This window comes from Arctopsyche grandis, unplaced genomic scaffold (genome assembly GCF_051622035.1).
Source record: "Arctopsyche grandis isolate Sample6627 unplaced genomic scaffold, ASM5162203v2 HiC_scaffold_18, whole genome shotgun sequence".
In the NCBI taxonomy this organism is placed as follows: Eukaryota; Metazoa; Arthropoda; class Insecta; order Trichoptera; family Hydropsychidae; genus Arctopsyche; species Arctopsyche grandis.
In genome coordinates, this window is record NW_027518426.1 from 407,258 (window position 1) to 479,346 (window position 72,089).

At 38.9% G+C, this 72,089-nt stretch overlaps 1 long non-coding RNA gene across 1 annotated transcript; it reads left to right on the plus strand.

Annotated features, from left to right (window-relative positions):
- Positions 1-37,257: 37,257 nt before the first annotated feature.
- Positions 37,258-45,144, plus strand: LOC143921877 (uncharacterized). Its single transcript, XR_013261517.1, has 2 exons — positions 37,258-37,695; positions 43,529-45,144. It is a non-coding gene; the product is annotated as an uncharacterized LOC143921877 (long non-coding RNA).
- The last annotated feature ends 26,945 nt before the right edge of the window (positions 45,145-72,089 follow it).

The following is a 72,089-nucleotide window of genomic DNA, read 5'->3' on the forward strand; positions in this document are numbered from 1 at the left end:
AATATCCACAAAACGTGCTTACCTCACAATACCTAACCCAACCTAACCTAACCATCACCGAAGTCAGAGAATTCGACATTGCCAAAATATCCACAAAAAGTTCTTATCCTACCAAACCTCACCCATCTGAACCTAACCATCACCGAAATCAAAGAATTAAACATAGCAAAAATATCCACAAAACGTGCTTACCTCACAATACCTAACCTAACCTACCCTAACCATCACCGAAGTCAGAGAATTCGACATTGCCAAAATATCCACAAAAAGTTCTTATCCTACAAAACCTCACCCATCTGAACCTAACCATCACCAAAATCAAAGAATTGGACATTAATAAATAATCCACAAAACGTTTTTACCTCACAATACCTAACCCAACCTAATCTAACCATCACCGAAGTCAGAGAATTCGACATTGCCAAAATATCCACAAAAAGTTCTTATCATACCAAACCTCACCTATCTGAACCTAACCATCACCGAAATCAAAGAATTGGACATAGCGAAAATATCCACAAAACGTGCTTAACTCACAATACCTAACCTAACCTAACCTTACCATCACCGAAGTCTGAGAATTCAACATTGCCAAAATATCCACAAAAAGTTCATACCCCACCAAACCACACCCATCTGAACCTAACCATCACCGAAATCGAAGAAATGGACATTGCCAAAATATCCACAAAACGTGCTTACCTCACTATACCTTATCCAACCTAACCTAACCATCACCGAATCAGAGAATTCGACATTGCCAAAATATCCACAAAAAGTTCTTATCCTACCAAACCTCACCCATCTGAACCTAACCATCACCGAAATCAAAGAATTAAACATAGCAAAAATATCCACAAAACGTGCTTACCTCACAATACCTAACCTAACCTAACCTAACCATCACTGAATTCAGAGAATTCGACATTGCCAAAATATCCACAAAAAGTTCTTATCCTACCAAACCTCACCCATCTGAACCTAACCATCACCGAAATCAAAGAATTAAACATAGCGAAAATATCCACAAAACGTGCTTACCTCACAATACCTAACCCAACCTAACCTAACCATCACCGAAGTCAGAGAATTCGACATTGCCAAAATATCCACAAAAAGTTCTTATCCTACCAAACCTCACCCATCTGAACCTAACCATCACCGAAATCAAAGAATTAAACATAGCGAAAATATCCACAAAACGTGCTTACCTCACAATACCTAACCTAACCTACCCTAACCATCACCGAAGTCAGGGAATTCGACATTGCCAAAATATCCACAAAAAGTTCTTATCATACCAAACCTCACCCATCTGAACCTAACCATCACCGAAATCAAAGAATTGGACATAGCGAAAATATCCACAAAACGTGCTTAACTCACAATACCTAACCTAACCTAACCTTACCATCACCGAAGTCTGAGAATTCAACATTGCCAAAATATCCACAAAAAGTTCATACCCCACCAAACCACACCCATCTGAACCTAACCATCACCGAAATCGAAGAAATGGACATTGCCAAAATATCCACAAAACGTGCTTACCTCACTATACCTTATCCAACCTAACCTAACCATCACCGAATCAGAGAATTCGACATTGCCAAAATATCCACAAAAAGTTCTTATCCTACCAAACCTCACCCATCTGAACCTAACCATCACCGAAATCAAAGAATTAAACATAGCAAAAATATCCACAAAACGTGCTTACCTCACAATACCTAACCTAACCTAACCTAACCATCACTGAATTCAGAGAATTCGACATTGCCAAAATATCCACAAAAAGTTCTTATCCTACCAAACCTCACCCATCTGAACCTAACCATCACCGAAATCAAAGAATTAAACATAGCGAAAATATCCACAAAACGTGCTTACCTCACAATACCTAACCCAACCTAACCTAACCATCACCGAAGTCAGAGAATTCGACATTGCCAAAATATCCACAAAAAGTTCTTATCCTACCAAACCTCACCCATCTGAACCTAACCATCACTGAAATCAAAGAATTAAACATAGCGAAAATATCCACAAAACGTGCTTACCTCACAATACCTAACCTAACCTACCCTAACCATCACCGAAGTCAGGGAATTCGACATTGCCAAAATATCCACAAAAAGTTCTTATCATACCAAACCTCACCCATCTGAACCTAACCATCACCGAAATCAAAGAATTGGACATAGCGAAAATATCCACAAAACGTGCTTAACTCACAATACCTAACCTAACCTAACCTTACCATCACCGAAGTCTGAGAATTCAACATTGCCAAAATATCCACAAAAAGTTCATACCCCACCAAACCACACCCATCTGAACCTAACCATCACCGAAATCGAAGAAATGGACATTGCCAAAATATCCACAAAACGTGCTTACCTCACTATACCTTATCCAACCTAACCTAACCATCACCGAATCAGAGAATTCGACATTGCCAAAATATCCACAAAAAGTTCTTATCCTACCAAACCTCACCCATCTGAACCTAACCATCACCGAAATCAAAGAATTAAACATAGCAAAAATATCCACAAAACGTGCTTACCTCACAATACCTAACCTAACCTAACCTAACCATCACTGAATTCAGAGAATTCGACATTGCCAAAATATCCACAAAAAGTTCTTATCCTACCAAACCTCACCCATCTGAACCTAACCATCACCGAAATCAAAGAATTAAACATAGCGAAAATATCCACAAAACGTGCTTACCTCACAATACCTAACCCAACCTAACCTAACCATCACCGAAGTCAGAGAATTCGACATTGCCAAAATATCCACAAAAAGTTCTTATCCTACCAAACCTCACCCATCTGAACCTAACCATCACCGAAATCAAAGAATTAAACATAGCGAAAATATCCACAAAACGTGCTTACCTCACAATACCTAACCTAACCTACCCTAACCATCACCGAAGTCAGAGAATTCGACATTGCCAAAATATCCACAAAAAGTTCTTATCCTACCAAACCTCACCCATCTGAACCTAACCATCACCGAAATCAAAGAATTAAACATAGCGAAAATATCCACAAAACGTGCTTACCTCACAATACCTAACCTAACCTACCCTAACCATCACCGAAGTCAGAGAATTCGACATTGCCAAAATATCCACAAAAAGTTCTTATCCTACAAAACCTCACCCATCTGAACCTAACCATCACCGAAATCAAAGAATTGGACATAGCGAAAATATCCACAAAACGTGCTTAACTCACAATACCTAACCTAACCTAACCTTACCATCACCGAAGTCTGAGAATTCAACATTGCCAAAATATCCACAAAAAGTTCATACCCCACCAAACCACACCCATCTGAACCTAACCATCACCGAAATCGAAGAAATGGACATTGCCAAAATATCCACAAAACGTGCATACCTCACTATACCTTATCCAACCTAACCTAACCATCACCGAATCAGAGAATTCGACATTGCCAAAATATCCACAAAAAGTTCTTATCCTACCAAACCTCACCCATCTGAACCAAACCATCACCGAAATCAAAGAATTAAACATAGCGAAAATATCCACAAAACGTGCTTACCTCACAATACCTAACCTAACCTAACCTTACCATCACCGAAGTCTGAGAATTCAACATTGCCAAAATATCCACAAAAAGTTCATACCCCACCAAACCACACCCATCTGAACCTAACCATCACCGAAATCGAAGAAATGGACATTGCCAAAATATCCACAAAACGTGCTTACCTCACTATACCTTATCCAACCTAACCTAACCATCACCGAATCAGAGAATTCGACATTGCCAAAATATCCACAAAAAGTTCTTATCCTACCAAACCTCACCCATCTGAACCTAACCATCACCGAAATCAAAGAATTAAACATAGCAAAAATATCCACAAAACGTGCTTACCTCACAATACCTAACCTAACCTAACCTAACCATCACTGAATTCAGAGAATTCGACATTGCCAAAATATCCACAAAAAGTTCTTATCCTACCAAACCTCACCCATCTGAACCTAACCATCACCGAAATCAAAGAATTAAACATAGCGAAAATATCCACAAAACGTGCTTACCTCACAATACCTAACCCAACCTAACCTAACCATCACCGAAGTCAGAGAATTCGACATTGCCAAAATATCCACAAAAAGTTCTTATCCTACCAAACCTCACCCATCTGAACCTAACCATCACCGAAATCAAAGAATTAAACATAGCGAAAATATCCACAAAACGTGCTTACCTCACAATACCTAACCTAACCTACCCTAACCATCACCGAAGTCAGAGAATTCGACATTGCCAAAATATCCACAAAAAGTTCTTATCCTACCAAACCTCACCCATCTGAACCTAACCATCACCGAAATCAAAGAATTAAACATAGCGAAAATATCCACAAAACGTGCTTACCTCACAATACCTAACCTAACCTACCCTAACCATCACCGAAGTCAGAGAATTCGACATTGCCAAAATATCCACAAAAAGTTCTTATCCTACAAAACCTCACCCATCTGAACCTAACCATCACCGAAATCAAAGAATTGGACATAGCGAAAATATCCACAAAACGTGCTTAACTCACAATACCTAACCTAACCTAACCTTACCATCACCGAAGTCTGAGAATTCAACATTGCCAAAATATCCACAAAAAGTTCATACCCCACCAAACCACACCCATCTGAACCTAACCATCACCGAAATCGAAGAAATGGACATTGCCAAAATATCCACAAAACGTGCATACCTCACTATACCTTATCCAACCTAACCTAACCATCACCGAATCAGAGAATTCGACATTGCCAAAATATCCACAAAAAGTTCTTATCCTACCAAACCTCACCCATCTGAACCAAACCATCACCGAAATCAAAGAATTAAACATAGCGAAAATATCCACAAAACGTGCTTACCTCACAATACCTAACTCAACCTAACCTAACCATCACCGAAGTCAGAGAATTCGACTTTGCCAAAATATCCACAAAAAGTTCTTATCCTACCAAACCTCACCCATCTGAACCTAACCATCACCGAAATCAAAGAATTAAACATAGCGAAAATATCCACAAAACGTGCTTACCTCACAATACCTAACCTTACCTACCCTAACCATCACCGAAGTCAGAGAATTCGACATTGCCAAAATATCCACAAAAAGTTCTTATCCTACAAAACCTCACCCATCTGAACCTTACCATCACCGAAATCAAAGAATTGGACATTGATAAATAATTCACAAAACGTTTTTACCTCACAATACCTAACCCAACCTAACCTAACCATCACCGAAGTCAGAGAATTCGACATTGCCAAAATATCCACAAAAAGTTCTTATCATACCAAACCTCACCCATCTGAACCTAACCATCACCGAAATCAAAGAATTGGACATAGCGAAAATATCCACAAAACGTGCTTAACTCACAATACCTAACCTAACCTAACCTTACCATCACCGAAGTCTGAGAATTCAACATTGCCAAAATATCCACAAAAAGTTCATACCCCACCAAACCTCACCCATCTGAACCTAACCATCACCGAAATCGAAGAAATGGACATTGCCAAAATATCCACAAAACGTGCTTACCTCACTATACCTTATCCAACCTAACCTAACCATCACCGAAGTAAGAGAATTCGACATTGCCAAAATATCCACAAAAAGTTCTTATCCTACCAAACCTCACCCATCTGAACCAAACCATCACCGAAATCAAAGAATTAGGCATTGCCAAAATATCCACAAAACGTGTTTACCTCACAATACCTAACCCAACCTAAGCTAACTATCACCGAAGTCAGAGAATTCGACATTGCCAAAATATCCACAAAAAGTTCTTATCCTACCAAACCTCACCCATCTGAACCAAACCATCACCGAAATCAAAGAATTAGGCATTGCCAAAATATCCACAAAACGTGCTTACCTCACAATACCTAACCCAACCTAACCTAAACATCACCGAAGTCAGAGAATTCGACATTGCCAAAATATCCACAAAAAGTTCTTATCCTACCAAACCTCACCTATCTGAACCTAACCATCACCGAAATCAAAGAATTAAACATAGCGAAAATATCCACAAAACGTGCTTACCTCACAATACCTAACCTAACCTAACCTAACCATCACTGAATTCAGAGAATTCGACATTGCCAAAATATCCACAAAAAGTTCTTATCCTACCAAACCTCACCCATCTGAACCTAACCATCACCGAAATCAAAGAATTAAACATAGCAAAAATATCCACAAAACGTGCTTACCTCACAATACCTAACCTAACCTAACCTAACCATCACTGAATTCAGAGAATTCGACATTGCCAAAATATCCACAAAAAGTTCTTATCCTACCAAACCTCACCCATCTGAACCTAACCATCACCGAAATCAAAGAATTAAACATAGCGAAAATATCCACAAAACGTGCTTACCTCACATTACCTAACCCAACCTAACCTAACCATCACCGAAGTCAGAGAATTCGACATTGCCAAAATATCCACAAAAAGTTCTTATCCTACCAAACCTCACCCATCTGAACCTAACCATCACCGAAATCAAAGAATTAAACATAGCAAAAATATCCACAAAACGTGCTTACCTCACAATACCTAACCTTACCTACCCTAACCATCACCGAAGTCAGAGAATTCGACATTGCCAAAATATCCACAAAAAGTTCTTATCCTACAAAACCTCACCCATCTGAACCTAACCATCACCGAAATCAAAGAATTAAACATAGCAAAAATATCCACAAAACGTGCTTACCTCACAATACCTAACCTAACCTACCCTAACCATCACCCAAGTCAGAGAATTCGACATTGCCAAAATATCCACAAAAAGTTCTTATCCTACAAAACCTCACCCATCTGAACCTAACCATCACCAAAATCAAAGAATTGGACATTAATAAATAATCCACAAAACGTTTTTACCTCACAATACCTAACCCAACCTAATCTAACCATCACCGAAGCCAGAGAATTCGACATTGCCAAAATATCCACAAAAAGTTCTTATCCTACCAAACCTCACCCATCTGAACCTAACCATCACCGAAATCAAAGAATTAAACATAGCGAAAATATCCACAAAACGTGCTTACCTCACAATACCTAACCCAACCTAACCTAACCATCACCGAAGTCAGAGAATTCGACATTGCCAAAATATCCACAAAAAGTTCTTATCCTACCAAACCTCACCCATCTGAACCTAACCATCACCGAAATCAAAGAATTAAACATAGCGAAAATATCCACAAAACGTGCTTACCTCACAATACCTAACCTAACCTACCCTAACCATCACCGAAGTCAGGGAATTCGACATTGCCAAAATATCCACAAAAAGTTCTTATCATACCAAACCTCACCCATCTGAACCTAACCATCACCGAAATCAAAGAATTGGACATAGCGAAAATATCCACAAAACGTGCTTAACTCACAATACCTAACCTAACCTAACCTTACCATCACCGAAGTCTGAGAATTCAACATTGCCAAAATATCCACAAAAAGTTCATACCCCACCAAACCACACCCATCTGAACCTAACCATCACCGAAATCGAAGAAATGGACATTGCCAAAATATCCACAAAACGTGCTTACCTCACTATACCTTATCCAACCTAACCTAACCATCACCGAATCAGAGAATTCGACATTGCCAAAATATCCACAAAAAATTCTTATCCTACCAAACCTCACCCATCTGAACCTAACCATCACCGAAATCAAAGAATTAAACATAGCAAAAATATCCACAAAACGTGCTTACCTCACAATACCTAACCTAACCTAACCTAACCATCACTGAATTCAGAGAATTCGACATTGCCAAAATATCCACAAAAAGTTCTTATCCTACCAAACCTCACCCATCTGAACCTAACCATCACCGAAATCAAAGAATTAAACATAGCGAAAATATCCACAAAACGTGCTTACCTCACAATACCTAACCCAACCTAACCTAACCATCACCGAAGTCAGAGAATTCGACATTGCCAAAATATCCACAAAAAGTTCTTATCCTACCAAACCTCACCCATCTGAACCTAACCATCACCGAAATCAAAGAATTAAACATAGCGAAAATATCCACAAAACGTGCTTACCTCACAATACCTAACCTTACCTACCCTAACCATCACCGAAGTCAGGGAATTCGACATTGCCAAAATATCCACAAAAAGTTCTTATCATACCAAACCTCACCCATCTGAACCTAACCATCACCGAAATCAAAGAATTGGACATAGCGAAAATATCCACAAAACGTGCTTAACTCACAATACCTAACCTAACCTAACCTTACCATCACCGAAGTCTGAGAATTCAACATTGCCAAAATATCCACAAAAAGTTCATACCCCACCAAACCACACCCATCTGAACCTAACCATCACCGAAATCGAAGAAATGGACATTGCCAAAATATCCACAAAACGTGCTTACCTCACTATACCTTATCCAACCTAACCTAACCATCACCGAATCAGAGAATTCGACATTGCCAAAATATCCACAAAAAGTTCTTATCCTACCAAACCTCACCCATCTGAACCTAACCATCACCGAAATCAAAGAATTAAACATAGCAAAAATATCCACAAAACGTGCTTACCTCACAATACCTAACCTAACCTAACCTAACCATCACTGAATTCAGAGAATTCGACATTGCCAAAATATCCACAAAAAGTTCTTATCCTACCAAACCTCACCCATCTGAACCTAACCATCACCGAAATCAAAGAATTAAACATAGCGAAAATATCCACAAAACGTGCTTACCTCACAATACCTAACCCAACCTAACCTAACCATCACCGAAGTCAGAGAATTCGACATTGCCAAAATATCCACAAAAAGTTCTTATCCTACCAAACCTCACCCATCTGAACCTAACCATCACCGAAATCAAAGAATTAAACATAGCGAAAATATCCACAAAACGTGCTTACCTCACAATACCTAACCTAACCTACCCTAACCATCACCGAAGTCAGAGAATTCGACATTGCCAAAATATCCACAAAAAGTTCTTATCCTACAAAACCTCACCCATCTGAACCTTACCATCACCGAAATCAAAGAATTGGACATTGATAAATAATTCACAAAACGTTTTTACCTCACAATACCTAACCCAACCTAACCTAACCATCACCGAAGTCAGAGAATTCGACATTGCCAAAATATCCACAAAAAGTTCTTATCCTACCAAACCTCACCCATCTGAACCTAACCATCACCGAAATCAAAGAATTGGACATAGCGAAAATATCCACAAAACGTGCTTAACTCACAATACCTAACCTAACCTAACCTTACCATCACCGAAGTCTGAGAATTCAACATTGCCAAAATATCCACAAAAAGTTCATACCCCACCAAACCACACCCATCTGAACCTAACCATCACCGAAATCGAAGAAATGGACATTGCCAAAATATCCACAAAACGTGCTTACCTCACTATACCTTATCCAACCTAACCTAACCATCACCGAATCAGAGAATTCGACATTGCCAAAATATCCACAAAAAGTTCTTATCCTACCAAACCTCACCCATCTGAACCTAACCATCACCGAAATCAAAGAATTAAACATAGCGAAAATATCCACAAAACGTGCTTACCTCACAATACCTAACCCAACCTAACCTAACCATCACCGAAGTCAGAGAATTCGACATTGCCAAAATATCCACAAAAAGTTCTTATCCTACCAAACCTCACCCATCTGAACCTAACCATCACCGAAATCAAAGAATTAAACATAGCGAAAATATCCACAAAACGTGCTTACCTCACAAGACCTAACCTAACCTAACCTAACCATCACTGAATTCAGAGAATTTGACATTGCCAAAATATCCACAAAAAATTCTTATCCTACCAAACCTCACCCATCTGAACCTAACCATCACCGAAATCAAAGAATTAAACATAGCGAAAATATCCACAAAACGTGCTTACCTCACAATACCTAACCCAACCTAACCTAACCATCACCGAAGTCAGAGAATTCGACTTTGCCAAAATATCCACAAAAAGTTCTTATCCTACCAAACCTCACCCATCTGAACCTAACCATCACCGAAATCAAAGAATTAAACATAGCGAAAATATCCACAAAACGTGCTTACCTCACAATACCTAACCTTACCTACCCTAACCATCACCGAAGTCAGAGAATTCGACATTGCCAAAATATCCACAAAAAGTTCTTATCCTACAAAACCTCACCCATCTGAACCTTACCATCACCGAAATCAAAGAATTGGACATTGATAAATAATTCACAAAACGTTTTTACCTCACAATACCTAACCCAACCTAACCTAACCATCACCGAAGTCAGAGAATTCGACATTGCCAAAATATCCACAAAAAGTTCTTATCATACCAAACCTCACCCATCTGAACCTAACCATCACCGAAATCAAAGAATTGGACATAGCGAAAATATCCACAAAACGTGCTTAACTCACAATACCTAACCTAACCTAACCTTACCATCACCGAAGTCTGAGAATTCAACATTGCCAAAATATCCACAAAAAGTTCATACCCCACCAAACCTCACCCATCTGAACCTAACCATCACCGAAATCGAAGAAATGGACATTGCCAAAATATCCACAAAACGTGCTTACCTCACTATACCTTATCCAACCTAACCTAACCATCACCGAAGTAAGAGAATTCGACATTGCCAAAATATCCACAAAAAGTTCTTATCCTACCAAACCTCACCCATCTGAACCAAACCATCACCGAAATCAAAGAATTAGGCATTGCCAAAATATCCACAAAACGTGCTTACCTCACAATACCTAACCCAACCTAACCTAACTATCACCGAAGTCAGAGAATTCGACATTGCCAAAATATCCACAAAAAGTTCTTATCCTACCAAACCTCACCCATCTGAACCAAACCATCACCGAAATCAAAGAATTAGGCATTGCCAAAATATCCACAAAACGTGCTTACCTCACAATACCTAACCCAACCTAACCTAAACATCACCGAAGTCAGAGAATTCGACATTGCCAAAATATCCACAAAAAGTTCTTATCCTACCAAACCTCACCTATCTGAACCTAACCATCACCGAAATCAAAGAATTAAACATAGCGAAAATATCCACAAAACGTGCTTACCTCACAATACCTAACCTAACCTAACCTAACCATCACTGAATTCAGAGAATTCGACATTGCCAAAATATCCACAAAAAGTTCTTATCCTACCAAACCTCACCCATCTGAACCTAACCATCACCGAAATCAAAGAATTAAACATAGCAAAAATATCCACAAAACGTGCTTACCTCACAATACCTAACCTAACCTAACCTAACCATCACTGAATTCAGAGAATTCGACATTGCCAAAATATCCACAAAAAGTTCTTATCCTACCAAACCTCACCCATCTGAACCTAACCATCACCGAAATCAAAGAATTTAACATAGCGAAAATATCCACAAAACGTGCTTACCTCACAATACCTAACCCAACCTAACCTAACCATCACCGAAGTCAGAGAATTCGACATTGCCAAAATATCCACAAAAAGTTCTTATCCTACCAAACCTCACCCATCTGAACCTAACCATCACCGAAATCAAAGAATTAAACATAGCGAAAATATCCACAAAACGTGCTTACCTCACAAGACCTAACCTAACCTAACCTAACCATCACTGAATTCAGAGAATTTGACATTGCCAAAATATCCACAAAAAATTCTTATCCTACCAAACCTCACCCATCTGAACCTAACCATCACCGAAATCAAAGAATTAAACATAGCGAAAATATCCACAAAACGTGCTTACCTCACAATACCTAACCCAACCTAACCTAACCATCACCGAAGTCAGAGAATTCGACTTTGCCAAAATATCCACAAAAAGTTCTTATCCTACCAAACCTCACCCATCTGAACCTAACCATCACCGAAATCAAAGAATTAAACATAGCGAAAATATCCACAAAACGTGCTTACCTCACAATACCTAACCTTACCTACCCTAACCATCACCGAAGTCAGAGAATTCGACATTGCCAAAATATCCACAAAAAGTTCTTATCCTACAAAACCTCACCCATCTGAACCTTACCATCACCGAAATCAAAGAATTGGACATTGATAAATAATTCACAAAACGTTTTTACCTCACAATACCTAACCCAACCTAACCTAACCATCACCGAAGTCAGAGAATTCGACATTGCCAAAATATCCACAAAAAGTTCTTATCATACCAAACCTCACCCATCTGAACCTAACCATCACCGAAATCAAAGAATTGGACATAGCGAAAATATCCACAAAACGTGCTTAACTCACAATACCTAACCTAACCTAACCTTACCATCACCGAAGTCTGAGAATTCAACATTGCCAAAATATCCACAAAAAGTTCATACCCCACCAAACCTCACCCATCTGAACCTAACCATCACCGAAATCGAAGAAATGGACATTGCCAAAATATCCACAAAACGTGCTTACCTCACTATACCTTATCCAACCTAACCTAACCATCACCGAAGTAAGAGAATTCGACATTGCCAAAATATCCACAAAAAGTTCTTATCCTACCAAACCTCACCCATCTGAACCTAACCATCACCGAAATCAAAGAATTGGACATTGCCAAAATATCCACAAAACGTGCATACCTCACAATACCTAACCCAACCTAACCTAACCATCACCGAAGTCAGAGAATTCGACATTGCCAAAATATCCACAAAAAGTTCTTATCCTACCAAACCTCACCTATCTGAACCTAACCATCACCGAAATCAAAGAATTAAACATAGCGAAAATATCCACAAAACGTGCTTACCTCACAATACCTAACCCAACCTACCCTTACCATCACCGAAGTCAGAGAATTCGACATTGCCAAAATATCCACAAAAAGTTCTTATCCTACCAAACCTCACTTATCTGAACCTAACCATCACCGAAATCAAAGAATTGGACATTGCCAAAATATCCACAAAACGTGCTTACCTCACAATACCTAACCCAACCTAACCTAACCATCACCGAAGTCAGAGAATTCGACATTGCCAAAATATCCACAAAAAGTTCTTATCCTACCAAACCTCACCCATCTGAACCTAACCATCACCGAAATCAAAGAATTGGACATTGCCAAAATATCCACAAAACGTGCTTACCTCACAATACCTAACCCAACCTAACCTAACCATCACCGAAGTCAGAGAATTCGACATTGCCAAAATATCCACAAAAAGTTCTTATCCTACCAAACCTCACCCATCTGAACCTAACCATCACCGAAATCAAAGAATTAAACATAGCGAAAATATCCACAAAACGTGCTTACCTCACAATACCTAACCCAACCTAACCTAACTATCACCGAAGTCAGAGAATTCGACATTGCCAAAATATCCACAAAAAGTTCTTATCCTACCAAACCTCACCCATCTGAACCAAACCATCACCGAAATCAAAGAAATAGGCATTGCCAAAATATCCACAAAACGTGCTTACCTCACAATACCTAAACCAACCTAACCTAACTATCACCGAAGTCAGAGAATTCGACATTGCCAAAATATCCACAAAAAGTTCTTATCCTACCAAACCTCACCCATCTGAAGCAAACCATCACCGAAATCAAAGAATTAGGCATTGCCAAAATATCCACAAAACGTGCTTACCTCACAATACCTAACCCAACCTAACCTAACCATCACCGAAGTCAGAGAATTCGACATTGCCAAAAGATCCACAAAAAGTTCTTATCCTACCAAACCTCACCTATCTGAACCTAACCATCACCGAAATCAAAGAATTAAACATAGCGAAAATATCCACAAAACGTGCTTACCTCACAATACCTAACCCAACCTACCCTAACCATCACCGAATCAGAGAATTCGACATTGCCAAAATATCCACAAAAAGTTCTTATCCTACCAAACCTCACCCATCTGAACCTAACCATCACCGAAATCAAAGAGATAAACATAGCGAAAATATCCACAAAACGTGCTTACCTCACAATACCTAACCCAACCTAACCTAACCATCACCGAAGTCAGAGAATTCGACATTGCCAAAATATCCACAAAAAGTTCTTATCCTACCAAACCTCACCCATCTGAACCTAACCATCACCGAAATCAAAGAATTAAACATAGCAAAAATATCCACAAAACGTGCTTACCTCACAATACCTAACCTAACCTACCGTAACCATCACCGAAGTCAGAGAATTCGACATTGCCAAAATATCCACAAAAAGTTCTTATCCTACAAAACCTCACCCATCTGAACCTAACCATCAGCAAAATCAAAGAATTGGACATTAATAAATAATCTACAAAACGTTTTTACCTCACAATACCTAACCCAACCTAACCTAACCATCACCGAAGTCAGAGAATTCGACATTGCCAAAATATCCACAAAAAGTTCTTATCATACCAAACCTCACCCATCTGAACCTAACCATCACCGAAATCAAAGAATTGGACATAGCGAAAATATCCACAAAACGTGCTTAACTCACAATACCTAACCTAACCTAACCTTACCATCACCGAAGTCTGAGAATTCAACATTGCCAAAATATCCACAAAAAGTTCATACCCCACCAAACCACACCCATCTGAACCTAACCATCACCGAAATCGAAGAAATGGACATTGCCAAAATATCCACAAAACGTGCTTACCTCACTATACCTTATCCAACCTAACCTAACCATCACCGAATCAGAGAATTCGACATTGCCAAAATATCCACAAAAAGTTCTTATCCTACCAAACCTCACCCATCTGAACCTAACCATCACCGAAATCAAAGAATTAAACATAGCAAAAATATCCACAAAACGTGCTTACCTCACAATACCTAACCTAACCTAACCTAACCATCACTGAATTCAGAGAATTCGACATTGCCAAAATATCCACAAAAAGTTCTTATCCTACCAAACCTCACCCATCTTAACCTAACCATCACCGAAATCAAAGAATTAAAAATAGCGAAAATATCCACAAAACGTGCTTACCTCACAATACCTAACCCAACCTAACCTAACCATCACCGAAGTCAGAGAATTCGACATTGCCAAAATATCCACAAAAAGTTCTTATCCAACCAAACCTCACCCATCTGAACCTAACCATCACCGAAATCAAAGAATTAAACATAGCGAAAATATCCACAAAACGTGCTTACCTCACAATACCTAACCTAACCTACCCTAACCATCACCGAAGTCAGAGAATTCGACATTGCCAAAATATCCACAAAAAGTTCTTATCCTACAAAACCTCACCCATCTGAACCTTACCATCACCGAAATCAAAGAATTGGACATTGATAAATAATTCACAAAACGTTTTTACCTCACAATACCTAACCCAACCTAACCTAACCATCACCGAAGTCAGAGAATTCGACATTGCCAAAATATCCACAAAAAGTTCTTATCCTACCAAACCTCACCCATCTGAAACAAACCATCACCGAAATCAAAGAATTAGGCATTGCCAAAATATCCACAAAACGTGCTTACCTCACAATACCTAACCCAACCTAACCTAAACATCACCGAAGTCAGAGAATTCGACATTGCCAAAATATCCACAAAAAGTTCTTATCCTACCAAACCTCACCTATCTGAACCTAACCATCACCGAAATCAAAGAATTAAACATAGCGAAAATATCCACAAAACGTGCTTACCTCACAATACCTAACCCAACCTACCCTAACCATCACCAAATCAGAGAATTCGACATTGCCAAAATATCCACAAAAAGTTCTTATCCTACCAAACCTTACCCATCTGAACCTAACCATCACCGAAATCAAAGAATTAAACATAGCAAAAATATCCACAAAACGTGCTTACCTCACAATACCTAACCTAACCTAACCTAACCATCACTGAATTCAGAGAATTCGACATTGCCAAAATATCCACAAAAAGTTCTTATCCTACCAAACCTCACCCATCTGAACCTAACCATCACCGAAATCAAAGAATTAAACATAGCGAAAATATCCACAAAACGTGCTTACCTCACAATACCTAACCCAACCTAACCTAACCATCACTGAAGTCAGAGAATTCGACATTGCCAAAATATCCACAAAAAGTTCTTATCCTACCAAACCTCACCCATCTGAACCTAACCATCACCGAAATCAAAGAATTAAACATAGCAAAAATATCCACAAAACGTGCTTACCTCACAATACCTAACCTAACCTACCCTAACCATCACCGAAGTCAGAGAATTCGACATTGCCAAAATATCCACAAAAAGTTCTTATCCTACAAAACCTCACCCATCTGAACCTAACCATCACCGAAATCAAAGAATTGGACATTGATAAATAATCCACAAAACGTTTTTACCTCACAATACCTAACCCAACCTTACCTAACCATCACCGAAGTCAGAGAATTCGACATTGCCAAAATATCCACAAAAAGTTCTTATCATACCAAACCTCACCCATCTGAACCTAACCATCACCGAAATCAAAGAATTGGACATAGCGAAAATATCCACAAAACGTGCTTAACTCACAATACCTAACCTAACCTAACCTTACCATCACCGAAGTCTGAGAATTCAACATTGCCAAAATATCCACAAAAAGTTCATACCCCACCAAACCTCACCCATCTGAACCTAACCATCACCGAAATCGAAGAAATGGACATTGCCAAAATATCCACAAAACGTGCTTACCTCACTATACCTTATCCAACCTAACCTAACCATCACCGAAGTAAGAGAATTCGACATTGCCAAAATATCCACAAAAAGTTCTTATCCTACCAAACCTCACCCATCTGAACCTAACCATCACCGAAATCAAAGAATTGGACATTGCCAAAATATCCACAAAACGTGCTTACCTCACAATACCTAACCCAACCTAACCTAACCATCACCGAAGTCAGAGAATTCGACATTGCCAAAAGATCCACAAAAAGTTCTTATCCTACCAAACCTCACCTATCTGAACCTAACCATCACCGAAATCAAAGAATTAAACATAGCGAAAATATCCACAAAACGTGCTTACCTCACAATACCTAACCCAACCTACCCTAACCATCACCGAATCAGAGAATTCGACATTGCCAAAATATCCACAAAAAGTTCTTATCCTACCAAACCTCACCCATCTGAACCTAACCATCACCGAAATCAAAGAGATAAACATAGCGAAAATATCCACAAAACGTGCTTACCTCACAATACCTAACCCAACCTAACCTAACCATCACCGAAGTCAGAGAATTCGACATTGCCAAAATATCCACAAAAAGTTCTTATCCTACCAAACCTCACCCATCTGAACCTAACCATCACCGAAATCAAAGAATTAAACATAGCAAAAATATCCACAAAACGTGCTTACCTCACAATACCTAACCTAACCTACCGTAACCATCACCGAAGTCAGAGAATTCGACATTGCCAAAATATCCACAAAAAGTTCTTATCCTACAAAACCTCACCCATCTGAACCTAACCATCAGCAAAATCAAAGAATTGGACATTAATAAATAATCCACAAAACGTTTTTACCTCACAATACCTAACCCAACCTAACCTAACCATCACCGAAGTCAGAGAATTCGACATTGCCAAAATATCCACAAAAAGTTCTTATCCTACAAAACCTCACCCATCTGAACCTAACCATCACCGAAATCAAAGAATTGGACATTGATAAATAATCCACAAAACGTTTTTACCTCACAATACCTAACCCAACCTTACCTAACCATCACCGAAGTCAGAGAATTCGACATTGCCAAAATATCCACAAAAAGTTCTTATCATACCAAACCTCACCCATCTGAACCTAACCATCACCGAAATCAAAGAATTGGACATAGCGAAAATATCCACAAAACGTGCTTAACTCACAATACCTAACCTAACCTAACCTTACCATCACCGAAGTCTGAGAATTCAACATTGCCAAAATATCCACAAAAAGTTCATACCCCACCAAACCTCACCCATCTGAACCTAACCATCACCGAAATCGAAGAAATGGACATTGCCAAAATATCCACAAAACGTGCTTACCTCACTATACCTTATCCAACCTAACCTAACCATCACCGAAGTAAGAGAATTCGACATTGCCAAAATATCCACAAAAAGTTCTTATCCTACCAAACCTCACCCATCTGAACCTAACCATCACCGAAATCAAAGAATTGGACATTGCCAAAATATCCACAAAACGTGCTTACCTCACAATACCTAACCCAACCTAACCTAACCATCACCGAAGTCAGAGAATTCGACATTGCCAAAAGATCCACAAAAAGTTCTTATCCTACCAAACCTCACCTATCTGAACCTAACCATCACCGAAATCAAAGAATTAAACATAGCGAAAATATCCACAAAACGTGCTTACCTCACAATACCTAACCCAACCTACCCTAACCATCACCGAATCAGAGAATTCGACATTGCCAAAATATCCACAAAAAGTTCTTATCCTACCAAACCTCACCCATCTGAACCTAACCATCACCGAAATCAAAGAATTAAACATAGCAAAAATATCCACAAAACGTGCTTACCTCACAATACCTAACCTAACCTAACCTAACCATCACTGAATTCAGAGAATTCGACATTGCCAAAATATCCACAAAAAGTTCTTATCCTACCAAACCTCACCCATCTGAACCTAACCATCACCGAAATCAAAGAATTAAAAATAGCGAAAATATCCACAAAACGTGCTTACCTCACAATACCTAACCCAACCTAACCTAACCATCACCGAAGTCAGAGAATTCGACATTGCCAAAATATCCACAAAAAGTTCTTATCCAACCAAACCTCACCCATCTGAACCTAACCATCACCGAAATCAAAGAATTAAACATAGCGAAAATATCCACAAAACGTGCTTACCTCACAATACCTAACCTAACCTACCCTAACCATCACCGAAGTCAGAGAATTCGACATTGCCAAAATATCCACAAAAAGTTCTTATCCTACAAAACCTCACCCATCTGAACCTTACCATCACCGAAATCAAAGAATTGGACATTGATAAATAATTCACAAAACGTTTTTACCTCACAATACCTAACCCAACCTAACCTAACCATCACCGAAGTCAGAGAATTCGACATTGCCAAAATATCCACAAAAAGTTCTTATCATACCAAACCTCACCCATCTGAACCTAACCATCACCGAAATCAAAGAATTGGACATAGCGAAAATATCCACAAAACGTGCTTAACTCACAATACCTAACCTAACCTAACCTTACCATCACCGAAGTCTGAGAATTCAACATTGCCAAAATATCCACAAAAAGTTCATACCCCACCAAACCTCACCCATCTGAACCTAACCATCACCGAAATCGAAGAAATGGACATTGCCAAAATATCCACAAAACGTGCTTACCTCACTATACCTTATCCAACCTAACCTAACCATCACCGAAGTAAGAGAATTCGACATTGCCAAAATATCCACAAAAAGTTCTTATCCTACCAAACCTCACCCATCTGAACCAAACCATCACCGAAATCAAAGAATTAGGCATTGCCAAAATATCCACAAAACGTGCTTACCTCACAATACCTAACTTAACCTAACCTAACTATCACCGAAGTCAGAGAATTCGACATTGCCAAAATATCCACAAAAAGTTCTTATCCTACCAAACCTCACCCATCTGAAACAAACCATCACCGAAATCAAAGAATTAGGCATTGCCAAAATATCCACAAAACGTGCTTACCTCACAATACCTAACCCAACCTAACCTAAACATCACCGAAGTCAGAGAATTCGACATTGCCAAAATATCCACAAAAAGTTCTTATCCTACCAAACCTTACCCATCTGAACCTAACCATCACCGAAATCAAAGAATTAAACATAGCAAAAATATCCACAAAACGTGCTTACCTCACAATACCTAACCTAACCTAACCTAACCATCACTGAATTCAGAGAATTCGACATTGCCAAAATATCCACAAAAAGTTCTTATCCTACCAAACCTCACCCATCTGAACCTAACCATCACCGAAATCAAAGAATTAAACATAGCGAAAATATCCACAAAACGTGCTTACCTCACAATACCTAACCCAACTTAACCTAACCATCACTGAAGTCAGAGAATTCGACATTGCCAAAATATCCACAAAAAGTTCTTATCCTACCAAACCTCACCCATCTGAACCTAACCATCACCGAAATCAAAGAATTAAACATAGCAAAAATATCCACAAAACGTGCTTACCTCACAATACCTAACCTAACCTACCCTAACCATCACCGAAGTCAGAGAATTCGACATTGCCAAAATATCCACAAAAAGTTCTTATCCTACAAAACCTCACCCATCTGAACCTAACCATCACCGAAATCAAAGAATTGGACATTGATAAATAATCCACAAAACGTTTTTACCTCACAATACCTAACCCAACCTTACCTAACCATCACCGAAGTCAGAGAATTCGACATTGCCAAAATATCCACAAAAAGTTCTTATCATACCAAACCTCACCCATCTGAACCTAACCATCACCGAAATCAAAGAATTGGACATAGCGAAAATATCCACAAAACGTGCTTAACTCACAAAACCTAACCTAACCTAACCTTACCATCACCGAAGTCTGAGAATTCAACATTGCCAAAATATCCACAAAAAGTTCATACCCCACCAAACCTCACCCATCTGAACCTAACCATCACCGAAATCGAAGAAATGGACATTGCCAAAATATCCACAAAACGTGCTTACCTCACTATACCTTATCCAACCTAACCTAACCATCACCGAAGTAAGAGAATTCGACATTGCCAAAATATCCACAAAAAGTTCTTATCCTACCAAACCTCACCCATCTGAACCTAACCATCACCGAAATCAAAGAATTGGACATTGCCAAAATATCCACAAAACGTGCTTACCTCACAATACCTAACCCAACCTAACCTAACCATCACCGAAGTCAGAGAATTCGACATTGCCAAAATATCCACAAAAAGTTCTTATCCTACCAAACCTCACCTATCTGAACCTAACCATCACCGAAATCAAAGAATTAAACATAGCGAAAATATCCACAAAACGTGCTTACCTCACAATACCTAACCCAACCTACCCTTACCATCACCGAAGTCAGAGAATTCGACATTGCCAAAATATCCACAAAAAGTTCTTATCCTACCAAACCTCACTTATCTGAACCTAACCATCACCGAAATCAAAGAATTGGACAATGATAAAATATCCACAAAACGTGCTTACCTCACAATAACTAACCCAACCTACCCTTACCATCACCGAAGTCAGAGAATTCGACATTGCCAAAATATCCACAAAAAGTTCTTATCCTACCAAACCTCACCCATCTGAACCTAACCATCACCGAAATCAAAGAATTGGACATTGCTAAAATATCCACAAAACGTGCTTACCTCACAATACCTAACCCAACCTAACCTAACCATCACCGAAGTCAGAGAATTCGACATTGCCAAAATATCCACAAAAAGTTCTTATCCTACCAAACCTCACCCATCTGAACCTAACCATCACCGAAATCAAAGAATTGGACATTGCCAAAATATCCACAAAACGTGCTTACCTCACAATACCTAACCCAACCTTACCTAACCATCACCGAAGTCAGAGAATTCGACATTGCCAAAATATCCACAAAAAGTTCTTATCCTACCAAACCTCACCCATCTGAACCTAACCATCACCGAAATCAAAGAATTGGACATAGCGAAAATATCCACAAAACGTGCTTACTTCACAATACCTAACCCAACCTAACCTAACCATCACCGAAGTCAGAGAATTCGACATTGCCAAAATATCCACAAAAAGTTCTTATCCTACCAAACCTCACCCATCTGAACCTAACCATCACCGAAATCAAAGAATTGGACATTGCCAAAATATCCACAAAACGTGCTTACCTCACAATACCTAACCCAACCTAACCTTACCATCACTGAAGTCAGAGAATCCAACATTGCCAAAATATCCACAAAAAGTTCATACCCCACCAAACCTCACCCATCTGAACCTAACCATCACCGAAATTGAAGAAATGGACATTGCCAAAATATCCAAAAACCGTGCTTACCTCACTATACCTTATCCAACCTAACCTAACCATCACCGAAGTCAAAGAATTCGACATTGCCAAAATATCCACAAAAAGTTCTTATCCTACCAAACCTCACCCATCTGAACCTAACCATCACCGAAATCAAAGAATTAAACATAGCGAAAATATCCACAAAACGTGCTAACCTCACAATACCTAACCCAACCTAACCTAACTATCACCGAAGTCCGAGAATTCGACATTGCCAAAATATCCACAAAAAGTTCTTATCCTACCAAACCTCACCCATCTGAACCTAACCATCACCGAAATCAAAGAATTGGACATTGCCAAAATATCCACAAAACGTGCTTACCTCACAATACCTAACCCAACCTAACCTAACCATCACCGAAGTCAGAGAATTCGACATTGCCAAAATATCCACAAAAAGTTCTTATCCTACCAAACCTCACCCATCTGAACCTAACCATCACCGAAATCAAAGAATTAAACATAGCGAAAATATCCACAAAACGTGCTTACCTCACAATACCTAACCCAACCTAACCTAACTATCACCGAAGTCAGAGAATTCGACATTGCCAAAATATCCACAAAAAGTTCTTATCCTACCAAACCTCACCCATCTGAACCAAACCATCACCGAAATCAAAGAATTAGGCATTGCCAAAATATCCACAAAACGTGCTTACCTCACAATACCTAAACCAACCTAACCTAACTATCACCGAAGTCAGAGAATTCGACATTGCCAAAATATCCACAAAAAGTTCTTATCCTACCAAACCTCACCCATCTGAAGCAAACCATCACCGAAATCAAAGAATTAGGCATTGCCAAAATATCCACAAAACGTGCTTACCTCACAATACCTAACCCAACCTAACCTAACCATCACCGAAGTCAGAGAATTCGACATTGCCAAAATATCCACAAAAAGTTCTTATCCTACCAAACCTCACCTATCTGAACCTAACCATCACCGAAATCAAAGAATTAAACATAGCGAAAATATCCACAAAACGTGCTTACCTCACAATACCTAACCTAACCTACCCTAACCATCACCGAAGTCAGAGAATTCGACATTGCCAAAATATCCACAAAAAGTTCTTATCCTACAAAACCTCACCCATCTGAACCTAACCATCACCGAAATCAAAGAATTGGACATTGATAAATAATCCACAAAACGTTTTTACCTCACAATACCTAACCCAACCTAACCTAACCATCACCGAAGTCAGAGAATTCGACATTGCCAAAATATCCACAAAAAGTTCTTATCATACCAAACCTCACCCATCTGAACCTAACCATCACCGAAATCAAAGAATTGGACATAGCGAAAATATCCACAAAACGTGCTTAACTCACAATACCTAACCTAACCTAACCTTACCATCACCGAAGTCTGAGAATTCAACATTGCCAAAATATCCACAAAAAGTTCATACCCCACCAAACCTCACCCATCTGAACCTAACCATCACTGAAATCGAAGAAATGGACATTGCCAAAATATCCACAAAACGTGCTTACCTCACTATACCTTATCCAACCTAACCTTACCATCACCGAAGTAAGAGAATTCGACATTGCCAAAATATCCACAAAAAGTTCTTATCCTACCAAACCTCACCAATCTGAACCTAACCATCACCGAAATCAAAGAATTGGACATTGCCAAAATATCCACAAAACGTGCTTACCTCACAATACCTAACCCAACCTAACCTAACCATCACCGAAGTCAGAGAATTCGACATTGCCAAAATATCCACAAAAAGTTCTTATCCTACCAAACCTCACCTATCTGAACCTAACCATCACCGAAATCAAAGAATTAAACATAGCGAAAATATCCACAAAACGTGCTTACCTCACAATACCTAACCCAACCTACCCTTACCATCACCGAAGTCAGAGAATTCGACATTGCCAAAATATCCACAAAAAGTTCTTATCCTACCAAACCTCACTTATCTGAACCTAACCATCACCGAAATCAAAGAATTGGACATTGCCAAAATATCCACAAAACGTGCTTACCTCACAATACCTAACCGAACCTAACCTAACCATCACCGAAGTCAGAGAATTCGACATTGCCAAAATATCCACAAAAAGTTCTTATCCTACCAAACCTCACCCATCTGAACCTAACCATCACCGAAATCAAAGAATTAAACATAGCGAAAATATCCACAAAACGTGCTTACCTCACAATACCTAACCCAACCTAACCTAACTATCACCGAAGTCAGAGAATTCGACATTGCCAAAATATCCACAAAAAGTTCTTATCCTACCAAACCTCACCCATCTGAACCAAACCATCACCGAAATCAAAGAATTAGGCATTGCCAAAATATCCACAAAACGTGCTTACCTCACAATACCTAAACCAACCTAACCTAACTATCACCGAAGTCAGAGAATTCGACATTGCCAAAATATCCACAAAAAGTTCTAATCCTACCAAACCTCACCCATCTGAAGCAAACCATCACCGAAATCAAAGAATTAGGCATTGCCAAAATATCCACAAAACGTGCTTACCTCACAATACCTAACCCAACCTTACCTAACCATCACCGAAGTCAGAGAATTCGACATTGCCAAAATATCCACAAAAAGTTCTTATCCTACCAAACCTCACCCATCTGAACCAAACCATCACCGAAATCAAAGAATTAGGCATTGCCAAAATATCCACAAAACGTGCTTACCTCACAATACCTAAACCAACCTAACCTAACTATCACCGAAGTCAGAGAATTCGACATTGCCAAAATATCCACAAAAAGTTCTTATCCTACCAAACCTCACCCATCTGAAGCAAACCATCACCGAAATCAAAGAATTAAACATAGCGAAAATATCCACAAAACGTGCTTACCTCACAATACCTAACCCAACCTACCCTAACCATCACCGAATCAGAGAATTCGACATTGCCAAAATATCCACAAAAAGTTCTTATCCTACCAAACCTCACCCATCTGAACCTAACCATCACCGAAATCAAAGAATTGGACATTGCTAAAATATTCACAAAACGTGCTTACCTCACAATACCTAACCCAACCTAACCTAACCATCACCGAAGTCAGAGAATTCGACATTGCCAAAATATCCACAAAAAGTTCTTATCCTACCAAACCTCACCCATCTGAACCTAACCATCACCGAAATCAAAGAATTAAACATAGCGAAAATATCCACAAAACGTGCTTACCTCACAATACCTAACCTAACCTACCCTAACCATCACCGAAGTCAGAGAATTCGACATTGCCAAAATATCCACAAAAAGTTCTTATCCTACAAAACCTCACCCATCTGAACCTAACCATCACCGAAATCAAAGAATTGGACATTGATAAATAATCCACAAAACGTTTTTACCTCACAATACCTAACCCAACCTAACCTCACCATCACCGAAGTCAGAGAATTCGACATTGCCAAAATATCCACAAAAAGTTCTTATCATACCAAACCTCACCCATCTGAACCAAACCATCACCGAAATCAAAGAATTAGGCATTGCCAAAATATCCACAAAACGTGCTTACCTCACAATACCTAAACCAACCTAACCTAACTATCACCGAAGTCAGAGAATTCGACATTGCCAAAATATCCACAAAAAGTTCTTATCCTACCAAACCTCACCCATCTGAAGCAAACCATCACCGAAATCAAAGAATTAGGCATTGCCAAAATATCCACAAAACGTGCTTACCTCACAATACCTAACCCAACCTAACCTAACCATCACCGAAGTCAGAGAATTCGACATGGCCAAAATATCCACAAAAAGTTCTTATCCTACCAAACCTCACCCATCTGAACCAAACCATCACCGAAATCAAAGAATTAGGCATTGCCAAAATATCCACAAAACGTGCTTACCTCACAATACCTAAACCAACCTAACCTAACTATCACCGAAGTCAGAGAATTCGACATTGCCAAAATATCCACAAAAAGTTCTTATCCTACCAAACCTCACCCATCTGAAGCAAACCATCACCGAAATCAAAGAATTAGGCATTGCCAAAATATCCACAAAACGTGCTTACCTCACAATACCTAACCCAACCTAACCTAACCATCACCGAAGTCAGAGAATTCGACATTGCCAAAATATCCACAAAAAGTTCTTATCCTACCAAACCTCACCTATCTGAACCTAACCATCACCGAAATCAAAGAATTAAACATAGCGAAAATATCCACAAAACGTGCTTACCTCACAATACCTAACCCAACCTACCCTAACCATCACCGAATCAGAGAATTCGACATTGCCAAAATATCCACAAAAAGTTCTTATCCTACCAAACCTCACCCATCTGAACCTAACCATCACCGAAATCAAAGAATTGGACATTGCTAAAATATCCACAAAACGTGCTTACCTCACAATACCTAACCCAACCTAACCTAACCATCACCGAAGTCAGAGAATTCGACATTGCCAAAATATCCACAAAAAGTTCTTATCCTACCAAACCTCACCCATCTGAACCTAACCATCACCGAAATCAAAGAATTAAACATAGCGAAAATATCCACAAAACGTGCTTACCTCACAATACCTAACCTAACCTACCCTAACCATCACCGAAGTCAGAGAATTCGACATTGCCAAAATATCCACAAAAAGTTCTTATCCTACAAAACCTCACCCATCTGAACCTAACCATCACCGAAATCAAAGAATTGGACATTGATAAATAATCCACAAAACGTTTTTACCTCACAATACCTAACCCAACCTAACCTAACCATCACCGAAGTCAGAGAATTCGACATTGCCAAAATATCCACAAAAAGTTCTTATCATACCAAACCTCACCCATCTGAACCTAACCATCACCGAAATCAAAGAATTGGACATAGCGAAAATATCCACAAAACGTGCTTAACTCACAATACCTAACCTAACCTAACCTTACCATCACCGAAGTCTGAGAATTCAACATTGCCAAAATATCCACAAAAAGTTCATACCCCACCAAACCTCACCCATCTGAACCTAACCATCACTGAAATCGAAGAAATGGACATTGCCAAAATATCCACAAAACGTGCTTACCTCACTATACCTTATCCAACCTAACCTAACCATCACCGAAGTAAGAGAATTCGACATTGCCAAAATATCCACAAAAAGTTCTTATCCTACCAAACCTCACCAATCTGAACCTAACCATCACCGAAATCAAAGAATTGGACATTGCCAAAATATCCACAAAACGTGCTTACCTCACAATACCTAACCCAACCTAACCTAACCATCACCGAAGTCAGAGAATTCGACATTGCCAAAATATCCACAAAAAGTTCTTATCCTACCAAACCTCACCTATCTGAACCTAACCATCACCGAAATCAAAGAATTAAACATAGCGAAAATATCCACAAAACGTGCTTACCTCACAATACCTAACCCAACCTACCCTTACCATCACCGAAGTCAGAGAATTCGACATTGCCAAAATATCCACAAAAAGTTCTTATCCTACCAAACCTCACTTATCTGAACCTAACCATCACCGAAATCAAAGAATTGGACATTGCCAAAATATCCACAAAACGTGCTTACCTCACAATACCTAACCCAACCTAACCTAACCATCACCGAAGTCAGAGAATTCGACATTGCCAAAATATCCACAAAAAATTCTTATCCTACCAAACCTCACCCATCTGAACCTAACCATCACCGAAATCAAAGAATTGGACATTGCCAAAATATCCACAAAACGTGCTTACCTCACAATACCTAACCCAACCTAACCTAACCATCACCGAAGTCAGAGAATTCGACATTGCCAAAATATCCACAAAAAGTTCTTATCCTACCAAACCTCACCCATCTGAACCTAACCATCACCGAAATCAAAGAATTAAACATAGCGAAAATATCCACAAAACGTGCTTACCTCACAATACCTAACCCAACCTAACCTAACTATCACCGAAGTCAGAGAATTCGACATTGCCAAAATATCCACAAAAAGTTCTTATCCTACCAAACCTCACCCATCTGAACCAAACCATCACCGAAATCAAAGAATTAGGCATTGCCAAAATATCCACAAAACGTGCTTACCTCACAATACCTAAACCAACCTAACCTAACTATCACCGAAGTCAGAGAATTCGACATTGCCAAAATATCCACAAAAAGTTCTTATCCTACCAAACCTCACCCATCTGAAGCAAACCATCACCGAAATCAAAGAATTAGGCATTGCCAAAATATCCACAAAACGTGCTTACCTCACAATACCTAACCCAACCTAACCTAACCATCACCGAAGTCAGAGAATTCGACATTGCCAAAATATCCACAAAAAGTTCTTATCCTACCAAACCTCACCTATCTGAACCTAACCATCACCGAAATCAAAGAATTAAACATAGCGAAAATATCCACAAAACGTGCTTACCTCACAATACCTAACCCAACCTACCCTAACCATCACCGAATCAGAGAATTCGACATTGCCAAAATATCCACAAAAAGTTCTTATCCTACCAAACCTCACCCATCTGAACCTAACCATCACCGAAATCAAAGAATTAAACATAGCGAAAATATCCACAAAACGTGCTTACCTCACAATACCTAACCCAACCTAACCTAACCATCACCGAAGTCAGAGAATTCGACATTGCCAAAATATCCACAAAAAGTTCTTATCCTACCAAACCTCACCCATCTGAACCTAACCATCACCGAAATCAAAGAATTAAACATACCAAAAATATCCACAAAACGTGCTTACCTCACAATACCTAACCTAACCTACCCTAACCATCACCGAAGTCAGAGAATTCGACATTGCCAAAATATCCACAAAAAGTTCTTATCCTACAAAACCTCACCCATCTGAACCTAACCATCACCAAAATCAAAGAATTGGACATTAATAAATAATCCACAAAACGTTTTTACCTCACAATACCTAACCCAACCTAATCTAACCATCACCGAAGTCAGAGAATTCGACATTGCCAAAATATCCACAAAAAGTTCTTATCATACCAAACCTCACCCATCTGAACCTAACCATCACCGAAATCAAAGAATTGGACATAGCGAAAATATCCACAAAACGTGCTTAACTCACAATACCTAACCTAACCTAACCTTACCATCACCGAAGTCTGAGAATTCAACATTGCCAAAATATCCACAAAAAGTTCATACCCCACCAAACCACACCCATCTGAACCTAACCATCACCGAAATCGAAGAAATGGACATTGCCAAAATATCCACAAAACGTGCTTACCTCACAATACCTTATCCAACCTAACCTAACCATCACCGAATCAGAGAATTCGACATTGCCAAAATATCCACAAAAAGTTCTTATCCTACCAAACCTCACCCATCTGAACCTAACCATCACCGAAATCAAAGAATTAAACATAGCAAAAATATCCACAAAACGTGCTTACCTCACAATACCTAACCTAACCTAACCTAACCATCACTGAATTCAGAGAATTCGACATTGCCAAAATATCCACAAAAAGTTCTTATCCTAACAAACCTCACCCATCTGAACCTAACCATCACCGAAATCAAAGAATTAAACATAGCGAAAATATCCACAAAACGTGCTTACCTCACAATACCTAACCCAACCTAACCTAACCATCACCGAAGTCAGAGAATTCGACATTGCCAAAATATCCACAAAAAGTTCTTATCCTACCAAACCTCACCCATCTGAACCTAACCATCACCGAAATCAAAGAATTAAACATAGCGAAAATATCCACAAAACGTGCTTACCTCACAATACCTAACCTAACCTACCCTAACCATCACCGAAGTCAGGGAATTCGACATTGCCAAAATATCCACAAAAAGTTCTTATCATACCAAACCTCACCCATCTGAACCTAACCATCACCGAAATCAAAGAATTGGACATAGCGAAAATATCCACAAAACGTGCTTAACTCACAATACCTAACCTAACCTAACCTTACCATCACCAAAGTCTGAGAATTCAACATTGCCAAAATATCCACAAAAAGTTCATACCCCACCAAACCACACCCATCTGAACCTAACCATCACCGAAATCGAAGAAATGGACATTGCCAAAATATCCACAAAACGTGCTTACCTCACAATACCTTATCCAACCTAACCTAACCATCACCGAATCAGAGAATTCGACATTGCCAAAATATCCACAAAAAGTTCTTATCCTACCAAACCTCACCCATCTGAACCTAACCATCACCGAAATCAAAGAATTAAACATAGCAAAAATATCCACAAAACGTGCTTACCTCACAATACCTAACCTAACCTAACCTAACCATCACTGAATTCAGAGAATTCGACATTGCCAAAATATCCACAAAAAGTTCTTATCCTACCAAACCTCACCCATCTGAACCTAACCATCACCGAAATCAAAGAATTAAACATAGCAAAAATATCCACAAAACGTGCTTACCTCACAATACCTAACCCAACCTAACCTAACCATCTTCGAAGTCAGAGAATTCGACATTGCCAAAATATCCACAAAAAGTTCTTATCATACCAAACCTTACCCATCTGAACCTAACCATCACCGAAATCAAAGAATTGGACATAGCGAAAATATCCACAAAACGTGCTTAACTCACAATACCTAACCTAACCTAACCTTACCATCACCGAAGTCTGAGAATTCAACATTGCCAAAATATCCACAAAAAGTTCATACCCCACCAAACCACACCCATCTGAACCTAACCATCACCGAAATCGAAGAAATGGACATTGCCAAAATATCCACAAAACGTGCTTACCTCACTATACCTTATCCAACCTAACCTAACCATCACCGAATCAGAGAATTCGACATTGCCAAAATATCCACAAAAAGTTCTTATCCTACCAAACCTCACCCATCTGAACCTAACCATCACCGAAATCAAAGAATTAAACATAGCAAAAATATCCACAAAACGTGCTTACCTCACAATACCTAACCTAACCTAACCTAACCATCACTGAATTCAGAGAATTCGACATTGCCAAAATATCCACAAAAAGTTCTTATCCTACCAAACCTCACCCATCTGAACCTAACCATCACCGAAATCAAAGAATTAAACATAGCGAAAATATCCACAAAACGTGCTTACCTCACAATACCTAACCCAACCTAACCTAACCATCACCGAAGTCAGAGAATTCGACATTGCCAAAATATCCACAAAAAGTTCTTATCATACCAAACCTCACCCATCTGAACCTAACCATCACCGAAATCAAAGAATTGGACATAGCGAAAATATCCACAAAACGTGCTTAACTCACAATACCTAACCTAACCTAACCTTACCATCACCGAAGTCTGAGAATTCAACATTGCCAAAATATCCACAAAAAGTTCATACCCCACCAAACCACACCCATCTGAACCTAACCATCACCGAAATCGAAGAAATGGACATTGCCAAAATATCCACAAAACGTGCTTACCTCACTATACCTTATCCAACCTAACCTAACCATCACCGAATCAGAGAATTCGACATTGCCAAAATATCCACAAAAAGTTCTTATCCTACCAAACCTCACCCATCTGAACCTAACCATCACCGAAATCAAAGAATTAAACATAGCAAAAATATCCACAAAACGTGCTTACCTCACAATACCTAACCTAACCTAACCTAACCATCACTGAATTCAGAGAATTCGACATTGCCAAAATATCCACAAAAAGTTCTTATCCTACCAAACCTCACCCATCTGAACCTAACCATCACCGAAATCAAAGAATTAAACATAGCGAAAATATCCACAAAACGTGCTTACCTCACAATACCTAACCCAACCTAACCTAACCATCACCGAAGTCAGAGAATTCGACATTGCCAAAATATCCACAAAAAGTTCTTATCATACCAAACCTCACCCATCTGAACCTAACCATCACCGAAATCAAAGAATTGGACATAGCGAAAATATCCACAAAACGTGCTTAACTCACAATACCTAACCTAACCTAACCTTACCATCACCGAAGTCTGAGAATTCAACATTGCCAAAATATCCACAAAAAGTTCATACCCCACCAAACCACACCCATCTGAACCTAACCATCACCGAAATCGAAGAAATGGACATTGCCAAAATATCCACAAAACGTGCTTACCTCACTATACCTTATCCAACCTAACCTAACCATCACCGAATCAGAGAATTCGACATTGCCAAAATATCCACAAAAAGTTCTTATCCTACCAAACCTCACCCATCTGAACCTAACCATCACCGAAATCAAAGAATTAAACATAGCAAAAATATCCACAAAACGTGCTTACCTCACAATACCTAACCTAACCTAACCTAACCATCACCGAATTCAGAGAATTCGACATTGCCAAAATATCCACAAAAAGTTCTTATCCTACCAAACCTCACCCATCTGAACCTAACCATCACCGAAATCAAAGAATTAAACATAGCGAAAATATCCACAAAACGTGCTTACCTCACAATACCTAACCCAACCTAACCTAACCATCACCGAAGTCAGAGAATTCGACATTGCCAAAATATCCACAAAAAGTTCTTATCCTACCAAACCTCACCCATCTGAACCTAACCATCACCGAAATCAAAGAATTAAACATAGCAAAAATATCCACAAAACGTGCTTACCTCACAATACCTAACCTAACCTACCCTAACCATCACCGAAGTCAGAGAATTCGACATTGCCAAAATATCCACAAAAAGTTCTTATCCTACAAAACCTCACCCATCTGAACCTAACCATCACCGAAATCAAAGAATTGGACATTGATAAATAATCCACAAAACGTTTTTACCTCACAATACCTAACCCAACCTAACCTAACCATCACCGAAGTCAGAGAATTCGACATTGCCAAAATATCCACAAAAAGTTCTTATCATACCAAACCTCACCCATCTGAACCTAACCATCACTGAAATCGAAGAAATGGACATTGCCAAAATATCCACAAAACGTGCTTACCTCACTTTACCTTATCCAACCTAACCTAACCATCACCGAAGTAAGAGAATTCGACATTGCCAAAATATCCACAAAAAGTTCTTATCCTACCAAACCTCACCAATCTGAACCTAACCATCACCGAAATCAAAGAATTGGACATTGCCAAAATATCCACAAAACGTGCTTACCTCACAATACCTAACCCAACCTAACCTAACCATCACCGAAGTCAGAGAATTCGACATTGCCAAAATATCCACAAAAAGTTCTTATCCTACCAAACCTCACCTATCTGAACCTAACCATCACCGAAATCAAAGAATTAAACATAGCGAAAATATCCACAAAACGTGCTTACCTCACAATACCTAACCCAACCTACCCTTACCATCACCGAAGTCAGAGAATTCGACATTGCCAAAATATCCACAAAAAGTTCTTATCCTACCAAACCTCACTTATCTGAACCTAACCATCACCGAAATCAAAGAATTGGACATTGCCAAAATATCCACAAAACGTGCTTACCTCACAATACCTAACCCAACCTAACCTAACCATCACCGAAGTCAGAGAATTCGACATTGCCAAAATATCCACAAAAAGTTCTTATCCTACCAAACCTCACCCATCTGAACCTAACCATCACCGAAATCAAAGAATTGGACATTGCCAAAATATCCACAAAACGTGCTTACCTCACAATACTTAACCCAACCTAACCTAACCATCACCGAAGTCAGAGAATTCGACATTGCCAAAATATCCACAAAAAGTTCTTATCCTACCAAACCTCACCCATCTGAACCTAACCATCACCGAAATCAAAGAATTAAACATAGCGAAAATATCCACAAAACGTGCTTACCTCACAATACCTAACCCAACCTAACCTAACTATCACCGAAGTCAGAGAATTCGACATTGCCAAAATATCCACAAAAAGTTCTTATCCTACCAAACCTCACCCATCTGAACCAAACCATCACCGAAATCAAAGAATTAGGCATTGCCAAAATATCCACAAAACGTGCTTACCTCACAATACCTAAACCAACCTAACCTAACTATCACCGAAGTCAGAGAATTCGACATTGCCAAAATATCCACAAAAAGTTCTTATCCTACCAAACCTCAACCATCTGAAGCAAACCATCACCGAAATCAAAGAATTAGGCATTGCCAAAATATCCACAAAACGTGCTTACCTCACAATACCTAACCCAACCTAACCTAACCATCACCGAAGTCAGAGAATTCGACATTGCCAAAATATCCACAAAAAGTTCTTATCCTACCAAACCTCACCTATCTGAACCTAACCATCACCGAAATCAAAGAATTAAACATAGCGAAAATATCCACAAAACGTGCTTACCTCACAATACCTAACCCAACCTACCCTAACCATCACCGAATCAGAGAATTCGACATTGCCAAAATATCCACAAAAAGTTCTTATCCTACCAAACCTCACCCATCTGAACCTAACCATCACCGAAATCAAAGAATTAAACATAGCGAAAATATCCACAAAACGTGTTTACCTCACAATACCTAACCCAACCTAACCTAACCATCACCGAAGTCAGAGAATTCGACATTGCCAAAATATCCACAAAAAGTTCTTCTCCTACCAAACCTCACCCATCTGAACCTAACCATCACCGAAATCAAAGAATTAAACATAGCAAAAATATCCACAAAACGTGCTTACCTCACAATACCTAACCTAACCTACCCTAACCATCACCGAAGTCAGAGAATTCGACATTGCCAAAATATCCACAAGAAGTTCTTATCCTACAAAACCTCACCCATCTGAACCTAACCATCACCAAAATCAAAGAATTGGACATTAATAAATAATCCACAAAACGTTTTTACCTCACAATACCTAACCCAACCTAATCTAACCATCACCGAAGTCAGAGAATTCGACATTGCCAAAATATCCACAAAAAGTTCTTATCATACCAAACCTCACCCATCTGAACCTAACCATCACCGAAATCAAAGAATTGGACATAGCGAAAATATCCACAAAACGTGCTTAACTCACAATACCTAACCTAACCTAACCTTACCATCACCGAAGTCTGAGAATTCAACATTGCCAAAATATCCACAAAAAGTTCATACCCCACCAAACCTCACCCATCTGAACCTAACCATCACCGAAATCGAAGAAATGGACATTGCCAAAATAACCACAAAACGTGCTTACCTCACTATACCTTATCCAACCTAACCTAACCATCACCGAAATAAGAGAATTCGACATTGCCAAAATATCCACAAAAAGTTCTTATCCTACCAAACCTCACCCATCTGAACCAAACCATCATCGAAATCAAAGAATTAGGCATTGCCAAAATATCCACAAAACGTGCTTACCTCACAATACCTAACCCAACCTAACCTTACTATCACCGAAGTCAGAGAATTCGACATTGCCAAAATATCCACAAAAAATTCTTATCCTACCAAACCTCACCCATCTGAACCAAACCATCACCGAAATCAAAGAATTAGGCATTGCCAAAATATCCACAAAACGTGCTTATCTCACAATACCTAACCCAACCTAACCTAACCATCACCGAAGTCAGAGAATTCGACATTGCCAAAATATCCACAAAAAGTTCTTATCCTACCAAACCTCACCTATCTGAACCTCAACATCACCGAAATCAAAGAATTAAACATAGCGAAAATATCCACAAAACGTGCTTACCTCACAATACCTAACCCAACCTACCCTAACCATCACCAAATCAGAGAATTCGACATTGCCAAAATATCCACAAAAAGTTCTTATCCTACCAAACCTCACCCATCTGAACCTAACCATCACCGAAATCAAAGAATTAAACATAGCAAAAATATCCACAAAACGTGCTTACCTCACAATACCTAACCTAACCTAACCTAACCATCACTGAATTCAGAGAATTCGACATTGCCAAAATATCCACAAAAAGTTCTTATCCTACCAAACCTCACCCATCTGAACCTAACCATCACCGAAATCAAAGAATTAAACATAGCGAAAATATCCACAAAACGTGCTTACCTCACAATACCTAACCCAACCTAACCTAACCATCACCGAAGTCAGAGAATTCGACATTGCCAAAATATCCACAAAAAGTTCTTATCCTACCAAACCTCACCCATCTGAACCTAACCATCACCGAAATCAAAGAATTAAACATAGCAAAAATATCCACAAAACGTGCTTACCTCACAATACCTAACCTAACCTACCCTAACCATCACCGAAGTCAGAGAATTCGACATTGCCCAAATATCCACAAAAAGTTCTTATCCTACAAAACCTCACCCATCTGAACCTTACCATCACCGAAATCAAAGAATTGGACATTGATAAATAATCCACAAAACGTTTTTACCTCACAATACCTAACCCAACCTATCCTAACCATCACCGAAGTCAGAGAATTCGACATTGCCAAAATATCCACAAAAAGTTCTTATCATACCAAACCTCACCCATCTGAACCTAACCATCACCGAAATCAAAGAATTGGACATAGCGAAAATATCCACAAAACGTGCTTAACTCACAATACCTAACCTAACCTAACCTTACCATCACCGAAGTCTGAGAATTCAACATTGCCAAAATATCCACAAAAAGTTCATACCCCACCAAACCTCACCCATCTGAACCTAACCATCACTGAAATCGAAGAAATGGACATTGCCAAAATATCCACAAAACGTGCTTACCTCACTATACCTTATCCAACCTAACCTAACCATCACCGAAGTATGAGAATTCGACATTGCCAAAATATCCACAAAAAGTTCTTATTGTTCCGACTTTTGTAATGACGTGTGGCAAACAGTCTTATTAACTGATTGTCGATTGGCATTATTGACGAGTTGGCATTAGTGTCGGCCCAAGCGGAAATACGCGACGGTCGACAGAGTCACCGAGTAGACGGCGTACGGACAGCTTGTGTTCCGTACGCTCCGCTGGCCCACCACGTGCAAATTTTACATTTCAATAAACTACATCAAACCATTATCGAAGTCTTTTCCATGATGGTCACTTCGAACCGGACACCAGTAACCTAGGCCACAACACCAAACGGACAAACCAATAGGAAAAAACGTGGTCGAGAAAAAATGGATGTCAATTAAGAAATCGGTATCGTTCCTTTGTTACTATCCATACCTTTCCAATACTAATAACATGTTTGCTTCTATTTCAGCAATATATTGATTGATGTACAGAGGTACATGACCGCGTGATTGACGCAGAAAATATATAAATAAAAACATAACCTACAAAGACGCATGGGACACAGAGGTAATCCAAAATTATCGGAACGATCACATAAACATCGTAAAGGATATTCAAGTAAGTGAATGTATTCAATCTCAGGCAATCTGTTCAAAAGGCAATCATGTGGGTAGGTCAGTTTTAAAATATGTTTTAAAGTATAACAATTAATTAACGCGATTGTATAAAATAATATCGCGCTACGAAGGAATGTTTCATCGGTCGCATCGAATTTCGTATTAAAAGTGTAAAATCAGATGTAGTGTAAAATTAGCAAAGCACGTGGAGAATTATACTTGTAGCCCCAAAGTGGATTAAATCAAGTACATACCGGTATATTCATATCGGTAGATCTTTGTTTCTTAATGTGTGTAGAAACACCCTCCCCCCCCCCCCCTTCCACGATAAATGTGGAATTATACTTGTAGCCCCAAAGTGGCTTAAACCAAGTACATACCGGTATATGCATATCGGTAGATCTTTGTTTCTTAATGTGTGTAGAAACACCCTCCCCCCCCCCCCCTTCCACGATAAATGTGGAATTATACTTGTAGCCCCAAAGTGGCTTAAACCAAGTACATACCGGTATATGCATATCGGTAGATCTTTGTTTCTTAATGTGTGTAGAAACACCCTCCCCCCCCCCCCCTTCCACGATAAATGTGGAATTACACTTGTAGCCCCAAAGTGGATTAAATCAAGTACATACCGGCATATTCATACATCGGTAGATCTCTTTGTTTCATAATGTGTGATGAAACAGTGGTGATTTAAATTAAATCACAAGACTTGTAGCCCCAAAGTGGTTTAAATCAAGCACCCACCAATTTAGGGTTGTTATTTCTACCAAAATATGTTGGATAGATTCTGGTGATAATAGTTAAAGTAGAATATTAAGATTCACGGTGAATCATTGAATATTATTACCTTATCTCTACGAATAGTTCAATTGACAGCTATAGTAGAGAATAACTGTATTTATGAGACGAAATAGTGCAACTTTCTGAAACAAATGTCAAGTGCTGAAAACGAGGAAATAGAAGCTTCGACTTCCCAGTCGCATAAAGGTCGAAATCCAACTAGGGACGTAGAACCTATTAGAGACAGGTCAAGCTCTAGAATACATCAGACTCGAAGTCAGACTCAATCGATAAAAACATTAGCGAAAGAAAATAAAGTAGAAGTTACAATGACGTCAATAGAATTAAGGTATTCGGGCGCGTTTAAAAGACTACAGGAGAAAATAGACAGAATCTCCGAAATAAATGAAGGACAGTATCAATTTATTGAAAAAGCATACGACTATCTCCAAAAACTCCATTATGAGTATTTAGACAACATCACAGATATAGAGCAGGCGGATCAAATAGACGAAGAGTTCTACATAATCACAATGACAATTCAAAATCTTAAAGCAGCATTAGAGAGACAATCCATTCAAGATTGTAAACTGAAGGTAGAGCAAGCAACAATTAAATTTGCTAGAGATAAGTTACCGACGTTAACCATTCCCACATTTCAGGGAGATCCATCTGAATGGCAATCGTTTCAACAAGCTTTTAAGAATATAATAGGAAACAAAACGGAATATTCGAATGTCACGAAATTGCAATATTTGCATCAATCCTTAATCGGTCCCGCTTTGGCAGCTGTATCAGGTTTAGATATTAGCTCAGACAATTACGAAATAGCTTGGAGTATTTTAGACAAGCAATATAATTTACCAAGACTTAATCTCAAAACTAGGATTAATTCACTTTGTGACTTAAAATTAATCACAAGAGAATCACATATCGAATTGAGAAATCTATTGAATCAGGTAACAGTGTGTATTAAAAACATTGAATCGTTGGGTTACGCGAGAGAAATTTTAGATCCATGGGTAACATGTTTAGTTCTAAGGAAATTACCTTTTAATCTAGTAAGAGACTGGGAAATATCGCTGGTTAGCAGAGAAATGCCACCATATGAAAGTTTAGAGACATTCTTGCAGAATAGATGTAATGTATTACAATCTACTGCATCTGTAACTACGGTGAAGGAATTCCCTCATAGTCGTCAAAGAATCATGAGAACTCATGTCGCGAACAAAAACCCATCAAGTAAGGTAAACGCATGCGCATTCTGTCGAAATAATCATTTCATAGGCAAATGTGATAAATTCAAAGCAAAATCCAGTATGGAAAGAAATGAATTCGTTAAATCTAATAACATGTGTTTTAAATGTTTAAATTCATCGCATAAGATAACAAATTGCAAGTCTAACTATAATTGCTTAAGGTGCAAACAAAACCATCATACTTTGTTGCATCAGGACGATACATTTAGTTCCAATAATACGGGAAGGAAGTCAATTAATGCTCATTCTACTTATTTCTCTCAAAGGGAGATAATTTTACCGACGGTACAAGTAGACATTATAACGTCCAATGGAACGGTCGTTAAGGGTCGCACATTATTAGATTCCGGCTCACAAGTCAACTATGTTACCACATCTTTCGCTAAGAAGAATAACTTCAAATTAGAGAAAATCTCTCAAAAAATTGTAGGTATCGCTAATCAAGAAAGTAGCATTCGTCACATCACCAAGGTGACCATAAGGTCTTCAACCACTAATTACTCAACCAAAGTGTTGTGTTTGGTATTACCAGAAATTACTGGCGAAATTCCAACTGTGAAACTGGATCAACAGTTAATTTCAATACCAGCGGGAATCAAGTTATCAGATCCCCTTTGGAATAAACCGACGCCAATCGATTTATTGCTCGGCGCCGAGATTTGCGTTCATGCTATGAAAGCAGGAACCATCCAGTTAGGAAAAGGTATGCCTATCTTAAAGGATACCGAATTCGGATGGACAATAGTTGGTCCATATCCCGAAGTAAATAATGCTCCAGGGAAGAGCCACATAGGCTTAAGTCAATTAGACAGTCACATTCAAAACTTTTGGATGATAGACCAGGTTCCTATGGTAAAACATCAATCTCTTGAGGAGAAAAGATGTGAGGAACATTTCCAAGCACACACATCACGAGATAAAAACGGTAGATTTTGTGTAGCTTTACCATATAAAAATTCCCCGGTAGTATTAGGAAGTTCATTGCACATTGCGGAGAAAAGACACAAAACTTTGGAAAGACGTTTTTTAGCCAATAATAATTTAAAAATGGAATACAATAAAGTTTTAGAAGAGTACATAAATTTAGGACATATGTCAGAGTGTGAACCTCCGGAGGCACATGAGGTTCATTGTTATTTACCTCATCACGTCGTGGTTAAGGAGTCTAGCCTTACCACTAAATATCGTGTAGTTTTTGATGCGTCCGCAAAGACAACGTCTAATATCTCACTAAATAATATTTTGATGGTGGGACCTAATGTCCAATCAGATTTGTTAAGTTTACTACTCAACTTTCGACTCCATAAATACGTGATTACTGCGGATATTAAGCAGATGTACCGACAGATTCAAATAGCAGAGAAAAATAAAAATGTACAACGAATCATTTGGCGAACAGATCCCCAGAGTAAATTCAAGCATTACAAGCTTAATACAGTAACATTCGGAACTGCTTCAGCCCCATTTTTAGCTACTAGATGTCTAAATCAGTTAGCAGAGGAGAATAGAAACAAATATCCCATCGCTAGTAAAGTGATCGAACGTGATTTTTATGTTGATGATTTGCTCACGGGAACTAATACTATTGAAGCTGGTAAATTATTAAAGGTTCAACTGGAAACCATATTATTATCAGCCGGTATGCCCTTAAGCAAATGGACATCGAACAACTCCGATATAATCACGGATGTTAAAGCTGACGATTGTTCAGATTTTAACTTCTCTAACGAATCACACAAAACTTTAGGTTTATTTTGGAAACCGCGGGAAGACGTTTTTGTATTTAAGGTTCAAACCGAAGTCGAGACTGAAAATATAACAAAAAGAAACTTTTTATCAGTAATTAGTCAGATCTTCGACCCATTAGGACTATTATCTCCATTGTTAATTAATTATAAGATATTAATGCAATCTGTCTGGCAACAAACCATTGGTTGGGATGAATTCATTCCTCAGACAATCTTCAAAAAATGGAAAGATTGTCAATTATCCAATACAGTCATGAAACTTTATAAAATTCCTAGATTGATAATACTAAATAATGTCATTAATATACAGGCACACGGATTTTGTGACGCATCCGAGAAAGCTTATGGTGCTTGTATTTATGTAAAATGTACTGATCAATTGGGAAATTCCAAATGTCATCTTGTGTGTTCTCGTTCGAGAGTCGCTCCGCTCAGTTTTGTAACTATTCCGCGTTTAGAGCTGTGCTCCGCTATGTTATTATCAAAGTTAATGAAGTCAACAATAGACCAATTAACAATTCATATTAATGAAAAATATTATTGGACGGATTCAACCGTCGCATTGCATTGGATTAGAGGAGAGTCATGTAAATGGACCACCTTCGTTGCCAATCGAGTGGCCGAAATCCAATCAATATCTCAACCCATTGAGTGGTACCATGTCTCCTCTACAGACAATCCAGCAGATTTAATTTCTCGAGGGACTCAACCATCAGAATTAAATCATAATTCGTTATGGTGGGACGGCCCTAGTTGGTTGAAATTAGACGAATCACGATGGCCTCGAAGACCTCCTGAGATCACAATAGATCTTCCAGAGAGAAGGGTAGTCACTAACGCTACCCTTGTGAGGGAAAATAATTGGATAGATAAACATTCTCATCTTCCAAGACTCCTTCGAGTTTTATCATATGTTCGTCGGCCACTAAGGAATAAACAATTAAACGTTAAAGAAAATAACGAACCGTCCGCTTTAGAATTAAAAGATGCTTTAAATAATTTGATAAGGTTATCGCAAATGGAATCATTTCCATTGGAATATCGTTTGCTGAGCAAGGGACATCCAATTCCCAGTAGCAGTAAATTAGCTAAATTGTCCCCTCTATTCCATGAGAATTTAATTTGTGTTGGAAGTAGACTTCCTCTGGGAACAACTCTATCAACGTCACCCATTATCTTGTCAAATAAGCATAAACTTACACACATGATTGTCCGAGATGCGCACTTGAAATATATTCACTTGGGTACTCAAGCCTTACTGTCGTTATTGCGGCAGACCTATTGGCCATTGGCCGGACATAATACTGTCAAAGGAGTGGTGCGTTCATGTGTCATTTGTTTCAGAAATAAACCACTGTCACACAATAGATTAATGGGATTGCTCCCGCTTGAACGTACCACTGCGAATTTTCCTTTCAGTCATGTGGGGATAGATTTCGCAGGACCTTTTCCTGTGAAGAGTGGTTGCAATAAGAATTCTAAGATAATTAAGGGTTACGTTTGTGTCTTTGTGTGTTTTTCCAGTAAGGCAGTTCACTTGGAACTTGTCGGAGACTTAACGAGTTCAAATTTCTTAAATTGTTTAAGAAGATTCGTAGCCAGACGTGGCAGGCCCAATACGATATATTCCGACAATGCTACTAATTTTGTCGGTGCAAGTCGTGAACTCGTTAATTTAGTAAAATTAATTTACGAACGTCCTCATGAGGAGAAGCTACTACGGTATGTAGCCTCCGAAGGGATTCGTTGGAAGTTTAACCCGCCAAGGGCGCCTCACATGGGAGGGCTGTGGGAAGCAGCGGTTAAATCCATGAAGATTCATTTAAACAAGGTGTTAAAGGCCACCACCTTAAATTTCGAATCATTTTGTACGGTATTGACTCAAATAGAAGCTTGCATGAATTCCCGTCCTCTTAGTCCCTTGTCTTCGGATCCACTAGACCTTTTACCCCTCACACCTGGACATTTCTTAATTGGCAGATCCTTACTCGCTCTTCCAATGGAGGTTAAATATAACACTAATGTCCATGCCAATCTGCTTCAGATACAATTGACCACAGCAGCATTTTGGAAACGTTGGTCGGCGGAATATTTACATTCTTTGCAGTTACGACACAAATGGAAGAAGGACTCGAGCAACAATCTGAGTGTGGGTCAAATGGTCCTGTTAAAGGAGGAACACATGCTGCCAACCCGATGGGTCTTGGGTCGAGTCACTAAATTGTATCCCGGACCAGATGGCAGAGTTCGAGTCGTCGACGTCTTTACTGCCAGCGGAGAGTTTCGTCGGTCCAGTCATCCAGTGGCGCCATTGCCGATTCTACCACAAGGACCACTTGACAGGAAGGAAGATCAGCAAGAGGGAGGAGAAACAGCAGCTTCAATTCCGTCAACTTCGGTAGCTTAGTTTAACCCGAAGACACTACCCCCAACTCATATTACTTATTAGATGTAATCATGAGTTTAAATCATTCAATGTTAATAGTAGTACTCCGTAATTCACTTTAATTGTGTTGTGTGTATAATTTAAGCTATTTTCATTTTAACATTCGGCAGTATATATCTCCGAATTTAATCTAATCATTTTGTCTTTATAATATAAGACTTGTCTCATGTCATCACTCGGAAGGATTATATCCGAGTTTAAAATAAACTGTTCAAATTTGACAGTTAAAATTAGATTCATGATTTGTTAATGTTAGTCTCCAAGCCACACTTAATGGAGCATCTTAAATTATTTCATGTCTACTTAATTATAACCTGCCGGGAGTCATCCGCAGGTCTTATGTTTCTTGTTATGAAAACATAAGTTAACTCTTACTGTTTATAGTATTTATGTGAATCATAGAATAAGTAAATATTATAATACTGAACATTTCGATGTTTAACGTAGAGACATCTATAATCATAGTTCGCCTTCATTTCCTGCTTGTAGGAATGAATGAATGACTTTCCAATTTACTTTTAATTTAGCAATGTTTGTGCTACTTGTTGATGAAATCAAGTTAACTTAGGAGCATTACACTCACTAATTAAGTTTAGTTGATCGGTAATAGCTGATCTGTCTTGACAACTGTAACAGTGTCAACATTGTATTGTCTAAGTTAACATCAAGATGAGGAATGCTTAAGTTTTAAACCATATACAGTCCACTCTCTCTTCTTTAAAGTAAACTTATCTTGTAATGCTTATTCACAGCTTCAAAGGAGATTTCAAAAATTTTAATGTAAATAGAAACAACATTCACCAGAGGTATACCTATAAGTTGAAATATTACTGAACCAATAAATTGATTTTATCCTCACACTGGATGAGGCAAAGGTTTCATTATTCACCCTCTATTTTAATTATTTTAAGAGCTATGATTTATTGTAAACGACTCGTCAGTAATGCTGTAACTCTGTAGAATAACTGTATTGTTCAACAGTTTTCCTATGTGGGACTATGTTCCGACTTTTGTAATGACGTGTGGCAAACAGTCTTATTAACTGATTGTCGATTGGCATTATTGACGAGTTGGCATTAGTGTCGGCCCAAGCGGAAATACGCGACGGTCGACAGAGTCACTGAGTAGACGGCGTACGGACAGCTTGTGTTCCGTACGCTCCGCTGGCCCACCACGTGCAAATTTTACATTTCAATAAACTACATCAAACCATTATCGAAGTCTTTTCCACTTATCCTACCAAACCTCACTTATCTGAACCTAACCATCACCGAAATCAAAGAATTGGACATTGCCAAAATATCCACAAAACGTGCTTACCTCACAATACCTAACCCAACCTAACCTAACCATCACCGAAGTCAGAGAATTCGACATTGCCAAAATATCCACAAAAAGTTCTTATCCTACCAAACCTCACCCATCTGAACCTAACCATCACCGAAATCAAAGAATTGGACATTGCCAAAATATCCACAAAACGTGCTTACCTCACAATACTTAACCCAACCTAACCTAACCATCACCGAAGTCAGAGAATTCGACATTGCCAAAATATCCACAAAAAGTTCTTATCCTACCAAACCTCACCCATCTGAACCTAACCATCACCGAAATCAAAGAATTAAACATAGCGAAAATATCCACAAAACGTGCTTACCTCACAATACCTAACCCAACCTAACCTAACTATCACCGAAGTCAGAGAATTCGACATTGCCAAAATATCCACAAAAAGTTCTTATCCTACCAAACCTCACCCATCTGAACCAAACCATCACCGAAATCAAAGAATTAGGCATTGCCAAAATATCCACAAAACGTGCTTACCTCACAATACCTAAACCAACCTAACCTAACTATCACCGAAGTCAGAGAATTCGACATTGCCAAAATATCCACAAAAAGTTCTTATCCTACCAAACCTCACCCATCTGAAGCAAACCATCACCGAAATCAAAGAATTAGGCATTGCCAAAATATCCACAAAACGTGCTTACCTCACAATACCTAACCCAACCTAACCTAACCATCACCGAAGTCAGAGAATTCGACATTGCCAAAATATCCACAAAAAGTTCTTATCCTACCAAACCTCACCTATCTGAACCTAACCATCACCGAAATCAAAGAATTAAACATAGCGAAAATATCCACAAAACGTGCTTACCTCACAATACCTAACCCAACCTACCCTAACCATCACCGAATCAGAGAATTCGACATTGCCAAAATATCCACAAAAAGTTCTTATCCTACCAAACCTCACCCATCTGAACCTAACCATCACCGAAATCAAAGAATTAAACATAGCGAAAATATCCACAAAACGTGTTTACCTCACAATACCTAACCCAACCTAACCTAACCATCACCGAAGTCAGAGAATTCGACATTGCCAAAATATCCACAAAAAGTTCTTCTCCTACCAAACCTCACCCATCTGAACCTAACCATCACCGAAATCAAAGAATTAAACATAGCAAAAATATCCACAAAACGTGCTTACCTCACAATACCTAACCTAACCTACCCTAACCATCACCGAAGTCAGAGAATTCGACATTGCCAAAATATCCACAAGAAGTTCTTATCCTACAAAACCTCACCCATCTGAACCTAACCATCACCAAAATCAAAGAATTGGACATTAATAAATAATCCACAAAACGTTTTTACCTCACAATACCTAACCCAACCTAATCTAACCATCACCGAAGTCAGAGAATTCGACATTGCCAAAATATCCACAAAAAGTTCTTATCATACCAAACCTCACCCATCTGAACCTAACCATCACCGAAATCAAAGAATTGGACATAGCGAAAATATCCACAAAACGTGCTTAACTCACAATACCTAACCTAACCTAACCTTACCATCACCGAAGTCTGAGAATTCAACATTGCCAAAATATCCACAAAAAGTTCATACCCCACCAAACCTCACCCATCTGAACCTAACCATCACCGAAATCGAAGAAATGGACATTGCCAAAATATCCACAAAACGTGCTTACCTCACTATACCTTATCCAACCTAACCTAACCATCACCGAAATAAGAGAATTCGACATTGCCAAAATATCCACAAAAAGTTCTTATCCTACCAAACCTCACCCATCTGAACCAAACCATCATCGAAATCAAAGAATTAGGCATTGCCAAAATATCCACAAAACGTGCTTACCTCACAATACCTAACCCAACCTAACCTTACTATCACCGAAGTCAGAGAATTCGACATTGCCAAAATATCCACAAAAAATTCTTATCCTACCAAACCTCACCCATCTGAACCAAACCATCACCGAAATCAAAGAATTAGGCATTGCCAAAATATCCACAAAACGTGCTTATCTCACAATACCTAACCCAACCTAACCTAACCATCACCGAAGTCAGAGAATTCGACATTGCCAAAATATCCACAAAAAGTTCTTATCCTACCAAACCTCACCTATCTGAACCTCAACATCACCGAAATCAAAGAATTAAACATAGCGAAAATATCCACAAAACGTGCTTACCTCACAATACCTAACCCAACCTACCCTTACCATCACCAAATCAGAGAATTCGACATTGCCAAAATATCCACAAAAAGTTCTTATCCTACCAAACCTCACCCATCTGAACCTAACCATCACCGAAATCAAAGAATTAAACATAGCAAAAATATCCACAAAACGTGCTTACCTCACAATACCTAACCTAACCTAACCTAACCATCACTGAATTCAGAGAATTCGACATTGCCAAAATATCCACAAAAAGTTCTTATCCTACCAAACCTCACCCATCTGAACCTAACCATCACCGAAATCAAAGAATTAAACATAGCGAAAATATCCACAAAACGTGCTTACCTCACAATACCTAACCCAACCTAACCTAACCATCACCGAAGTCAGAGAATTCGACATTGCCAAAATATCCACAAAAAGTTCTTATCCTACCAAACCTCACCCATCTGAACCTAACCATCACCGAAATCAAAGAATTAAACATAGCAAAAATATCCACAAAACGTGCTTACCTCACAATACCTAACCTAACCTACCCTAACCATCACCGAAGTCAGAGAATTCGACATTGCCCAAATATCCACAAAAAGTTCTTATCCTACAAAACCTCACCCATCTGAACCTAACCATCACCGAAATCAAAGAATTGGACATTGATAAATAATCCACAAAACGTTTTTACCTCACAATACCTAACCCAACCTAACCTAACCATCACCGAAGTCAGAGAATTCGACATTGCCAAAATATCCACAAAAAGTTCTTATCATACCAAACCTCACCCATCTGAACCTAACCATCACCGAAATCAAAGAATTGGACATAGCGAAAATATCCACAAAACGTGCTTAACTCACAATACCTAACCTAACCTAACCTTACCATCACCGAAGTCTGAGAATTCAACATTGCCAAAATATCCACAAAAAGTTCATACCCCACCAAACCTCACCCATCTGAACCTAACCATCACTGAAATCGAAGAAATGGACATTGCCAAAATATCCACAAAACGTGCTTACCTCACTATACCTTATCCAACCTAACCTAACCATCACCGAAGTATGAGAATTCGACATTGCCAAAATATCCACAAAAAGTTCTTATCCTACCAAACCTCACCAATCTGAACCTAACCATCACCGAAATCAAAGAATTGGACATTGCCAAAATATCCACAAAACGTGCTTACCTCACAATACCTAACCCAACCTAACCTAACCATCACCGAAGTCAGAGAATTCGACATTGCCAAAATATCCACAAAAAGTTCTTATCCTACCAAACCTCACCTATCTGAACCTAACCATCACCGAAATCAAAGAATTAAACATAGCGAAAATATCCACAAAACGTGCTTACCTCACAATACCTAACCCAACCTACCCTTACCATCACCGAAGTCAGAGAATTCGACATTGCCAAAATATCCACAAAAAGTTCTTATCCTACCAAACCTCACTTATCTGAACCTAACCATCACCGAAATCAAAGAATTGGACATTGCCAAAATATCCACAAAACGTGCTTACCTCACAATACCTAACCCAACCTAACCTAACCATCACCGAAGTCAGAGAATTCGACATTGCCAAAATATCCACAAAAAGTTCTTATCCTACCAAACCTCACCCATCTGAACCTAACCATCACCGAAATCAAAGAATTGGACATTGCCAAAATATCCACAAGACGTGCTTACCTCACAATACCTAACCCAACCTAACCTAACCATCACCGAAGTCAGAGAATTCGACATTGCCAAAATATCCACAAAAAGTTCTTATCCTACCAAACCTCACCTATCTGAACCTAACCATCACCGAAATCAAAGAATTAAACATAGCAAAAATATCCACAAAACGTGCTTACCTCACAATACCTAACCTAACCTACCCTAACCATCACCGAAGTCAGAGAATTCGACATTGCCAAAATATCCACAAAAAGTTCTTATCCTACAAAACCTCACCCATCTGAACCTAACCATCACCGAAATCAAAGAATTAAACATAGCAAAAATATCCACAAAACGTGCTTACCTCACAATACCTAACCTAACCTACCCTAACCATCACCGAAGTCAGAGAATTCGACATTGCCAAAATATCCACAAAAAGTTCTTATCCTACAAAACCTCACCCATCTGAACCTAACCATCACCGAAATCAAAGAATTAAACATAGCAAAAATATCCACAAAACGTGCTTACCTCACAATACCTAACCTAACCTACCCTAACCATCACCGAAGTCAGGGAATTCGACATTGCCAAAATATCCACAAAAAGTTCTTATCATACCAAACCTCACCCATCTGAACCTAACCATCACCGAAATCAAAGAATTGGACATAGCGAAAATATCCACAAAACGTGCTTAACTCACAATACCTAACCTAACCTAACCTTACCATCACCGAAGTCTGAGAATTCAACATTGCCAAAATATCCACAAAAAGTTCATACCCCACCAAACCACACCCATCTGAACCTAACCATCAGCGAAATCGAAGAAATGGACATTGCCAAAATATCCACAAAACGTGCTTACCTCACTATACCTTATCCAACCTAACCTAACCATCACCGAATCAGAGAATTCGACATTGCCAAAATATCCACAAAAAGTTCTTATCCTACCAAACCTCACCCATCTGAACCTAACCATCACCGAAATCAAAGAATTAAACATAGCAAAAATATCCACAAAACGTGCTTACCTCACAATACCTAACCTAACCTAACCTAACCATCACTGAATTCAGAGAATTCGACATTGCCAAAATATCCACAAAAAGTTCTTATCCTACCAAACCTCACCCATCTGAACCTAACCATCACCGAAATCAAAGAATTAAACATAGCGAAAATATCCACAAAACGTGCTTACCTCACAATACCTAACCCAACCTAACCTAACCATCACCGAAGTCAGAGAATTCGACATTGCCAAAATATCCACAAAAAGTTCTTATCCTACCAAACCTCACCCATCTGAACCTAACCATCACCGAAATCAAAGAATTAAACATAGCGAAAATATCCACAAAACGTGCTTACCTCACAATACCTAACCTAACCTACCCTAACCATCACCGAAGTCAGGGAATTCGACATTGCCAAAATATCCACAAAAAGTTCTTATCATACCAAACCTCACCCATCTGAACCTAACCATCACCGAAATCAAAGAATTGGACATAGCGAAAATATCCACAAAACGTGCTTAACTCACAATACCTAACCTAACCTAACCTTACCATCACCGAAGTCTGAGAATTCAACATTGCCAAAATATCCACAAAAAGTTCATACCCCACCAAACCACACCCATCTGAACCTAACCATCACCGAAATCGAAGAAATGGACATTGCCAAAATATCCACAAAACGTGCTTACCTCACTATACCTTATCCAACCTAACCTAACCATCACCGAATCAGAGAATTCGACATTGCCAAAATATCCACAAAAAGTTCTTATCCTACCAAACCTCACCCATCTGAACCTAACCATCACCGAAATCAAAGAATTAAACATAGCAAAAATATCCACAAAACGTGCTTACCTCACAATACCTAACCTAACCTAACCTAACCATCACTGAATTCAGAGAATTCGACATTGCCAAAATATCCACAAAAAGTTCTTATCCTACCAAACCTCACCCATCTGAACCTAACCATCACCGAAATCAAAGAATTAAACATAGCGAAAATATCCACAAAACGTGCTTACCTCACAAAACCTAACCCAACCTAACCTAACCATCACCGAAGTCAGAGAATTCGACATTGCCAAAATATCCACAAAAAGTTCTTATCCTACCAAACCTCACCCATCTGAACCTAACCATCACCGAAATCAAAGAATTAAACATAGCGAAAATATCCACAAAACGTGCTTACCTCACAATACCTAACCTAACCTACCCTAACCATCACCGAAGTCAGAGAATTCGACATTGCCAAAATATCCACAAAAAGATCTTTCCCTACAAAACCTCACCCATCTGAACCTTACCATCACCGAAATCAAAGAATTGGACATTGATAAATAATTCACAAAACGTTTTTACCTCACAATACCTAACCCAACCTAACCTAACCATCACCGAAGTCAGAGAATTCGACATTGCCAAAATATCCACAAAAAGTTCTTATCCTACAAAACCTCACCCATCTGAACCTTACCATCACCGAAATCAAAGAATTGGACATTGATAAATAATTCACAAAACGTTTTTACCTCACAATACCTAACCCAACCTAACCTAACCATCACCGAAGTCAGAGAATTCGACATTGCCAAAATATCCACAAAAAGTTCTTATCCTACCAAACCTCACCCATCTGAACCTAACCATCACCGAAATCAAAGAATTAAACATAGCGAAAATATCCACAAAACGTGCTTACCTCACAATACCTAACCTAACCTACCCTCACCATCACCGAAGTCAGGGAATTCGACATTGCCAAAATATCCACAAAAAGTTCTTATCATACCAAACCTCACCCATCTGAACCTAACCATCACCGAAATCAAAGAATTGGACATAGCGAAAATATCCACAAAACGTGCTTAACTCACAATACCTAACCTAACCTAACCTTACCATCACCGAAATCTGAGAATTCAACATTGCCAAAATATCCACAAAAAGTTCATACCCCACCAAACCACACCCATCTGAACCTAACCATCACCGAAATCGAAGAAATGGACATTGCCAAAATATCCACAAAACGTGCTTACCTCACTATACCTTATCCAACCTAACCTAACCATCACCGAATCAGAGAATTCGACATTGCCAAAATATCCACAAAAAGTTCTTATCCTACCAAACCTCACCCATCTGAACCTAACCATCACCGAAATCAAAGAATTAAACATAGCAAAAATATCCACAAAACGTGCTTACCTCACAATACCTAACCTAACCTAACCTAACCATCACTGAATTCAGAGAATTCGACATTGCCAAAATATCCACAAAAAGTTCTTATCCTACCAAACCTCACCCATCTGAACCTAACCATCACCGAAATCAAAGAATTAAACATAGCAAAAATATCCACAAAACGTGCTTACCTCACAATACCTAACCCAACCTAACCTAACCATCACCGAAGTCAGAGAATTCGACATTGCCAAAATATCCACAAAAAGTTCTTATCCTACCAAACCTCACCCATCTGAACCTAACCATCACCGAAATCAAAGAATTAAACATAGCGAAAATATCCACAAAACGTGCTTACCTCACAATACCTAACCTAACCTACCCTAACCATCACCGAAGTCAGAGAATTCGACATTGCCAAAATATCCACAAAAAGTTCTTATCCTACAAAACCTCACCCATCTGAACCTTACCATCACCGAAATCAAAGAATTGGACATTGATAAATAATTCACAAAACGTTTTTACCTCACAATACCTAACCCAACCTAACCTAACCATCACCGAAGTCAGAGAATTCGACATTGCCAAAATATCCACAAAAAGTTCTTATCCTACCAAACCTCACCCATCTGAACCTAACCATCACCGAAATCAAAGAATTGGACATAGCGAAAATATCCACAAAACGTGCTTAACTCACAATACCTAACCTAACCTAACCTTACCATCACCGAAGTCTGAGAATTCAACATTGCCAAAATATCCACAAAAAGTTCATACCCCACCAAACCACACCCATCTGAACCTAACCATCACCGAAATCGAAGAAATGGACATCGCCAAAATATCCACAAAACGTGCTTACCTCACTATACCTTATCCAACCTAACCTAACCATCACCGAATCAGAGAATTCGACATTGCCAAAATATCCACAAAAAGTTCTTATCCTACCAAACCTCACCCATCTGAACCTAACCATCACCGAAATCAAAGAATTAAACATAGCGAAAATATCCACAAAACGTGCTTACCTCACAATACCTAACCCAACCTAACCTAACCATCACCGAAGTCAGAGAATTCGACATTGCCAAAATATCCACAAAAAGTTCTTATCCTACCAAACCTCACCCATCTGAACCTAACCATCACCGAAATCAAAGAATTAAACATAGCGAAAATATCCACAAAACGTGCTTACCTCACAATACCTAACCTAACCTACCCTAACCATCACTGAAGTCAGGGAATTCGACATTGCCAAAATATCCACAAAAAGTTCTTATCATACCAAACCTCACCCATCTGAACCTAACCATCACCGAAATCAAAGAATTGGACATAGCGAAAATATCCACAAAACGTGCTTAACTCACAATACCTAACCTAACCTAACCTTACCATCACCGAAGTCTGAGAATTCAACATTGCCAAAATATCCACAAAAAGTTCATACCCCACCAAACCACACCCATCTGAACCTAACCATCACCGAAATCGAAGAAATGGACATTGCCAAAATATCCACAAAACGTGCTTACCTCACTATACCTTATCCAACCTAACCTAACCATCACCGAATCAGAGAATTCGACATTGCCAAAATATCCACAAAAAGTTCTTATCCTACCAAACCTCACCCATCTGAACCTAACCATCACCGAAATCAAAGAATTAAACATAGCAAAAATATCCACAAAACGTGCTTACCTCACAATACCTAACCTAACCTAACCTAACCATCACTGAATTCAGAGAATTCGACATTGCCAAAATATCCACAAAAAGTTCTTATCCTACCAAACCTCACCCATCTGAACCTAACCATCACCGAAATCAAAGAATTAAACATAGCGAAAATATCCACAAAACGTGCTTACCTCACAATACCTAACCCAACCTAACCTAACCATCACCGAAGTCAGAGAATTCGACATTGCCAAAATATCCACAAAAAGTTCTTATCCTACCAAACCTCACCCATCTGAACCTAACCATCACCGAAATCAAAGAATTAAACATAGCGAAAATATCCACAAAACGTGCTTACCTCACAATACCTAACCTAACCTACCCTAACCATCACCGAAGTCAGAGAATTCGACATTGCCAAAATATCCACAAAAAGTTCTTATCCTACAAAACCTCACCCATCTGAACCTTACCATCACCGAAATCAAAGAATTGGACATTAATAAATAATTCACAAAACGTTTTTACCTCACAATACCTAACCCAACCTAACCTAACCATCACCGAAGTCAGAGAATTCGACATTGCCAAAATATCCACAAAAAGTTCTTATCATACCAAACCTCACCCATCTGAACCTAACCATCACCGAAATCAAAGAATTGGACATAGCGAAAATATCCACAAAACGTGCTTAACTCACAATACCTAACCTAACCTAACCTTACCATCACCGAAGTCTGAGAATTCAACATTGCCAAAATATCCACAAAAAGTTCATACCCCACCAAACCTCACCCATCTGAACCTAACCATCACCGAAATCGAAGAAATGGACATTGCCAAAATATCCACAAAACGTGCTTACCTCACTATACCTTATCCAACCTAACCTAACCATCACCGAAGTAAGAGAATTCGACATTGCCAAAATATCCACAAAAAGTTCTTATCCTACCAAACCTCACCCATCTGAACCAAACCATCACCGAAATCAAAGAATTAGGCATTGCCAAAATATCCACAAAACGTGCTTACCTCACAATACCTAACCTAACCTAACCTAACTATCACCGAAGTCAGAGAATTCGACATTGCCAAAATATCCACAAAAAGTTCTTATCCTACCAAACCTCACCCATCTGAACCAAACCATCACCGAAATCAAAGAATTAGGCATTGCCAAAATATCCACAAAACGTGCTTACCTCACAATACCTAACCCAACCTAACCTAACTATCACCGAAGTCAGAGAATTCGACATTGCCAAAATATCCACAAAAAGTTCTTATCCTACCAAACCTCACCTATCTGAACCTAACCATCACCGAAATCAAAGAATTAAACATAGCGAAAATATCCACAAAACGTGCTTACCTCACAATACCTAACCTAACCTAACCTAACCATCACTGAATTCAGAGAATTCGACATTGCCAAAATATCCACAAAAAGTTCTTATCCTACCAAACCTCACCCATCTGAACCTAACCATCACCGAAATCAAAGAATTAAACATAGCAAAAATATCCACAAAACGTGCTTACCTCACAATACCTAACCTAACCTAACCTAACCATCACTGAATTCAGAGAATTCGACATTGCCAAAATATCCACAAAAAGTTCTTATCCTACCAAACCTCACCCATCTGAACCTAACCATCACCGAAATCAAAGAATTAAACATAGCAAAAATATCCACAAAACGTGCTTACCTCACAATACCTAACCTTACCTACCCTAACCATCACCGAAGTCAGAGAATTCGACATTGCCAAAATATCCACAAAAAGTTCTTATCCTACCAAACCTCACCCATCTGAACCTAACCATCACCGAAATCAAAGAATTAAACATAGCAAAAATATCCACAAAACGTGCTTACCTCACAATACCTAACCTTACCTACCCTAACCATCACCGAAGTCAGAGAATTCGACATTGCCAAAATATCCACAAAAAGTTCTTATCCTACAAAACCTCACCCATCTGAACCTAACCATCACCGAAATCAAAGAATTGGACATTGATAAATAATCCACAAAACGTTTTTACCTCACAATACCTAACCCAACCTAACCTAACCATCACCGAAGTCAGAGAATTCGACATTGCCAAAATATCCACAAAAAGTTCTTATCATACCAAACCTCACCCATCTGAACCTAACCATCACCGAAATCAAAGAATTGGACATAGCGAAAATATCCACAAAACGTGCTAAACTCACAATACCTAACCTAACCTAACCTTACCATCACCGAAGTCTGAGAATTCAACATTGCCAAAATATCCACAAAAAGTTCATACCCCACCAAACCTCACCCATCTGAACCTAACCATCACCGAAATCGAAGAAATGGACATTGCCAAAATATCCACAAAACGTGCTTACCTCACTATACCTTATCCAACCTAACCTAACCATCACCGAAGTAAGAGAATTCGACATTGCCAAAATATCCACAAAAAGTTCTTATCCTACCAAACCTCACCCATCTGAACCTAACCATCACCGAAATCAAAGAATTGGACATTGCCAAAATATCCACAAAACGTGCTTACCTCACAATACCTAACCCAACCTAACCTAACCATCACCGAAGTCAGAGAATTCGACATTGCCAAAATATCCACAAAAAGTTCTTATCCTACCAAACCTCACCTATCTGAACCTAACCATCACCGAAATCAAAGAATTAAACATAGCGAAAATATCCACAAAACGTGCTTACTTCACAATACCTAACCCAACCTACCCTTACCATCACCGAAGTCAGAGAATTCGACATTGCCAAAATATCCACAAAAAGTTCTTATCCTACCAAACCTCACTTATCTGAACCTAACCATCACCGAAATCAAAGAATTGGACATTGCCAAAATATCCACAAAACGTGCTTACCTCACAATACCTAACCCAACCTAACCTAACCATCACCGAAGTCAGAGAATTCGACATTGCCAAAATATCCACAAAAAGTTCTTATCCTACCAAACCTCACCCATCTGAACCTAACCATCACCGAAATCAAAGAATTGGACATTGCCAAAATATCCACAAAACGTGCTTACCTCACAATACCTAACCCAACCTAACCTAACCATCACCGAAGTCAGAGAATTCGACATTGCCAAAATATCCACAAAAAGTTCTTATCCTACCAAACCTCACCCATCTGAACCTAACCATCACCGAAATCAAAGAATTAAACATAGCGAAAATATCCACAAAACGTGCTTACCTCACAATACCTAACCCAACCTAACCTAACTATCACCGAAGTCAGAGAATTCGACATTGCCAAAATATCCACAAAAAGTTCTTATCCTACCAAACCTCACCCATCTGAACCAAACCATCACCGAAATCAAAGAATTAGGCATTGCCAAAATATCCACAAAACGTGCTTACCTCACAATACCTAAACCAACCTAACCTAACTATCACCGAAGTCAGAGAATTCGACATTGCCAAAATATCCACAAAAAGTTCTTATCCTACCAAACCTCACCCATCTGAAGCAAACCATCACCGAAATCAAAGAATTAGGCATTGCCAAAATATCCACAAAACGTGCTTACCTCACAATACCTAACCCAACCTAACCTAACCATCACCGAAGTCAGAGAATTCGACATTGCCAAAATATCCACAAAAAGTTCTTATCCTACCAAACCTCACCTATCTGAACCTAACCATCACCGAAATCAAAGAATTAAACATAGCGAAAATATCCACAAAACGTGCTTACCTCACAATACCTAACCCAACCTACCCTAACCATCACCGAATCAGAGAATTCGACATTGCCAAAATATCCACAAAAAGTTCTTATCCTACCAAACCTCACCCATCTGAACCTAACCATCACCGAAATCAAAGAATTAAACATAGCGAAAATATCCACAAAACGTGCTTACCTCACAATACCTAACCTAACCTACCCTAACCATCACCGAAGTCAGAGAATTCGACATTGCCAAAATATCCACAAAAAGTTCTTATCCTACAAAACCTCACCCATCTGAACCTAACCATCACCGAAATCGAAGAAATGGACATTGCCAAAATATCCACAAAACGTGCTTACCTCACTATACCTTATCCAACCTAACCTAACCATCACCGAATCAGAGAATTCGACATTGCCAAAATATCCACAAAAAGTTCTTATCCTACCAAACCTCACCCATCTGAACCTAACCATCACCGAAATCAAAGAATTAAACATAACAAAAATATCCACAAAACGTGCTTACCTCACAATACCTAACCTAACCTAACCTAACCATCACTGAATTCAGAGAATTCGACATTGCCAAAATATCCACAAAAAGTTCTTATCCTACCAAACCTCACCCATCTGAACCTAACCATCACCGAAATCAAAGAATTAAACATAGCGAAAATATCCACAAAACGTGCTTACCTCACAATACCTAACCCAACCTAACCTAACCATCACCGAAGTCAGAGAATTCGACATTGCCAAAATATCCACAAAAAGTTCTTATCCTACCAAACCTCACCCATCTGAACCTAACCATCACCGAAATCAAAGAATTAAACATAGCGAAAATATCCACAAAACGTGCTTACCTCACAATACCTAACCTAACCTACCCTAACCATCACCGAAGTCAGAGAATTCGACATTGCCAAAATATCCACAAAAAGTTCTTATCCTACAAAACCTCACCCATCTGAACCTTACCATCACCGAAATCAAAGAATTGGACATTGATAAATAATTCACAAAACGTTTTTACCTCACAATACCTAACCCAACCTAACCTAACCATCACCGAAGTCAGAGAATTCGACATTGCCAAAATATCCACAAAAAGTTCTTATCATACCAAACCTCACCCATCTGAACCTAACCATCACCGAAATCAAAGAATTGGACATAGCGAAAATATCCACAAAACGTGCTTAACTCACAATACCTAACCTAACCTAACCTTACCATCACCGAAGTCTGAGAATTCAACATTGCCAAAATATCCACAAAAAGTTCATACCCCACCAAACCTCACCCATCTGAACCTAACCATCACCGAAATCGAAGAAATGGACATTGCCAAAATATCCACAAAACGTGCTTACCTCACTATACCTTATCCAACCTAACCTAACCATCACCGAAGTAAGAGAATTCGACATTGCCAAAATATCCACAAAAAGTTCTTATCCTACCAAACCTCACCCATCTGAACCAAACCATCACCGAAATCAAAGAATTAGGCATTGCCAAAATATCCACAAAACGTGCTTACCTCACAATACCTAACCTAACCTAACCTAACTATCACCGAAGTCAGAGAATTCGACATTGCCAAAATATCCACAAAAAGTTCTTATCCTACCAAACCTCACCCATCTGAACCAAACCATCACCGAAATCAAAGAATTAGGCATTGCCAAAATATCCACAAAACGTGCTTACCTCACAATACCTAACCCAACCTAACCTAACTATCACCGAAGTCAGAGAATTCGACATTGCCAAAATATCCACAAAAAGTTCTTATCCTACCAAACCTCACCTATCTGAACCTAACCATCACCGAAATCAAAGAATTAAACATAGCGAAAATATCCACAAAACGTGCTTACCTCACAATACCTAACCTAACCTAACCTAACCATCACTGAATTCAGAGAATTCGACATTGCCAAAATATCCACAAAAAGTTCTTATCCTACCAAACCTCACCCATCTGAACCTAACCATCACCGAAATCAAAGAATTAAACATAGCAAAAATATCCACAAAACGTGCTTACCTCACAATACCTAACCTAACCTAACCTAACCATCACTGAATTCAGAGAATTCGACATTGCCAAAATATCCACAAAAAGTTCTTATCCTACCAAACCTCACCCATCTGAACCTAACCATCACCGAAATCAAAGAATTAAACATAGCAAAAATATCCACAAAACGTGCTTACCTCACAATACCTAACCTTACCTACCCTAACCATCACCGAAGTCAGAGAATTCGACATTGCCAAAATATCCACAAAAAGTTCTTATCCTACCAAACCTCACCCATCTGAACCTAACCATCACCGAAATCAAAGAATTAAACATAGCAAAAATATCCACAAAACGTGCTTACCTCACAATACCTAACCTTACCTACCCTAACCATCACCGAAGTCAGAGAATTCGACATTGCCAAAATATCCACAAAAAGTTCTTATCCTACAAAACCTCACCCATCTGAACCTAACCATCACCGAAATCAAAGAATTGGACATTGATAAATAATCCACAAAACGTTTTTACCTCACAATACCTAACCCAACCTAACCTAACCATCACCGAAGTCAGAGAATTCGACATTGCCAAAATATCCACAAAAAGTTCTTATCATACCAAACCTCACCCATCTGAACCTAACCATCACCGAAATCAAAGAATTGGACATAGCGAAAATATCCACAAAACGTGCTAAACTCACAATACCTAACCTAACCTAACCTTACCATCACCGAAGTCTGAGAATTCAACATTGCCAAAATATCCACAAAAAGTTCATACCCCACCAAACCTCACCCATCTGAACCTAACCATCACCGAAATCGAAGAAATGGACATTGCCAAAATATCCACAAAACGTGCTTACCTCACTATACCTTATCCAACCTAACCTAACCATCACCGAAGTAAGAGAATTCGACATTGCCAAAATATCCACAAAAAGTTCTTATCCTACCAAACCTCACCCATCTGAACCTAACCATCACCGAAATCAAAGAATTGGACATTGCCAAAATATCCACAAAACGTGCTTACCTCACAATACCTAACCCAACCTAACCTAACCATCACCGAAGTCAGAGAATTCGACATTGCCAAAATATCCACAAAAAGTTCTTATCCTACCAAACCTCACTTATCTGAACCTAACCATCACCGAAATCAAAGAATTGGACATTGCCAAAATATCCACAAAACGTGCTTACCTCACAATACCTAACCCAACCTAACCTAACCATCACCGAAGTCAGAGAATTCGACATTGCCAAAATATCCACAAAAAGTTCTTATCCTACCAAACCTCACCCATCTGAACCTAACCATCACCGAAATCAAAGAATTGGACATTGCCAAAATATCCACAAAACGTGCTTACCTCACAATACCTAACCCAACCTAACCTAACCATCACCGAAGTCAGAGAATTCGACATTGCCAAAATATCCACAAAAAGTTCTTATCCTACCAAACCTCACCCATCTGAACCTAACCATCACCGAAATCAAAGAATTAAACATAGCGAAAATATCCACAAAACGTGCTTACCTCACAATACCTAACCCAACCTAACCTAACTATCACCGAAGTCAGAGAATTCGACATTGCCAAAATATCCACAAAAAGTTCTTATCCTACCAAACCTCACCCATCTGAACCAAACCATCACCGAAATCAAAGAATTAGGCATTGCCAAAATATCCACAAAACGTGCTTACCTCACAATACCTAAACCAACCTAACCTAACTATCACCGAAGTCAGAGAATTCGACATTGCCAAAATATCCACAAAAAGTTCTTATCCTACCAAACCTCACCCATCTGAAGCAAACCATCACCGAAATCAAAGAATTAGGCATTGCCAAAATATCCACAAAACGTGCTTACCTCACAATACCTAACCCAACCTAACCTAACCATCACCGAAGTCAGAGAATTCGACATTGCCAAAATATCCACAAAAAGTTCTTATCCTACCAAACCTCACCTATCTGAACCTAACCATCACCGAAATCAAAGAATTAAACATAGCGAAAATATCCACAAAACGTGCTTACCTCACAATACCTAACCCAACCTACCCTAACCATCACCGAATCAGAGAATTCGACATTGCCAAAATATCCACAAAAAGTTCTTATCCTACCAAACCTCACCCATCTGAACCTAACCATCACCGAAATCAAAGAATTAAACATAGCGAAAATATCCACAAAACGTGCTTACCTCACAATACCTAACCCAACCTAACCTAACCATCACCGAAGTCAGAGAATTCGACATTGCCAAAATATCCACAAAAAGTTCTTCTCCTACCAAACCTCACCCATCTGAACCTAACCATCACCGAAATCAAAGAATTAAACATAGCAAAAATATCCACAAAACGTGCTTACCTCACAATACCTAACCTAACCTACCCTAACCATCACCGAAGTCAGAGAATTCGACATTGCCAAAATATCCACAAAAAGTTCTTATCCTACAAAACCTCACCCATCTGAACCTAACCATCACCAAAATCAAAGAATTGGACATTAATAAATAATCCACAAAACGTTTTTACCTCACAATACCTAACCCAACCTAATCTAACCATCACCGAAGTCAGAGAATTCGACATTGCCAAAATATCCACAAAAAGTTCTTATCATACCAAACCTCACCCATCTGAACCTAACCATCACCGAAATCAAAGAATTGGACATAGCGAAAATATCCACAAAACGTGCTTAACTCACAATACCTAACCTAACCTAACCTTACCATCACCGAAGTCTGAGAATTCAACATTGCCAAAATATCCACAAAAAGTTCATACCCCACCAAACCTCACCCATCTGAACCTAACCATCACCGAAATCGAAGAAATGGACATTGCCAAAATATCCACAAAACGTGCTTACCTCACTATACCTTATCCAACCTAACCTAACCATCACCGAAGTAAGAGAATTCGACATTGCCAAAATATCCACAAAAAGTTCTTATCCTACCAAACCTCACCCATCTGAACCAAACCATCATCGAAATCAAAGAATTAGGCATTGCCAAAATATCCACAAAACGTGCTTACCTCACAATACCTAACCCAACCTAACCTTACTATCACCGAAGTCAGAGAATTCGACATTGCCAAAATATCCACAAAAAATTCTTATCCTACCAAACCTCACCCATCTGAACCAAACCATCACCGAAATCAAAGAATTAGGCATTGCCAAAATATCCACAAAACGTGCTTATCTCACAATACCTAACCCAACCTAACCAAAACATCACCGAAGTCAGAGAATTCGACATTGCCAAAATATCCACAAAAAGTTCTTATCCTACCAAACCTCACCTATCTGAACCTAAACATCACCGAAATCAAAGAATTAAACATAGCGAAAATATCCACAAAACGTGCTTACCTCACAATACCTAACCCAACCTACCCTAACCATCACCAAATCAGAGAATTCGACATTGCCAAAATATCCACAAAAAGTTCTTATCCTACCAAACCTCACCCATCTGAACCTAACCATCACCGAAATCAAAGAATTAAACATAGCAAAAATATCCACAAAACGTGCTTACCTCACAATACCTAACCTAACCTAACCTAACCATCACTGAATTCAGAGAATTCGACATTGCCAAAATATCCACAAAAAGTTCTTATCCTACCAAACCTCACCCATCTGAACCTAACCATCACCGAAATCAAAGAATTAAACATAGCGAAAATATCCACAAAACGTGCTTACCTCACAATACCTAACCCAACCTAACCTAACCATCACCGAAGTCAGAGAATTCGACATTGCCAAAATATCCACAAAAAGTTCTTATCCTACCAAACCTCACCCATCTGAACCTAACCATCACCGAAATCAAAGAATTAAACATAGCAAAAATATCCACAAAACGTGCTTACCTCACAATACCTAACCTAACCTACCCTAACCATCACCGAAGTCAGAGAATTCGACATTGCCAAAATATCCACAAAAAGTTCTTATCCTACAAAACCTCACCCATCTGAACCTAACCATCACCGAAATCAAAGAATTGGACATTGATAAATAATCCACAAAACGTTTTTACTTCACAATACCTAACCCAACCTAACCTAACCATCACCGAAGTCAGAGAATTCGACATTGCCAAAATATCCACAAAAAGTTCTTATCATACCAAACCTCACCCATCTGAACCTAACCATCACCGAAATCAAAGAATTAGGCATTGCCAAAATATCCACAAAACGTGCTTACCTCACAATACCTAACCCAACCTAACCTAACTATCACCGAAGTCAGAGAATTCGACATTGCCAAAATATCCACAAAAAGTTCTTATCCTACCAAACCTCACCCATCTGAACCAAACCATCACCGAAATCAAAGAATTAGGCATTGCCAAAATATCCACAAAACGTGCTTACCTCACAATACCTAACCTAACCTAACCTAAACATCACCGAAGTCAGAGAATTCGACATTGCCAAAATATCCACAAAAAGTTCTTATCCTACCAAACCTCACCTATCTGAACCTAACCATCACCGAAATCAAAGAATTAAACATAGCGAAAATATCCACAAAACGTGCTTAACTCACAATACCTAACCTAACCTAACCTAACCATCACTGAATTCAGAGAATTCGACATTGCCAAAATATCCACAAAAAGTTCTTATCCTACCAAACCTCACCCATCTGAACCTAACCATCACCGAAATCAAAGAATTAAACATAGCAAAAATATCCACAAAACGTGCTTACCTCACAATACCTAACCTAACCTAACCTAACCATCACTGAATTCAGAGAATTCGACATTGCCAAAATATCCACAAAAAGTTCTTATCCTACCAAACCTCACCCATCTGAACCTAACCATCACCGAAATCAAAGAATTAAACATAGCGAAAATATCCACAAAACGTGCTTACCTCACAATACCTAACCCAACCTAACCTAACCATCACCGAAGTCAGAGAATTCGACATTGCCAAAATATCCACAAAAAGTTCTTATCCTACCAAACCTCACCCATCTGAACCTAACCATCACCGAAATCAAAGAATTAAACATAGCAAAAATATCCACAAAACGTGCTTACCTCACAATACTTAACCTTACCTACCCTAACCATCACCGAAGTCAGAGAATTCGACATTGCCAAAATATCCACAAAAAGTTCTTATCCTACAAAACCTCACCCATCTGAACCTAACCATCACCGAAATCAAAGAATTGGACATTGATAAATAATCCACAAAACGTTTTTACCTCACAATACCTAACCCAACCTAACCTAACCATCACCGAAGTCAGAGAATTCGACATTGCCAAAATATCCACAAAAAGTTCTTATCATACCAAACCTCACCCATCTGAACCTAACCATCACCGAAATCAAAGAATTGGACATAGCGAAAATATCCACAAAACGTGCTTAACTCACAATACCTAACCTAACCTAACCTTACCATCACCGAAGTCTGAGAATTCAACATTGCCAAAATATCCACAAAAAGTTCATACCCCACCAAACCTCACCCATCTGAACCTAACCATCACCGAAATCGAAGAAATGGACATTGCCAAAATATCCACAAAACGTGCTTACCTCACTATACCTTATCCAACCTAACCTAACCATCACCGAAGTAAGAGAATTCGACATTGCCAAAATATCCACAAAAAGTTCTTATCCTACCAAACCTCACCCATCTGAACCTAACCATCACCGAAATCAAAGAATTGGACATTGCCAAAATATCCACAAAACGTGCTTACCTCACAATACCTAACCCAACCTAACCTAACCATCACCGAAGTCAGAGAATTCGACATTGCCAAAATATCCACAAAAAGTTCTTATCCTACCAAACCTCACCTATCTGAACCTAACCATCACCGAAATCAAAGAATTAAACATAGCGAAAATATCCACAAAACGTGCTTACCTCACAATACCTAACCCAACCTACCCTTACCATCACCGAAGTCAGAGAATTCGACATTGCCAAAATATCCACAAAAAGTTCTTATCCTACCAAACCTCACTTATCTGAACCTAACCATCACCGAAATCAAAGAATTGGACATTGCCAAAATATCCACAAAACGTGCTTACCTCACAATACCTAACCCAACCTAACCTAACCATCACCGAAGTCAGAGAATTCGACATTGCCAAAATATCCACAAAAAGTTCTTATCCTACCAAACCTCACCCATCTGAACCTAACCATCACCGAAATCAAAGAATTGAACATTGCCAAAATATCCACAAAACGTGCTTACCTCACAATACCTAACCCAACCTAACCTAACCATCACCGAAGTCAGAGAATTCGACATTGCCAAAATATCCACAAAAAGTTCTTATCCTACCAAACCTCACCCATCTGAACCTAACCATCACCGAAATCAAAGAATTAAACATAGCGAAAATATCCACAAAACGTGCTTACCTCACAATACCTAACCCAACCTAACCTAACTATCACCGAAGTCAGAGAATTCGACATTGCCAAAATATCCACAAAAAGTTCTTATCCTACCAAACCTCACCCATCTGAACCAAACCATCACCGAAATCAAAGAATTAGGCATTGCCAAAATATCCACAAAACGTGCTTACCTCACAATACCTAAACCAACCTAACCTAACTATCACCGAAGTCAGAGAATTCGACATTGCCAAAATATCCACAAAAAGTTCTTATCCTACCAAACCTCACCCATCTGAAGCAAACCATCACCGAAATCAAAGAATTAGGCATTGCCAAAATATCCACAAAACGTGCTTACCTCACAATACCTAACCCAACCTAACCTAACCATCACCGAAGTCAGAGAATTCGACATTGCCAAAATATCCACAAAAAGTTCTTATCCTACCAAACCTCACCTATCTGAACCTAACCATCACCGAAATCAAAGAATTAAACATAGCGAAAATATCCACAAAACGTGCTTACCTCACAATACCTAACCCAACCTACCCTAACCATCACCGAATCAGAGAATTCGACATTGCCAAAATATCCACAAAAAGTTCTTATCCTACCAAACCTCACCCATCTGAACCTAACCATCACCGAAATCAAAGAATTAAACATAGCGAAAATATCCACAAAACGTGCTTACCTCACAATACCTAACCCAACCTAACCTAACCATCACCGAAGTCAGAGAATTCGACATTGCCAAAATATCCACAAAAAGTTCTTCTCCTACCAAACCTCACCCATCTGAACCTAACCATCACCGAAATCAAAGAATTAAACATAGCAAAAATATCCACAAAACGTGCTTACCTCACAATACCTAACCTAACCTACCCTTACCATCACCGAAGTCAGAGAATTCGACATTGCCAAAATATCCACAAAAAGTTCTTATCCTACAAAACCTCACCCATCTGAACCTAACCATCACCAAAATCAAAGAATTGGACATTAATAAATAATCCACAAAACGTTTTTACCTCACAATACCTAACCCAACCTAATCTAACCATCACCGAAGTCAGAGAATTCGACATTGCCAAAATATCCACAAAAAGTTCTTATCATACCAAACCTCACCCATCTGAACCAAACCATCATCGAAATCAAAGAATTAGGCATTGCCAAAATATCCACAAAACGTGCTTACCTCACAATACCTTATCCAACCTAACCTAACCATCACCGAAGTAAGAGAATTCGACATTGCCAAAATATCCACAAAAAGTTCTTATCCTACCAAACCTCACCCATCTGAACCAAACCATCATCGAAATCAAAGAATTAGGCATTGCCAAAATATCCACAAAACGTGCTTACCTCACAATACCTAACCCAACCTAACCTTACTATCACCGAAGTCAGAGAATTCGACATTGCCAAAATATCCACAAAAAATTCTTATCCTACCAAACCTCACCCATCTGAACCAAACCATCACCGAAATCAAAGAATTAGGCATTGCCAAAATATCCACAAAACGTGCTTATCTCACAATACCTAACCCAACCTAACCTAAACATCACCGAAGTCAGAGAATTCGACATTGCCAAAATATCCACAAAAAGTTCTTATCCTACCAAACCTCACCTATCTGAACCTAAACATCACCGAAATCAAAGAATTAAACATAGCGAAAATATCCACAAAACGTGCTTACCTCACAATACCTAACCCAACCTACCCTAACCATCACCAAATCAGAGAATTCGACATTGCCAAAATATCCACAAAAAGTTCTTATCCTACCAAACCTCACCCATCTGAACCTAACCATCACCGAAATCAAAGAATTAAACATAGCAAAAATATCCACAAAACGTGCTTACCTCACAATACCTAACCTAACCTAACCTAACCATCACTGAATTCAGAGAATTCGACATTGCCAAAATATCCACAAAAAGTTCTTATCCTACCAAACCTCACCCATCTGAACCTAACCATCACCGAAATCAAAGAATTAAACATAGCGAAAATATCCACAAAACGTGCTTACCTCACAATACCTAACCCAACCTAACCTAACCATCACCGAAGTCAGAGAATTCGACATTGCCAAAATATCCACAAAAAGTTCTTATCCTACCAAACCTCACCCATCTGAACCTAACCATCACCGAAATCAAAGAATTAAACATAGCAAAAATATCCACAAAACGTGCTTACCTCACAATACCTAACCTAACCTACCCTAACCATCACCGAAGTCAGAGAATTCGACATTGCCAAAATATCCACAAAAAGTTCTTATCCTACAAAACCTCACCCATCTGAACCTAACCATCACCGAAATCAAAGAATTGGACATTGATAAATAATCCACAAAACGTTTTTACCTCACAATACCTAACCCAACCTAACCTAACCATCACCGAAGTCAGAGAATTCGACATTGCCAAAATATCCACAAAAAGTTCTTATCATACCAAACCTCACCCATCTGAACCTAACCATCACCGAAATCAAAGAATTGGACATAGCGAAAATATCCACAAAACGTGCTTAACTCACAATACCTAACCTAACCTAACCTTACCATCACCGAAGTCTGAGAATTCAACATTGCCAAAATATCCACAAAAAGTTCATACCCCACCAAACCTCACCCATCTGAACCTAACCATCACTGAAATCGAAGAAATGGACATTGCCAAAATATCCACAAAACGTGCTTACCTCACTATACCTTATCCAACCTAACCTTACCATCACCGAAGTAAGAGAATTCGACATTGCCAAAATATCCACAAAAAGTTCTTATCCTACCAAACCTCACCAATCTGAACCTAACCATCACCGAAATCAAAGAATTGGACATTGCCAAAATATCCACAAAACGTGCTTACCTCACAATACCTAACTTAACCTAACCTAACCATCACCGAAGTCAGAGAATTCGACATTGCCAAAATATCCACAAAAAGTTCTTATCCTACCAAACCTCACCCATCTGAACCTAACCATCACCGAAATCAAAGAATTAAACATAGCAAAAATATCCACAAAACGTGCTTACCTCACAATACCTAACCTAACCTACCCTAACCATCACCAAAGTCAGAGAATTCGACATTGCCAAAATATCCACAAAAAGTTCTTATCCTACAAAACCTCACCCATCTGAACCTAACCATCACCGAAATCAAAGAATTGGACATTGATAAATAATCCACAAAAAGTTTTTACCTCACAATACCTAACCCAACCTAACCTAACCATCACCGAAGTCAGAGAATTCGACATTGCCAAAATATCCACAAAAAGTTCTTATCATACCAAACCTCACCCATCTGAACCTAACCATCACCGAAATCAAAGAATTGGACATAGCGAAAATATCCACAAAACGTGCTTAACTCACAATACCTAACCTAACCTAACCTTACCATCACCGAAGTCTGAGAATTCAACATTGCCAAAATATCCACAAAAAGTTCATACCCCACCAAACCTCACCCATCTGAACCTAACCATCACTGAAATCGAAGAAATGGACATTGCCAAAATATCCACAAAACGTGCTTACCTCACTATACCTTATCCAACCTAACCTAACCATCACCGAAGTAAGAGAATTCGACATTGCCAAAATATCCACAAAAAGTTCTTATCCTACCAAACCTCACCAATCTGAACCTAACCATCACCGAAATCAAAGAATTGGACATTGCCAAAATATCCACAAAACGTGCTTACCTCACAATACCTAACCCAACCTAACCTAACCATCACCGAAGTCAGAGAATTCGACATTGCCAAAATATCCACAAAAAGTTCTTATCCTACCAAACCTCACCTATCTGAACCTAACCATCACCGAAATCAAAGAATTAAACATAGCGAAAATATCCACAAAACGTGCTTACCTCACAATACCTAACCCAACCTACCCTTACCATCACCGAAGTCAGAGAATTCGACATTGCCAAAATATCCACAAAAAGTTCTTATCCTACCAAACCTCACTTATCTGAACCTAACCATCACCGAAATCAAAGAATTGGACATTGCCAAAATATCCACAAAACGTGTTTACCTCACAATACCTAACCCAACCTAACCTAACCATCACCGAAGTCAGAGAATTCGACATTGCCAAAATATCCACAAAAAGTTCTTATCCTACCAAACCTCACCCATCTGAACCTAACCATCACCGAAATCAAAGAATTGGACATTGCCAAAATATCCACAAGACGTGCTTACTTCACAATACCTAACCCAACCTAACCTAACCATCACCGAAGTCAGAGAATTCGACATTGCCAAAATATCCACAAAAAGTTCTTATCCTACCAAACCTCACCCATCTGAACCTAACCATCACCGAAATCAAAGAATTAAACATAGCGAAAATATCCACAAAACGTGCTTACCTCACAATACCAAACCCAACCTAACCTAACTATCACCGAAGTCAGAGAATTCGACATTGCCAAAATATCCACAAAAAGTTCTTATCCTACCAAACCTCACCCATCTGAACCAAACCATCACCGAAATCAAAGAATTAGGCATTGCCAAAATATCCACAAAACGTGCTTACCTCACAATACCTAAACCAACCTAACCTAACTATCACCGAAGTCAGAGAATTCGACATTGCCAAAATATCCACAAAAAGTTCTTATCCTACCAAACCTCACCCATCTGAAGCAAACCATCACCGAAATCAAAGAATTAGGCATTGCCAAAATATCCACAAAACGTGCTTACCTCACAATACCTAACCCAACCTAACCTAACCATCACCGAAGTCAGAGAATTCGACATTGCCAAAATATCCACAAAAAGTTCTTATCCTACCAAACCTCACCTATCTGAACCTAACCATCACCGAAATCAAAGAATTAAACATAGCGAAAATATCCACAAAACGTGCTTACCTCACAATACCTAACCCAACCTACCCTAACCATCACCGAATCAGAGAATTCGACATTGCCAAAATATCCACAAAAAGTTCTTATCCTACCAAACCTCACCCATCTGAACCTAACCATCACCGAAATCAAAGAATTTAACATAGCGAAAATATCCACAAAACGTGCTTACCTCACAATACCTAACCCAACCTAACCTAACCATCACCGAAGTCAGAGAATTCGACATTGCCAAAATATCCACAAAAAGTTCTTATCCTACCAAACCTCACCCATCTGAACCTAACCATCACCGAAATCAAAGAATTAAACATAGCAAAAATATCCACAAAACGTGCTTACCTCACAATACCTAACCTAACCTACCCTAACCATCACCGAAGTCAGAGAATTCGACATTGCCAAAATATCCAAAAAAGTTCTTATCCTACAAAACCTCACCCATCTGAACCTAACCATCACCAAAATCAAAGAATTGGACATTAATAAATAATCCACAAAACGTTTTTACCTCACAATACCTAACCCAACCTAATCTAACCATCACCGAAGTCAGAGAATTCGACATTGCCAAAATATCCACAAAAAGTTCTTATCATACCAAACCTCACCCATCTGAACCTAACCATCACCGAAATCAAAGAATTGGACATAGCGAAAATATCCACAAAACGTGCTTAACTCACAATACCTAACCTAACCTAACCTTACCATCACCGAAGTCTGAGAATTCAACATTGCCAAAATATCCACAAAAAGTTCATACCCCACCAAACCACACCCATCTGAACCTAACCATCACCGAAATCGAAGAAATGGACATTGCCAAAATATCCACAAAACGT